Source organism: Heterodontus francisci, chromosome 28 (assembly GCF_036365525.1).
Source record: "Heterodontus francisci isolate sHetFra1 chromosome 28, sHetFra1.hap1, whole genome shotgun sequence".
Classification (NCBI taxonomy): Eukaryota; Metazoa; Chordata; class Chondrichthyes; order Heterodontiformes; family Heterodontidae; genus Heterodontus; species Heterodontus francisci.
In genome coordinates this window covers 27403345-27475433 of record NC_090398.1, presented here as the reverse complement: position 1 = coordinate 27475433, position 72089 = coordinate 27403345, and the positions used below count along the sequence as shown (strand labels likewise).

General features: G+C 42.1%; 1 protein-coding gene across 1 annotated transcript; it reads right to left on the bottom strand.

Annotated features, from left to right (window-relative positions):
* Positions 1–14743: 14743 nt before the first annotated feature.
* On the bottom strand, positions 14744–49915 carry LOC137345168 (NACHT, LRR and PYD domains-containing protein 3-like). Its single transcript, XM_068008634.1, has 9 exons — positions 49831–49915; positions 36686–36774; positions 28723–28880; positions 21000–21171; positions 20830–20895; positions 16932–18723; positions 15471–15557; positions 15135–15305; positions 14744–14948 (listed from the first exon to the last, which is right to left on the bottom strand). Exons 2-9 carry the CDS (start codon positions 36738–36740, stop codon positions 14744–14746), a joined length of 2706 nt encoding a protein of 901 aa, XP_067864735.1. The 5' UTR covers positions 36741–36774; positions 49831–49915.
* Positions 49916–72089: the final 22174 nt, after the last annotated feature.

The following is a 72089-nucleotide window of genomic DNA, read 5'->3' as shown; positions in this document are numbered from 1 at the left end:
CTCCCTCCCTCTCTCTCTTTGTCTCTCTGAAGACCAAGGTCGCATGTGTTTAGCTAATTACTCTCTTAATATGTCCTACCATCTTCAAAGATCACTGCTCGTAAACCTCCAGGTCCCTCTGTACCTGCACACTCTTGATAAATATGTCATAGTGTAATATGTATGTCATAATGTCATCAAACAAAGTTGACATGGTTTCACAAAAGGGAAATCTCCTTTTAATCTTCTCTGTTCGAAGGAGAACAACCCCAGCTTCTCCAGTCTATCAGTGTAACTGTAATAATCTCAACCCTGGAAACGTTCTAGTAAATCTCTTCTACACACTCACCAAAGCCTCCATGTCCTTTCTAAAGTGTGGTCCCAGAATTGGACACAATACTCCAGCTGGGGACAAACTATTATTTTATAAAGGTTTAGCATCACTTCCTGATTTTTACACTCTATTCTTGTTTATAAAGCTCAGGATCCCATCTGCTTTATTAACCCATCAGCAAAGAGAGAAATTCTACCAGGACCATTGACCAGTTCCCTTAGACCTGAATCAATGAGTCGTTCCAAGGCTGGCGGGAGGGTTTAGGGACGAGCAGAGAGAACCCCGACCTGGTCAGCTTTTTTCAAACTGAAAACCATCAATGCATTGGCAGTGATATTAATAAAACCCTTAGGAGGAGGCCATTCGGCCCCTCCAGCTTGTCCCACCCATTCACTCAGGTCATGGCTGATTTGCTCGTTACCCACATCTCGGCTCCGTAAACATTAATACCCTTTCCGAACAAATCTCTACCGACAATCAGGAATTAATGCCACTGCCTGTTAACACTGGGGAATTCCTTCTCTCAACCTCTCAAACTCTCTACCTCTCATTCCTGCTTAAAGACGTTCCTTAAAACTAACCTCTTTAACCGAGCTTTTGGTCATCAGCCTTAATCTCTCCTTATGTGGGTTTGGTGTCAGATTTTGTTTTATAATGCACCCTGTAGTATCTTTGGGACATTTTATTCCTCACATTCTCCCTCACACCATCTCTCTCTCTCTCTCTCTCTTTCTCTCTCTCTCTCTCTCCTCACCTCTAAGACAAGTACATCCTTCCTGAACATCAACATTTAAAAGTTTCTCATCATTTGAAAAATGTTCTGTGTTTCTATTCTTCCTGCCAAACTGAAGAACCTCACATTTCTCCACATGATATTCCAGCTGCCATTTTCTTGCCCACTCACATAACCTGTCCATCTCCCCTTTGCAGTCTCTTTGTGCCCTCCTCACAGCTTACTGTCCCACCTAACTTTGTATCATCAGCCCATATAAACCCAACATAGGCAGTGTTTGAGAGAGACACTTTTGTCCTGACAAGTATTAAGATACAACTGGTTGATATTTTGTGCAGGATATTTCTGTATATTCATTGGAGTTGTTAAGATGAAAGATCTTTAATAAGAGATTATAGGAACATAGGAAGATAGGAACAGGAGTAGGCCATTCAGCCCCTCTAGCCTGTCCCACCATTCAATGAGATCATGGCTGATCCGTGGCCTAATGCCATAAACCTGCCTTTGGCCCAGATCCCTTAATATCCTTGCTTAAAAAAAATCTATCTCAGATTTAAAGCTTACAACTGTTTTAGTTTCAACTGCTGTTTGTGGGAGAGAGTTCCAAACCTCTATAACCCTTTGTGTGAAGAAGTGCTTCCTAATAACTCTCCTGAATGATCTGGCCCTAATTTTTAGACTACGTCCCCTAGTTTTAGAATCTCCAACCATTGGAAATAGTTTATCTTTATCTCGTCTGTCTTTTCCTGTTAATATCTTGAAGACTTCGATCAGATCACCCCTTTACCTTCTAAATTCTAGTGAGAACAGGCCTAATTTGTGTAATCTCTCCTCATAACCTAATCCCTGTAGCCCAGGTATCATTCTTGTAAACCTATGTTGCACTCCCTCCAAGGCCGATATATCCTTCCGAAGATGTGGTGCCCAGAACTGCTCACAGTACTCCAAGTGCGGTCTAACCAGGGTTTTGTACAGCTGCCGCATAACCTCTGTGTCTTTATACTCCAGTCTTCTAGACATAAAGGCTAGCATTCCATTAGCCTTTTTGATTATTTTATTTTTATATTTTTTTTATTTATTTAGAGATACAGCACTAAAACAGGCCTTTCGGCCCACCCAGTCGGTGCCAACCATCAACCACCCATTTATACTAATTCTACATTAATCCCATATTCCCTGCAACAACCCCACAGTTCTCCTACCATCTACCTACACTAGGGGCAATTTACAATGGCCAATTTACCTATCAACCTGCAAGTCATTGGCTGTGGGCCGAAACCGGAAGCACCCGACGGAAACCCATGCGGTCCCAGAGAGAATTTGCAAACTCCACACAGGAAGTAACCAGAATTGAACTCTGGTCGCTGGAGCTGTGAGGCTGTGGTATACTCTACTGTGCCACTGTGCCGCCCTTTTCTGCACTTGCTCATGGCAGTTTAAAGTACTATGCACCTGAACCCCCAAGTCTCTTTGGACAACCACTGTGCTTAACCTTTTCCCATTTAGAAAGTACCATGCTCAATCATTTTTTGGTCCAAAATGGATAATCTCACACTTGCCCATATTGAAATCCATCTGCCACAGTTTTGCCCATTCACCAAGTCTGTCAATATCTCCTTGTAACTTTATGCTATCATCTAGACTGTCTACAATGCCACCTAACTTTATATCATCAACAAATTTGGATATATGACTTCCTATCCCATCATCCAAGTCGTTAATGAATAATGTGAATAATTGAAGCCCCAACACAGATCCCTGTGGGACACCACTAGTCACATCCTGCCAATCGGAGTACTTACCCATTATCCCCACTCTCTGTCGCCTACCACTCAACCAACTTCCTAACCATGTCAATAATTTTCCCTCAACTTCATGGGCTTCGACCTTAGTTAACAATCTCTTATGTGGTACTTTATCAAATGCCTTCTGGAAGTCCATATAAATAACATCCATAGACATTCCCCTGTCCACTACCTTAGTCACCTCTTCAAAAGATTCAATGAGATTTGTCAGGCATGACCTTCCTGTCATGAATCCATGCTGGCTGTCCCTGATTAACTGAATTTTTTCTAGGTGTTCAGTCACCCTATCCTTGATTATAGACTCCAGCAACTTGCCCACCACAGATGTCAGGCTAACTGGTCTGTAATTTCCTTGGTTCCCCCTCTCACCGTTCTGAAAAAGTGGAGTGACATGTGCAACTTTCCAATCCAGAGAGACCACTCCTGAATCTCGGGAACTCTGAAAGACGATAGTTAGGGCATCTACATTGTGCTCCCCTACTTCCTTTAACACCCTCGGATGGAAACCGTCAGGTCCTGGGGATTTCTCACTCTTTAGTTCCATTAATTTTCTTGTTACTGATGTTTTACTTACGTTAATTGTATTAAGTCCCTGTCCCCTATCTGCTATTAATTTTTTCGGAACTTCTGGTAAGTTCCAACTATAAATACTGTGGCAAAGTAATTGTTCAACATGTCTGCCATTTTCCCATTATCAATGACAATATCTCCATTTTCAGCTTTTAGTGGGCCTACATTGCTCTTGACCACCCACTTTCCCTTTCTGTAACTATAAAATTTCTTATTGATTTTGATGTCCCTTGCAAGTTTCCTTTCATAATCTCTTTTAGTGGCTCTTATAAGCTGCTTTGTGACCCTTTGCTGGTCTTTATATCTATCCCATTCGGCCGGATTTGTACTGCGTTTTGCATTTTTGTAAACCGTTTACTTTAATTTGGCATCCTTGTGTTTGTCCTGATGAATGCAAGATGAAACGCTTTGACAGCATGTCTCTTCTTTTCTATGACCTTATTCCTGTGTATTTGCTATCAAGTACAATAAACGAGCAACTGTAACCCTATTCCCAGTGCATTTGTTATTTGGTCCAATTTGATAATTGACATGAACTTTATTGTCTTGTATATTGGTTATCATGATAAATTAACCAGTGGCAGTTATCTGTCAATAAGCTGAAAGTGGTTGCCTGAAAAGGTGTTATTTACTGTCATAGCAAGCTGAGTTAACAGTTGCACCTTGGCTGTGAGTCATCAACTTTCTATAATAAAGACTGGTTTTGCTACTGCACAGAGGAAAACGGCAAAGGGAAAGCCGAGGACAGAGTGCTACGATGGGATTTTGTTGCAGGTGGGAAGCAAGTGCTGCTTTTATACCTTTTACTTCAACCTCCAGCATCCAGTGAGTGTTTTTCTTTCTTTCTAAGCTAAAGACTATAACTTGCTATTACTTTAGCTGATTAAATTTATAACTGATTGACCAATTAAATAAATAAGGCTAGATAGACATGGCAGGGTTGCTGATGTGCCCTGCCTGCAACATGTGGAAATCTGTACAATGAATTAGAGTCCCAGGCAACAATATCTGTGGTAAGTGTTGACAGGTGGAGAGACTTCAGTTCAGAGTTCCAGAGCTGGAGTCTGAGTTGCAGACATTGTTGAGCATATATTCTCATTTACATTGCGACCAAGCCCAAGTTAACAAGTAACTGTAACTAAACTGTATTCATATTGATACGCTGGGACCTGTCCAGGCTTTGTGCCTTTTTGATTTAAACAAAATAGTGGGGGACAAACTTGCCCTGGTGTATTCTCCTTGGCAACGCCTCAATCAATCAGAGTCGACTTATGTTGATATCAGAGAGGGGGAGAGTTACATGGACACTTTAATCCTGGAGGCAGTCACCCCCCACCCCCCTCCCCGAGCTTACATACAACTGAAGAGTTGGTCAATGGTTAGGGACCGGAGGATGTGACCGCGAGTCAGGCATATATGCGGATCCAGCATGTAGTGATCAAGGAGCCTCATCCCTTGACTTTGACCAACCGGTACTAGGAGCTTGCAACCTTTGCGAAAGAGATCAAGGACTCTAGGGTAAACTGTAGGACCTCCATGCAGGAAGCCATTCAAGTGGGGGAGCAAAAGGGATGTGGTATTAATAGGAGACAGTATCGTCAGGGGGATAGATACTGCTCTCTGCAACCGTGACTGGGAGCTCCAAAGGTTTTGTTACCCGCCCGGTGCCAGGGTTAAAGGCATTTCTTCATGGCTAGAGATGAAATTGGATTGGGAGAGAGAGGATCCAGTTGTCGTAGTCCACGTAGGAACAAAAGACCTCGGGAGAACTATGAATGATGTTCTGCTGAGAGAGTTTGAGGAGTTCGAGTCCAAATTAAAATGCTGAACATCAATGGCAATCCCCTCTGGATTATTACCTGAGCCAGGTGCCAAGTGGAATAGGGTCAAGCAGATTAGAGAATAAATGATGTGGCTTAAAGTGTGATGTGAAAAGAAGGTGTTTTAATTCATGGGACACTGGCACCAGTATAAAGGAAAGGGAGAACTACTGAGTTGTGATGGGTTCCACTTAAACTGGGCTGGGAGCAGTAACACAATGATTTTTTTTTTCTAAATCCACAAAGCATCCGCAATTGGGGAATTTGACTGTACTCGTACAATGAACACAGAAAGTTAGCATGCAAATACAGCAAGCAATTAGGGAAGAAAATTTCATGTCGCTCTTTATTGCAAGGGGATTAGAGCACAAGAATAAAGAAGTCTTGCTACAATTGTAGAGGGGTTTGGTGAGACAACACCTGCAATACTGTGTGAAGTTTTGCTCTCCATATTTAAGGAAGGAAGATGTTTCTGCCCGGGCTCCCCCAGGTCAAGAATTCCTATGCCTTAAATATTCAAGAACCTCCACATCTGGACAGATTAGCCACCAGGAAGCGTGCCAGCACCGCTAGAGCTGAATCTTCCCTTGATTTTTGTCTGCGAAGATCTAGCCATCATCATCCCCTTTCATCTCCAAGATCCTTGTTGCCTCCCAAATCAGTGTCCATCTTTCCCGGATGTCCATGTTTGACTCCCTCCAATCAGGTTTCCGCCCCTGCAATAGTACTGAAACGGCTGCAATCAAAGTCACAAATGACATCCCACATGACTGTGGCTGAAGAAGGGGGTTTCAAAGGCTCTTACAATTAAACCCTCTATTTTATCTTTGTATCCTATTCATGGTTTGTGTGATGAATCAACAGAAGTCACTGTGGCAATACATTCAGAGTACAGCAGTGTGCAGTGCGTGCTAGTGATATGTTGTGGTTATTTCGCTGTTCCTTCTAATTCTTTATGTGACTATTAAGTAAAGGCTAGAAATCAGTCCTGAAAAAGAACCAGAACGTGAAACATGAGCTTGGCCAAGGAATTGTACAGCGCAGCGGCAACGTAGAGACCAACAGAGGTATTGTAGAGGCAGATTCAAGCATTGTTGCTATGCATGAAGAAGGTGACCCATATCTACGACTGATATTGTGAAATGTGGACAAGCGTTTAAGAGTAGATCCCTTGGGGAATTCTGTAGCTACTGGTGGTAGGGGTAAGATAATACATTGCAGGATGCACTTTAGCTGCAATTGGATAGTTTAGTATTGTTCTCAGCAAGGGCAGCAAGAGAGAAGAAATATCTAAGGAGAATGCTTTTGTCGAGGGTGTTGAAAACTGTGGAGCAATCAAGGGCAATGATAGTAGATAATGCATCGTGGTCATCGACAATGTCCTTTGTGAATGTGATTAGAACTGCTGTGTTAGACATGTTACTTGATTGGAGAGATTCAAACATTGAGTTTCAGGAAGGTTGGGCATAGCTCAGAGGCAACAATGTGTTCAAGAACTTTGGAGAAGAAAGAGATGTTGGAGAGGGGGCAGTTTCCTGCTATGACAGAGGAGATGGAATAATTTACAATATTAGCTTGCTTGCGATCCAGAAAGAGAAGTTAGACCATCAGCTATTCTGTGGGTGTATAGGGAGCAGAAGGTAGATCTCATAGACAAGGTGGTCTCACGTAGGACAGTAGAGCACAAAAGAGAGAAACGGGAAATGCACTGGCTCTCAGTTAGGGCAGAGGGAGTGCGGGAAAATGTTTGACTTGGTGGGCAAGGGAGATCGGGTTCAGGAGATGATTAGTAGTGTAGAAAATAATCTGAGGTTCATCATGGATGAGTGGTGGTTGCATGGAGAGGGGATCGAGGCGCAAAAAGTCCTAAACAATTCCATGATGGGCGCTTATGCCATTTCTGCACCAGATTTACTCATATCGGCTGTCCTTGCACTTGAGTGACTGAATATCCTGTCAGAGGAGATAATGAGATGAAAACGGGTCCTATTTTCTGGCCAACAGTGTTGTTACTTTGGTACCTGTAATGTTCAATGAATGTGGTCAAAAGTGTTCATATGATAAATAATGTATATATGATGAGACCAATGGTGTTCCTATATTGAGACCAATAATGTGTCCATCGTTAGGTGAATAGTGGTACTGTCATGAGAATAGTGCTGATTTAAAGTAAGACAATTGCTGCTTGTGATGATATGGACAATGTTCATGTAATGAGATTGATAAGACTCAGCAAATGAAACCAATAATGTGCATATGAACCGGCCAATAATATTGCCATCCATGTTTATATAAGACATATTATCTGATATTGAGACAAGGAATTACATTACTATTACAAGTGAAATTATTTCAATAATATTCATACAATGAGAAGAATTATGTTGATATCAGTAGACAACAACTTTATGAGGAGCCCGATACTGTTCAAATAAGGAACTGATCACATTTCCACTCTCAGGCTACATCTGGATTCCTGCAGCAACTGCAACTGTTCCTTCCCGGTGGAACTAAACGAATTCTCACCCAGCCTGCAACATATTAATGTTTAGATAGAAAATAAACATAATACACAATAGGGTAAATAACAGGGAATCTGTGGTTAATATTACACTGATCAATACAGGTAAAGTGAACATTCAATGTCAGAATTTCTTGAATATTTTATGTGCTTGAACAAGTTGTGTGGTAGGGCGTGGTTCCATTTCACCTGATTCTGAGATAAGTACTAGGACAACAAGGAACTGTAGTACTGGGACTGGCTCAATATGAAACAGAGTTGGACAGGAGTCCAGCAGAAAGGTTAAATGGGGCTATGGCCAAGACTTTAAACTAATAAGATGGGGAAAAGGGTCCATTAGAAATAAAGGAAGCCTAAAGATAAAAGAGACAGGAGACGAATGTCTTGATCAGACTGAGGTAAGGAATAAAGAAACACAGTCAGGTTAGAAATGTCATGTCGAAATTTCGATAGAGACCAGTAACTTTCTTTAAAAAAAAAAGCAAATTCGAACCCCCAGGTATTAACTGAAAGAATTACGCCAGGAGCTTTCAGTTTTTGAACAAAAACCTTTACTGTACAAGAGTTAAACAAAGAAGCAATACTAACTGAAGACTATCTCAGGTAGTCACATACTTTAAAGAAATCGAAAAGTATAATAAACTGTCCCATTTCCACGTTGACTTCTACCCAGAAAATCAGTGGCTACTTATCAGACTGCTGAAGGTTATGCTCTTGTTCTGGGAACAGCTGCACAGCACACTTGTAGGGAGGAGGTTTCTCGGATCTTCCACTAATTTGGTTATTAGAGATACAGCACTTAAACAGGCCCTTCGGCCCACTGAGTCTGTGCAAACCAACAACCACCCATTTGTACTAATCCTACATTAACCTCATATTCCCTACCACATCCTCACCATTCTCCTACCACCTACCTACACCAGAGGCAATTTACAATGGCCAATTTACCTATCAACCTGCATGTCTTTGGCTGTGGGAGGAAACCGGAGCACCCGGCGGAAACCCACGCGGTCACAGGGAGAACTTGCAAATTCTGCGCAGGCAGTACCCAGAACTGAACCCGGGTTGCTGGAGCTGTGAAGCTGCGGTGCTAACCACTGTGCACTCCGTTTAAACCCCCTTTACCCATTTACGTTTGTGAACTCCCAATGCAAGTAGAGGCATCACTGATGGTCACACATATAGTCTTCAAAAACAGAAACTCCCCGGTTCCCAAAATCCGTTAGCTTTGAGATTCAATTGCTGCAACCCACTGGCTGCTAGTTTTCTGTTTATCTTCCTCTTTCACTGTTTTCTATCTCCTCCTAGACTGGTGACACCCAGAACTCTTCTGGAAAAATTTTATATTCAAAAGTTCCCAGAATGCCAACCAAGGCCCCTCCCTGAATTACTCATTTCTATTTGAACAGAAGACCTTTGAAGTGTAAATACCTTAGGTGGTCTTGCAACTTCTGAATTCTGAAGTTTTGTTTACCTTACATTTCCAAATGTAATTTCCCCAATACTATAAGTTACCTCTAAAAAAATATATAAATCATGAAACTAGATGATTGTAACAACATTTAGAATTATTGAATTTGATTGGTGCTGATAACATCTGGGCGCTTCGCTCCTGACAAAGCTCCTTACAGTGTTTCTTTGTCTTTGATCATCTGTTGCAATCCTCCTTTGTCCCATCTCTCCCAATATGCTCTTTTTCACTGTTTAAGTTCACCTGGCTATAATAGTGAATTAATTTGAACCTGAGAAATTCTGACTGTTAGTTTACAGCTTTGTGGGTCACTGGCCACACTGTCCATGTCTGCTCTTTGTTTTCCTCATTGAATATTGGATCGTTTATCATATTTTGCTTTCAAATTCCTGGACTTCTCTGGATATCAAAACTATTCTTCTCGACTGGACTACACCGTTAGACTCAGCTGCTGTGTCTCTGATCTGCTGCTCAGTTGTTGACATTATAAAGTGACTGATCAGTTGGAAACCCTTCCCCCACCATTTTAGCCTATGGATTCTATTGTTTTTCAACTTCAGCTTGAGCTACGGTTTGGTTCCTGACCAAGTTTCTCACTCCTGGTCCGAGATTTTCCAATGCTCTGCATCTTATGGTGATCTTCAACTCACGCGATTGATCCAACACACCTCCTGGATCTTCACATCCACATGAATACCTCCAGTAGTTTGTCCGCTAATACTTCCAAATATCTTCAAATAGGTTGTGGATTTCACACATTTACCACACCTGTCTTTTAACTTGGCAACATTTTGCCAATGTTTCATGCCGACTCCACTATAACTACGTCAAGTTCATCCGTCTGCACAACCTATGAATTTAACTGTGAACTCCCTCCTTATTGTCTCCTCTCAATTCCCCTTTTATCTTTCCTCATATTTGCTTTGTAACCAAGTGCTTGAGAATTGAGTTACCCTTGTCCATTTGCGTGTGTGTTTTGAATGCTGGTAAAGACTGAGTACATCGCTTCATTCTCCACTTTTTTGCTCCCCCCCCACTTTTAAATTGTTTTCTCTTTAGCACTCCTAGATTCATCTCTCCTGTCATCAAGTTTGTTTTCATTTCTCCCTTCTTGGGTACTCTACCTTCCCAACAGTACAACACTGCTGGACCTCCCCAACCTCCTGCCTCTGTATCAGGCTGGATTCGTTCTTAGATAAGCTGATGGTTTCCCTCTGGGTCTCTCTGGGAATCTTGGAAAGGGCCAATCAAGGAATTATGGCTGCTTCATTACACTCAGCAACCCCAACCTCCCCATCCTACTCTCTCACTGACATCGCCACCCATTACATAAACTGGGTCTAACATCGCCAATCTCTTTCCCGGCGAACTCATACCTCTTAGTGTTGACGGTGTGGACTCTATCAGTGGATCAGCTATCACCGTTGCTCTCCCCAAATCCCTCCAGAAGATGGGTTTGCTCCTTAAATGAAGCTTCCACACCTGGCTATACATTTCACCACAGAACCACATTTCCTCAGCCCAGCCCTGAACTCACATCTTTCTCTAGTTTCTCACCGATCTCCCCTCATGCTCTTTCTGAGCTCATCTTGTCCACGGGACCTACCTATTGCTCTTTGGATCCTATTCCAACTAAACTGCTGACCACCAATCTTCCCTTTGTGGTTCCCATACTGTCATCAACGTTTTCTCCTCAGGCATTATATCTCTTTCCTTAAAAATATGCCGTCATCGCCCCTCTTCCCAAAAGTAAACTGCCTTTGACCCCACCCCATTGCAAATGACTGCCCCATTTCCAACCTCCTTTTCTTTCCAAACCCCTTGAATACGCTGTAACCTCTAAAATGCCTGTCCATCTACCCTCAAGCTACATTTGAATCGCTCCAATCAGGTTTCCATCCCTGCTACAACACCAAAACGGTTTTCAAAGTTACAAATGGCATCCTATGGGAGTATAACAGGGTTATGCTATCGTTTCTCGACCTGTCTGCAGCTTTTAATAGGATTGACCACACTCTCTTCCTCCAACAATTCTCCATCAGGGTGTAGTTATGTAGGAATGCATCCATTTGTTTCCATTCATGTGCACACCATTGGAGCCAGAGAATTACCAGCAATGGTTTCTCTTTCCACTCTCAACGTTATCTCTAGTGTCCCCGGACCACCTATCCCGGAGTCCGTCCTGTTGATCATCTACATGCTGCTCCTCAGTGACATCATTTGAAGACACGACGTCAGTTTTCACATGTACACTGATGACACCCAGCTCTACCTCACTACCACCTCTGTTGACCCCTGTAAAAAATCCTTTACTTGTCAGCTTGGTTGCCCCACATCCAGTACTGGATAAGCAGAAATTTCTTCCAACTAACTATTGGGCAGGCCTCACAAACATTGTTCCGCAGCCACCGACTTTATTTCACTTCCTGGTAAACATCTGTGGCTGAAAAAGACTGTTCACAACCTTGGTGTCACATTCAATTCAGATATGAGCTTCTGACTACATACCTGTGCCACCGCTAAGACTTCTCATTTCCACCTTTGTCTGTCTTCTTCCTTGCCTCAGTTTATCTGCTCCTGAAATCATCGTCAATGTCTTTGTTACCTCTAGACTTGACTAGCTCAACGCACTCTGGCTGGCTCCACACAATCTACCTTGGGTCAGCTTGAATTCGTACAAAACGCAACTGCCTATATCTTAACTCTCGACAAGTCCCATTTACCCAACCCCCCCATGCTGGATAACTAACACTGGTTCCAGGATTAGCAATGGCTCAATTGTAAAATTAACCTTCCTTTCTCTTTCAAAAAATGAGATTAAACAAGTTCAGGAAACAATAGTACAGTTACTGTTGAGTGGATGATTTAGCGTGGCCTTGTCCTGAGATCCCCAACATCACAGATTCCAGTCTTGAGCCAGTTCAGTTCACTCCTGTTGATATTAATAAACGGCTGAAGGCACAGGATCCAGAAAAGGCTATGGGCTGAAGAATTGTGCTCCAGAATTAGTTACGCCCCCACCAAAACTATTCCAGTGCAGCCACAACACTGGCATCTAACGGGCAAACCTGTCTACAAAAAGGCAAGACAAATCCACAGTGGCCAATTGCTACACCACCAGTCCACTCTCAAACATCAGCAAAGTGATGGAATGAGACATTGAGAATGTGATCAAATGTCTCTTACTCAGCAGTAACCTGCTCAGTTTGGATTCCACCAGGATCACTCGGCTCTAGACCTCAGTAGAGCCTTGAACTAATGATGGGGGAAAAAAGCTGAACTCCATAGGTGAGGTGAGTGTGGATTGGCCTTGACATCAAGGCAGCATTTGAACCAGTATTATGTCAAAGAGCCCTAGCAGATGTGAAATTAATGGGAATCGGGGGGCAAACGCTCCATAGGTTAGTGTCATGCCTCGAAAAAAAGGAAGATGGTTGTGGTTCTTTGAGGACTAACACCTCAATCCCAGGACATCACTGCAGGTGTTCCTCAGGGGAGTGTCCTGGGCCCAAACATCTTCAACTGTTTCAACAATGGCTTTGCCTCCCTGATAAGGTCAGAAATGGGATGTTCACTGATGATTGCACACTGCTCAGTACATTTTGCAAGTCCTCAGATAATGAAGCAGTTCGTGCCCACGTATAGGAAGATTTTGACAACATTCAGGCTTGGGCTGATATGTGGCAATGAATATTCGCTCCACACAAGCACCAGGCAATGACCTTCTCCAACAAGAGTGACTGTCAACATTTCCCTTGACATTTAATGGCAATAACATCGCCACACACAGTCATCTCCTGACTCCTCAAAGACAAGGCACAAGTCAGGAGTGTGATGGAATACTCCCCACCTGCCTGGAAGAATGATGCTCCAACAACAAGAAAGATGTTCAACATCATCCAGGACAAAGCAGTTTGCTTGACTGGTACCCCATCCACCACCTTAACCATTCACTCCTTCCACTACTGGTACACAGTGGCAGCAGTGTGTACCATCTAAAGATGCACTGCAGCAACTCCATCGACGGTACCTTACAAATCCACGACCTGTTCCAGCTAGATATGAAAAAGGACAGCAGACACATGTGAGCACTACCACCTGCAGGTCCCCTTCCAAAATTACACACCATCTTGACTTGGAACTATGATGATGTTCCTTTACCGTCGCTGGGTCAAAGTCCTGGAGCACTCTCTCTAACAGCACGTGTACTTACATCACGTGAAATGCTGCTCAAGCGAAATTATAGATGGGAAATAAATGTCGGCCTTGCCAGCGACGCCCATATCCTACGAACGAATATAAAAATAAATACTGAGGAAGACTGCAACAAAATGCAAGAAGACATGAATAGACTGAGCTAATTGTCGTGTGAGTGGCAAATGAATTTCAAACTACCTAATTGAGAGTTGTTACATCTTCACAGGAAGAATGATGAGGCCACACATACTCCCTGATTAGTAAGAGTCTAAATGAGTTAGAAGAGAAAAGGGATCTGAGGGTGCAGTTATGCAAATCTCTCAAACTCACGAGGCAGATTTGTACGGCCATCAAAAAGCAAATCAATTACAGGGGCTTGTTTTTATAAGAATAGAACTACAGAAACAAAATCAAATTACTTATTTTATACTTCTATCAAATCTTGATTAGACTGTACTTAGACTACTGCTCAAAATGATGCTCTCCATTTTATAGAAAAAGGATGTAGAGTCACTGGAGAAGGTGAGAAATGATTTGCACGGAAGATACCAGAATTGAGATGATATACATTTATTGGAAAGGCTGAACAGTCTGGGCCTCTTTTCTTTCGAAAACTGAAGACTAAGTAGTGAGATAATGAAAGGGGTTGATAAGGTAGACACACAGAAGATGTTCCAGTTCAGGTGCTGACTACATCTAGTGGCCATCCACATAAGATAGTGAGCAATAAATCTAAAAGTACCTTTAGAAGAAACATCTTGACCAAAAGAGTAGCTGGAATGTGGAACTTGTTACCACAAGGAACAGATGATACAAACGGCATTTTAGAGGCCGTTAGATGCAAACGTTAGGGAGAAAGAAATAAATGGTTCTGCTGGTAGGGTGATACGAAGAGGGCAGGAGGAATTTCATGTGGACCATAAACTCTGGCACCGACCAGTTGGTCCAAATCCCCTGCTTCTGTGCTGTACATTATTGTAATACATGGAATTACATACAAACATTAACACAAACACTCACCAGATCCGCTCCAGACTCCTGCAGGTCATTATGAGGTGGCAGAAAGCGGGAACAGATTGGTCCGTGAAGGAATTTGACTGCAGGGACAAAACTGTCAGTGACTGGTTTGTACTGAGAGCAGAGACTAGATTCTCGGTACATGAATCTGTGAGATCATTATTACCTAGTCTGAGGAACAGTGAAAGGGAGTAAGAGACGGAGAGAGAAAACAAAAATCACAGTAAGTACGCAATATCTGTCCATAATTCTATATCAAATAATAATAACGCTGAACAGCTTTAGAAATAGAGGCATTATGAATACAATCTCACACAGTCTGGTACGTACCGCAGTTCCTGTATTTTACTGTCGGGCTTGCTCAGAGAAGCAGACAATAGTTTTACTCCTGAATCTCTCAGTTTATTGTCGTTCAGGTTCAGATCCGTCAGTGACAGGTTTGTAGAGAGAGCAGAGGCGAGATCCTCAGCACAACAATCTGTGAGACCATTACTATTCAGACTGGGGATCAGGGAGGAAGAAACAAAGAGATAAAATGGCAAAGCAGGAATATTATTACATTTCATGTAAATAATTATTCTCTCCAATATGCAGAGAATGAAGCATGATTGCCTGATTTATTAATGCTAAAATTTTATTATGAGATCCAGTGATTATAAATATAATCTCACACAATCTAATACTCACGACAGCCTCTGGACTTCACATTCTAGGTTCTTCAGAGCCTGAGACAGTAGTTTCACTCCTGAACATCGCAGTTTGTTATAACCCAGGTACAGCCCCGTCAGTGATCGATTTGTACTGAGAGCAGAGGCGAGATCCTCAATGCAAAAATCTGTGAGATTGTTGTCAGCCAACCTGGGGATATGTGTGAGAGAGAGAGGGGGAACAGACTGTGTATTTGTGAGGGGTATAATATGTATCACGGCAATTTTCAGTGTCTATTAATCAGGCTATTGCTGGTACTGATAATAATGTACAGTATTAAACATCTAGTTATCATAAATACCATCTAGTACTCACCCCACTGCCTGTATTTTACATTCAGGGTTCTTCAGAACCACAGATAGCAGCTTCACTCCAGAATCTCCAAGATCATTTCCCTCCAACCTGAAAAAAGCAGACAGGGGGTGAGAAATAAACTGAAACGGGCATCGGATCTAATACATTGGTTGCTCTCTCTCTCTCTTTCTTTAACAGGTATTACAGGAGCACGGAGAAAGTGAAATGACCAAACAGAAAATGAAACTGGGTTAGTTCCGGTTTGCCATATATTGGGGGGACTGAAGTATTTACTTTCATTCAATGAGGTATTGACTGTGTGAAGCCATGAAACGTCCCTCAGTCCGGTCTGCATCCCTGATCATCAGTTTTACCCTCCTGCAGCCCTGTGATGTTTGAATAAACGTGTCTCATTTCTATTGCTTCTGAACCATCCGATTTTACGTGAATGGTCGCCCTCTTCCACTAACTAACTGCAAAGCAGTAATTTCCTATATTGATACTTTGTGCATTATATTACTCTGTCTAATATTTCCCAGTGAGGAATATTGTGAAACAATGCTAAGTGTTGCTGTAAAATCCGTTCCAGTTATTATGTAACATGGGAAATTCATGCTTTACACGTTTGTGCACGTTTTGAATGCCTACACATTCTTTTTTATAGAGGAGGGAATTTCATCATTTTATTTCCAATTAAACTCTTTCTGTTTCAGTTCCGTTAAATGCTATATTTTGAGCAGACTGTTCGTAAATTCTGTGCCAGCAACAAGGCCATGCAGGCAAAACCAACTTAATGTAAAATCCTGAATGCATTAATGTTGACATTTTCCCCACCTGCCTGTAATGTAGCCAGTCCGCACAGTCATTATTTAATGTGTTGGGTTGTGGATAATTTTTTTAAATTACAATTGCGAAAAGTGTAACATTTTTCTGAATGCAGGAAGTTTTCCTTCTGGACAGGACTTTTCTTACAAACCGTGAATTAACTGGACAGAAATTCCTCTTGGGTAGAAGCACTAAATGGGGAGTGTCACATCTCAACACCACTCCTGATATTAGCAAATTGAATGAAATATCAGGCAGGATGTATAGCGTGCATGGTCTTTAGCTTGGTTACTCATTCTGCTTCTCGGTAATATGGTAAATGTATCCCATTTCAGATTATTAACTATAATATCTTTTGTGTTTTTGCACATTGTTTTTCTGATTCTTTTTATTCAGTAAGATGTATTTTCTAGATCACTGTATCATAAGTAAACTCTATCAGTCCTAAATAATTATTCGCCATGAATTTCTTGTTGGAAAGGTTCTGTTCTCATTTTGTTGCTCAGTGTAATGCCCTGCTCGAGTTAGTTTTTTTAAAATTACAGGTGAATTGTGCATTGCCTAGTTTTCCTGAAGTGCAGTTATTTTCTTTAACTTACAAAGTAAACAACTTTGTAATAATTCAATTAACCATTACAGTAACAAATAATGAGTTACCTCAACACCTGGCATTTGTGGAGTGCCGGTTCCAACCGCTGGAGTCCTTCACACTGAATGGAACAGTTCCGCAGATCGAGTTGTTTTATTGTCTGGCAGAGGCCAATGGCATGAGACAAGACTGCACAGTCAATCGGAGTCAGTGGCAATGCCTTTTGTGAGTCAGAATCGCCAAATTTAAGTGTTTCCACAGATCCCAGTGTGTTCTGTGCCAGTGCTTTATTCTGACACTCAAACAGGTAGTGCAATGTGTTTAGGAGACCCCTTTTACCAGTTTTACTCCCTGTCTTTCGAATCTGTTCTTCAACCTTCTCCTTCACCCAGTCAATCACTCGGCAGGTGGTTTGATGAGGAAATGGACCTAGAAACTCCTCCAGGGGTCGAGCTGCCTGTGGGGAGGAGAGACCAGCAACAAAACGTAAAAATATCTCAAATCGCCCATCTTCTTTGCTGTGGGGTGCACTGAGGAGTTTCCAGATGTCGTCGGGATCTGGAGTCAAGAAATGAGCAAGTGCGGCTACAAACTCTTGGATAGTGAGATGGAGGAACGTGTACACCATGCTCTGGGCAGAATCATTCCTCTCCAAAATTTCCAACATGAACCCAGACAGGAACTGGGAAGGTTGAAGATTGTATTTGATCAAATCTTCATTCCGAAACACAATGACTTTTTCGTTGACTCCTGTGAAAGCCATCTCACCGATCTTCAGTAACACATCACGGGGGTTTTCAATCTCTCGGCCATGGTTTTTCAGAATGTTGTAAATATAGTAGGAATATAGCTGGGTGATGGTCTTGGGAACTTGCTGCTGTTTCCTGTCTCTTTGTGCAAAGAAGGGACCCAGTGACAGACAGAGGATCCAGCAGTAGGAAGGGTTGTAGCACATGGTGTACAGGATCTCGTTCTCCTCCACGTGTTTGAAAACAGCTGCTGCTACCGTCTGATCTTCAAAACACTTGTTGAAATATTCTTTCCGTTCATCACCAACAAATCCCAGGATTTCAGCCCAAACACTGATCTCAGCCTTTTCCAATAAATGTAATTCATTGGGGCGGGTGGTTACTAACACTGAACATCCTGGGAGCAGCTTTTTCTGTATTAAACTGTACACAATGTCAGACACTTCACAGGGGAACTCGGGATCCATGCACATTGACTGAGGTATTCTATCTGCCTGATTGTCAAGAAATTCTATGCTGTCCTTGAATTCATCCAAACCATCGAATATGAACAGCAAACTGGCTGGATTTTTCCAGAGTTCTTCCAGAACATTCACCAAGTAAGGATAGAATACCAGAATCAGATCCTTCAAGGTTGCTTTCCAATTTATGGCGTTCAACTCACGGAATTTAAAACTGAAAACAAATTGGAAGTGTGGGTATAATTTCCCGGTGGCCCAGTCATAAACTATTTTTTGTATTAGTGTTGTTTTCCCAATTCCCGGGACTCCACTGACAACAGCTGAACATCCTGAATTAAATTGCACAACATCTCCCTTTGTTGTATGGAGCAAACATACTTCTTGGGAAAAGCTACTTCTGTACAATTGATCGATGCGGATTTTTTCCAGTTCCCTCCGGAGATGCATTTCTCTCCATTCTTCATGATCCCGGCCACGTGCCAGCAGTTCATGTTCTACAAGTTTCCGATGACGAATAGGAGAAATGATTGTCAGCTCAGTGTATCGGGCATCCAACTCGGAAATCTTAACCTTCTCTTTTATTAGAATAGTGTTCAATTTAAGTGTTTCATTTTGCTGTCGGAGTATTTCCTTGTGTTGTTGTTGAGCATCTTCAATTAAAACAGACAGTCGTGATACAGTTTTGTCGGATGGTAAATTGCAATACAGGTTAATTGACAGCTTAAATATGATCCACTTCTGAAAATTAAAATGTTTTTCATGATAATGTTGCCTTAATGCCAATACTAACCAGTTAGCTCATGGGAGTGAACAACCACATTTGTAATAGTTTTAAATGGAATTTAGGAACATAGGACATTCAGCCCATCGAGCCTGCTCCGCCATTCAATGCGATCACAACTGATCATGCACTTCAATGCCTTTTCCTCACATTATCCCATATACCTTTTGCGGAATTGTGGAGCTAAGGGTTATATACCTTTCATGCATTCAGTTCACAAAAATTGGGCATTTCATATTGGACGAAATTCGAAGAGAATCCAATGGTAAAGACGATCTTCCTAATTTCGTTCCTGGTTCTGCTGTTAATTTGTGTGTTAGTGAGAGTGTGTGCCATTCTGTGCTGGGGAGGTGTGGGTCAGTTGGATAAGATTGTGTCCAGATTTGATCTTTATGTGAATCCAACACCTACACAATTACAATGGACACACAAGGAATTATAAACAGTTGAATCTGGCGTATTACACCCTCTACAAACTTCAAACAAAATCAGAAGGAATGGAGGGACTGCAAATGTAACAAACAAATCTTTGAATGTATTCCGAAGCGTTGATGAGGATGTGTTTTTTTTTTTACAACAAAAAGTGCAGTAATCTGGAATTTGAAATAGACGCATTAGGTACAAAAGCAATGATGTAATGGTTAGCTTTTATCAATCACTGGGTAGGCCTCAGATGGAATATTGTATCAAATTCTGGGCACTGCTCTTCAGGAAGGATGACAAGGCCTTGGAGAAGACACAGAGGAGATTTATTACAATGGTAATAGACATGAGGTAGATATAATAAAAATGTTCAAAATTATAATGGAGTTCTATACAGTAAATGAAGAGAGGCTGCTTCCAATTGCAGAAGCTTTGGTAACACATGTTTAAGACAATTGGCAAAAGAACCAGAGGGAAGGTGATAATTACTTATCTTATGCAGTGACTTGTTTCTATCTGAAATGCACGAGCTGAAAGGATGGCAGAGGTAGATGCAGTAGTAACTTTCACAAAATATTTGTATATATACATGGAAATGAAGACATTGCAGGACTATGGTGAAGGAGTAGAGTAATGGGGCTACCACAAAAGCTCTTTGAAAGAGCCAGCAAAGGGAACAATGGGCTTTATGATTCTTTGCTCAATACAGCTGTCGAATGAACTCCCAAAATGATCAATTTGATCTCCTTCATTCTCACTGCCCGAACCTCCCAACGTTGAATTCTTGGTTTTTTTAAAGTTGCTGATAATGTCTGGGAACACATATCTGGTCACAACTACAGCTGGATAATCAGGAGCAGTGACACCATCTGCAAATTTACAAATCTTCCCATCTCAATACGATTTGAAATTTAAGCCACATAGAACGTTTGATAGTGACTGTCAAATACAAACATAGTTCCATGCTGTCAACATACCCTTTGAAATATTCTTTTCCCTGAGAGGGGAATTGGACATAGGGCCCAGGCATAATATAGGAAAAATCAGACTATTTAATGACGCGTCCTATTATCAGATCTATTGTGGTCAGTGGAACAGAAATATGGGTGGCGCAGTGGTTAGCGGCGCAGTGGTTAGCACCGCAGCCTCACAGCTCCAGGGACCCGGGTTCAATTCTGGGTACTGCCTGTGTGGAGTTTGCAAGTTCTCCCTGTGACCGCGTGGGTTTTCGCCGGGTGCTCTGGTTTCCTCTCTCAACCAAAGACTTACAGGTGATATGTAAATTACACCTAGTGTAGGTAGGGGATATGGGATTACTGTCGGATTAGTATAAATGGGTGGTTGTTGGTCGGCACAGACTCGGTGGGCCGAAGGGTCTGTTTCAGTGCTGTATCTCTAAATAAATAAATCAGGTGGGGCATAATGAGAGAAAACTAATGTTTTACCGCTTGTTTGGTGTCTTCTCCAAGTTGACCCTGATAGAAATTTGTAAGTCAGGTTTTGATCAATAAGCATGAAGTAAACTGTTATGAATTTTCATTTTATGGCCTACCCTTCAAGTGGTTGGGTTCTTCTGATGTCACTTCTGCGATGTTTGCATAGTGTGACAGATCAGGACCTGTTTAAAAAAAAAAAGAATTTTGATGGACTCCTATGCCGATTATTTTAGAAAAATATGTAATTTTTGATTTGAAGTTACATTCAGTGTGAATTATATGGTACCGTATTCCTCTAATTCTTTCAATATTTTGTCCAACTTTGGTACCCCATGGCGCATTTTCACAAAGGATTCCCACATCACTCTTCGGGCCACAGCACCTTTCTCCATCACAAGATTCAGAAGAAGTTTGGAGCTTTCAGCCTCATCTCCATTGTCAGCGAGCTCACTGACTTTCTGGAAGGAAAAACAATCAACATAATGTGGAACAGAGTGAAAAAAAAAAACATAAAGTAAACATGTGGAGGAAAAGGATTTGTCAGTGATGGTGTCCACTGATTTTAATGAAGCTGCAAAGCATGCAATCGGTAGTTCGATTTATTCTGGTCAAGAGCTGAATAATTTGAAAACAACTTTAAAAGTGGGAGGACAGATGAGCTGAGGGCATAAATTTGGAAGTATATCATTGAAATGAAAAATTATGCATAAAGAATGTTCTCGAGTCATTATTACAAATCAGAAGGTGACCATTCGTCCCATTGAATCCATGTCAGCTCTCTGTAGCGTAATCTATCAGTCCCATTACCTAGGTCTTCCTTGTAGCCCTGCTAGTTTATTTCGCTCAAGTGCCTATCCTATTTCTCTTTGAAGTCATTGATCGATTCCACTTCCACTACCGGGGTAGACCGTGAATAGCAGGTCATTACTACTTGCAGTTTAACAAAGTTCTTTCTCACATCCTCCCTGCATCTCTTTCCCAAAACATTTAAACTGTGTCCCCTAGTTATTGTACCATCAACTAATGGGAACAGCTTTTTTTTGGATATATAATCTAAAGCGTTCCTAATTTTGTACACCTCTATTAAATCTCCCCTTAACCTCCTTTGCACCAAGTAAAACAACATCAACTTCGTCAACCTAACCTTGTAGCCAACATTTCTGATCCCTGGGATCTTTCTGGTAAATCTGCTCCGCACCTTGTCAAGGACTCTTGCATCCATCCTAAAGTGTGCTGACCAGAACTGGATACAATACTATAGCTGTGGCCGAAACAGGGTTTTATAAAGGTTCAGCACAACTTCCCTGCTTTTGTACACAATACCTCTATTTATGAAGCCCAAGATCTCATAGATTTTTCTAACTACTCTCTCAGTATGTCCTTCCATCGTCAAATAGGATTGCACATGAACTCCCCCCACCACCCCCCCACAGGTTCTTCTGTCCCTGCACTCTCTTTAGAACTGTGTGTCATTAAGTCTATAATGCCTCTCCTTGTCCCTCCTGCCAAAATGTATTAACTCACGTCAATGGGAACCTGAGGGGTAGCTCAAATTGGAAGGATGTTAGGCTGGTAACAGGAGGTAGAAAAGTAGCAAATGTCAATAGAAGATAGGTAAAACAAAGGCGAGCATTAACTAGGCTGAGAATTCAGAATGCCAAGAAGACAAGGTTAAGGGCACTCTACCTGAATGCACGCAACATTTGCAATACAGTGCATGATTTAAAGGCCTAAACAGAGGTAAATGGGTATGATCTAATTGTCATAATGGAAATGTGGCTACAGGGTGACCAAGATTGGGAGCTGAATATTCAAGGATATTCGACATTTAGAAAGGAGAGGCAAAACGGAAAAGGAAGTTGTGTTGGGCTAATAATGAGATGGATCACCGTACAAGTAAAGGAAAATCTCAAATCGGAAGAACAAAATGTGGAATCAGTTTGGGTGAAGCTAAGAAACAGCAAGGGGCAGCAAACATTAGTAGGAGTTGTCTGTAGGTGAACAAACATTATTGGTAGCGTGGGGTATGGTATTAATCAGGAGATTAGAGAAGCATGTGGCATGGGTAATTCAGTAATCATAAGTGACTCAATCTGCATATAGATTGGGTAAACCTAATGAGCACTAATGCCGTGGAGGACGAGTTTCTGGAGTATGTTAGGGATGGTTTTTCTAGCGCAGTATGTTGAGGAACCGACGAGAGAACAGGCTATTTTAGATTGAGTATTATGTAATGAGAAAGGGCTAATTAATTCTTGTTGTAAAAGAACCTTTAGGGATGAGTGACCATAATATGATAGAATTTTACATTATGTTTGAAAGTGAGTTATTTCAATCTGAAGCCAGGGTGTTAAATTTGAACAAAGGAAATTATGAAGGTCTGAGGGGCAAATTGACTGAGGTGGATTGTGAAAATACATTAAAAGGTATGAGAGTACACAGGCAATGGATAGTCTTTAAAGAAATATTACATTGTTTACAGCAACTATACATTCCTTAAAGGCATAAAAACCCCAAAAGTAAAGAGTGTCAACCATGGATAACAAAGGACGTTAAAGATTGTGTAAGATTAAAAGAAAAGGCCTATAAGGTTGCCAAAAATATAGTTGTAAATATGAGGATTGGGAGGATTTTAGAAGACAGCAAAGAACGACCAAGAAACTGATAATGAAAGGGAGGATAGAATATGAATGTAAACTAGCAAAACATATAAAAATGGACTGTAAAAGCTTCGACAGGTATGTAAAAAGGAAATGTTTGGCTAAGACAAATGTGGGTCCATTACAGGCAGAGTCAGGAGAATTTATCATCGAGAAATGACAGGGAAGCTAAATAATTACTTTGTGTCCGTATTCACTGAGGAAGATGCAAGAAATCTCTCAGAATTAGAGATCCAAGGAATTGGGGGGAATGAGGAATTGAAAGAAATTAGTATTAGTAAGAAGGTTGTATTGGAGAAACTAATGGGACATAAGTTTTGAGTACCAGGACCTGATATTCTACATCCCAGAGTGTTGAAAGAGGTAGCTATGGAGATAGTGGATGCATTGGTGATCATCTTCCAAAATTCTATAGATTGGAAGGTCACAAATGTCATCCCACTATTTAAGAAGGGAGGGAGAGAGTAAACAGGGAACTACAGACCTGACAGCCTCACATCAGTCGCTGGGAAAATGTGAGAACCATTCTAAACGATGTGATACATGGACACCTGGATACTAATGATCTGATTGGGCATGGTCACCATGGATTTATGAATGGGAAATCATGTTTGACGAACCTGTCGGAGTTTTTTGAGGAAGTTATTAACAGTATTAATACAAGGTGGATGTGGTATACTTGAACTTTCAGAATGCTTTTGATGAAGTCCCCCACAGGAGATTGGGGAGCAAAATTAAAGCACATGGGATAGGCGGTAATAAACTAACATCGAATAAGTATTGGTTAACAGGCAGACAGCAGAATGTAGGAATAAACGGGCTATTCTTGCGTTGGCAGACCGTGATTATTGGGTACTGCAGGGATCAGGGCTTGGGCCCCAGCTGTTCACCATATATATCAATGATTTAGGACCAAATATAATATTTCAAAGTTCACGCATGACACAAAACTAGGTGGGAATATATGTTGTGAGGAAGATGCAAAGCGGCTTCAAAGGGATTTGGACAGACTGAAGTGAGTGGGTAAGAAGAACATGGCAGAAGAAGTATAATGTGGAAAAAATGTGAGGTTATCCACTTTGGTAGGATGAATAGATGTGCAGAATATTTCTTAAATGGTAAGATATTAGAAAGTGTAAATGTACAAAGGGACCTGGGTGTCCTCGTCAATATGTCACTGAAAGCTGACATGCAGGTGCAGCAAGCAATTAGGAACACTGATGTTAGCCTTTATCACAGAGGATTTGAGTACAGGAGTAATGAAGTCTTGCTTCAATTGTATAGAATCTTGATTAGACGGGACCTGGAATACTGTGTGCAGTTTTGGTCCCTTTACCTTAGGAAGATTATTATTGTGATAGAGGCAGTGCAGCAAAGATTCACCAGACTTGCTCCCAGAATGGCGGGACTGTCCTATGAAGAGAGATTGGGGAAACTAGAGCTGTATTCTGTAGAGTTTCGAAGAAGGAGAGGTGATCTCAATAAAATCAAAAATTACGTAAAGGGATAGACAGGGTAGAAGCAGCTAAGATGTTTCCCCTGGTTGGGAAGTCTATAACCAGGAGACACACTTTCAAAATAAGGGGGAAAGCCACTTAGGACAGAGATGAGGAGAAATTTGTTTACTCAGAGGGTTGTGAATCTTTGAAATTCTGTACCCCAGAGGGCTGTGGAAGCTCAGTCATTGAGTATGTTTAACCCAGAGACTGACAGTTTTCCAAATACAAATGGGAATAGTGTGGGAAAGAAGGATTTAAATGGATGATCAGCCATAATCTTATTGAATCTTATTGATCTTATTGGCAGGTTCGATGGGCTGAATGGCCTACTCCTGTTCCTATGTTTCTTTGTCCCTCTGTCACGATATAAAAGTCCATCTGCCAGTTGTCTGTCCATTCTGCAGGCATTATCTGCAGTATTTGTTGCACTCACTTGATATCATCCTTACTGTTCGCCACACCTATGTCAGTAAATGTTGAAATTTACCTCCGTACTCTAATATCCACGTGATTTATATGTGCTGAACACACCGCGGTCCTAGAACTGTCCCTGGAGACACCACTGTCTATTAAATTCCAGTCTGAAAAGCAACCATTTACAATAACTAGCTGTTTTCTGGACACATTTTTTTAAAATTCAAACTGACATTGACCATCCCATTTCATGAGCCCCAGTTTTGTCAATGATCCTTTTATGTGGCACGTTGCCAAACGTTTTCTTCAAATAAATTTAGATAACATTGGTTGCTTTTGCTTCATCGACCCTCTCTATTACTTCATCAAAAAAGTCAATTAAATCGGTCAAGCACAATCGGTCTTTTACAAATCCATTTTGGCTCTCCATAATTAATTCAAACATCTCCTAATGCCTATTGTTTTTTTCATTGATTACTGCTTCTATAACATCATCCACCACGAACGTTAACCTGACCAATCTATGGTTTTCCCTCGAATAAAGGGGTCACATTTACCAACCTCCAATTCTCTGGTACCACCCTCCTTGCCCCCCGCCCCCCCCCCCCCAACCTGATCAATGGAAGATTATGGTCAGTCAGCCTTCTGCTATTCCCAGTTCCTACTTCCTTTAGCAACCTGGGACACAAGCCGCCCAGACCAGGTGACATATACACTCTTAGCATAGCCAGACTTTCCAGTGCATCCTTCTTAATAATTTTTACTTCATTCATTTCCACTATCATCACTGCTTCTACTGATATTTTATCAGCATCTTTCTCCTTAGGAAACACCAATGCAAGATATTCATTAAGTTTTCTAACCTTGCCCTGCACATCTAAGGGTTTATCACACTTTATTATCCCTAATAGGACCCATTCTACCTCTTGCTACTCGCTTACTCTTTACATGCCGCCAGAAGATTTTTTGGGTTTCGTTTTATGTTACCTGCCATTCTATTCTCATATTGTCTAGTTGCTAGTTTTATTTCCCCACTTCTTAAATTTACTTGGCCTGGTTCTCACTCGAAGAATTCACTTGACATGCATCATTCACAGACTGGAGGACTGCTAATGTTGTATAAATGTTTAAAAATAGAGGATGAGACAGTCTGAGTAACTACAAGTCATTAAGCCTAACCTCAGTTGTGGGAAAATTATTGGAAACAGTTTTGAGAGACATTATAAATCATTCGAACTAAAAAACATAATGAATGAATCAATCGATGCTAGTCAGCGTGGATTTCTCCAAGGTAGATAGCGCCTGACTGACTGGATAGACTTTCTTCAGGAGGTAAAAAGGAATGTTGATGAGAGCAACATATTCAATGTCGTTTATATGGATTTTAGCAAGACCGTTGACAAGGTCCCATATGGAAGTCTGGCCATAAATCTAAAAACGTCATGGGATTCAAGGGAAAGTGTCAAGTTGGAATAACATGCAAAAGGAAAATAATACGGATGCTGGAAATCTGAAGTAAAAAAATCTAAATGTTGGAAATAATAAACAGGTCTGGCAAAATCCCTGGAGGGGGAAAGAGAGTTCAGATTTCAGATCTGTGACCTTTCATCAGAACTTAGAAAAGTTGGAAATGTAATATTTGGGCAAGTGAAAGGGTGATGTTGGGAAAAAGAACTCACGGGAAGTTCTGATAAAGGTGGAGGGCAGGAGAGATTAAATGTGAAAAGCACTCATGGTACTGGGCCAAAGAGAGTGGTAATGGGACAAGTGAAGCAACAAAGGATGTGTTTAAAGGAGGTGTGAATGGCTGGATCCCGAATAGCTGCTGCCAAAAGCAAAGAATAGAGAAGAGAGGAACAATGGAGAGAGAAAAAATCCCAGCAAAGAAAATGAAACAAAACAGGGCAGAAGTTATGATCTAATATTTTTGAACACAATGTTGAGTCCAAAAAGCTGTAAAGTGCCATTTTTGTTTCTCCCTTACTTTCCTTCCTGCCCTCCATCCCAACACAACCCTTTTCCTTAGTTCTTTTATGCCACCCTCCTTTTCACTTTCTCATAACCCATTATATTTCTAACTTTTTCCAATTCTAGTGAAAAATCACAGACCTGTGAAACATTACCTCTGTTTCTCTCTCCACCAATGTTGCCAGATCTGCTGAGTATTTTCACCACTTTCTGTTTTTTATTGAAGTTGGATGCAAAATTGGCTCAGTCACATGAAACAAAGAGTAATGGTTCACGGGGGTTTTTGTGCCTGGAAGGCAGTTTCCAGTGGGGTTCCTCAGGGCTCAGTACTGGACCCGTTGCTTTTCCTTATTATATAAATGACTTGGATGTCGATGTAAGGGGCATAATTAACAAGTTTTCTGTTGATATGGAAAATGTCCATGTTGTTGATCGTGAGAAGGGAAGTTGTAGATGCTGAATAACATCAATGGACTGGTTATGTGGGCAGAAAAGTGGAAAACAGAATTCAATCCGGATAACTGTGAGGTAATGTATTTGGGGAGGGAAAACAAGGCAAGAGAATATAGATTAATTAATACGATTCTGAGAAGTGTAGAGGGACAGAAGTACTTTGGAGTACATGTTCATAGATCCCTGAAGGTATCAGGGCAGATAGATAACATGGTTAAGAAAGAATGGAGATAATTTATGATATTGGCTGAGGCACAGACTATCAGAACAGGGAGGTTACACTAGAATTGTACAGAACACTGGTTACAACAGGGCTCGAGTACTTCACATTTCTGGTGACTGCATTACAGGAAGAAGTGATCGCACGAGTTATGGTAGACGAAAATTTCGAAGATGTTGCTAGGAATTGCAAAATTCAACTATCAGGAAAGATTAGGTAGAAAGGTTTTTTTTTTCTTGAACAGATGAGAGTGAGTAGAGGTTTAATTTAGGTGTATGAATCTGTGAAGGGCTTAAAATAAGGTGAAAGGAAGGACTGGTTTCTGGTAGCAGAGAGGTCAGTAACCAGATAAAGGAGATTTAAAGTAATTGGTTGAAGGATAAAAGAGGATTTGAAGAGAAATACTTTCACTAAGGAGTGATAAGCTTCTGGAATTCACTGCCTGAAATGGTGTTAGAGGCAAAAATCTCTCACTGCATTCCTAAAATACTTGGATATGCACTGAGATGCCAAAACCTACAGGGCTACAGACCAAAAACTGGAAGGTTTGATTAGTCTGGATAGCTCTTTTTCAATTGGCAAGGACACGATAATCCAAATGACCTTCTTCTGCGTGTAATTATCACTATGATTTTTCCAGTGGAGGCCTCAGCCATGGTCTTTACACTTCAAACATCCACAACAATATTCCCTGATTGAAAAGGTCTATTTATTCAAAAGAAACTGAACGTTTGACCAATTTTTTTCTTCACAATGTTGGAATTAAGCAAACTCACTGTGGGACTCTCCACTTACCTGATGTTCTTGTCCAGTAAAATGTTCCTCGTATGTCAACGTCAAGCTAACGCCCCTCACTCCTTCTTCAATTGCCTGTTCTAATCTATCCCGGTAGAATATCGTTATCTTGTACAGGTCACAATCTTTGAAGCTTTCAAGGCATTGAGAGACGGGATCTGTGAACATGAAGTATATAAATATACTTATTGTTTCATGGAAGGTCAATTCTTCATTTTACTGATCGGGTTTTAGCTGGTCAATCCATTAAATATACCTGAAGTGAATGGAAACAAGAATCAAGTGGATGTTTAGTGAGCTGCCAATTCAATGATGACCACTTTGGGCTATTACTGAAGGTAAAGATCACACGTTGACATCATAGGGTGGATAGTGAGAGTCTTTTTCCTCGGATGGTGATGGCAAACACGAGGGGACATAGCTTTAAGTTGAGGGGTGATAGATATAGGACAGATGTCAGAGGTAGTTTCTTTACTCAAAGAGTAGTAGGGGCGTGGAACGCCCTGCCTGCAACAGTAGTAGACTCGCCAACTTTAAGGGCATTTAAGTGGTCATTGGATAGACATATGGATGAAAATGGAATAGTGTAGGTCAGATGGTTTCACAGGTCGGCGCAACATCGAGGGCCGAAGGGCCTGTACTGCGCTGTAATGTTCTAATTCTAATTCTAATTCTAATTACGAATAAAATCAGAAAATAAACATTACACAGATCTAAAACACAAGCAAGAAATGCTGGATATACTCAGCAGGTCTGGCAGCATCTGTGGAGAGAGAAGCAGAGTTAACATTTCAGGTCAGTGACCCTTCTTCAGAAGAGTTATTAGAAAATCTCGAATTGCAATAGCAAAGATCAGAATGATTAGGTTGTTTAAAATACGCCTGGATAGCGGGAGAATTCAGCTATTAGAGGGTTATTTCGGCCTGACTCCCCAACAAACAATTGCATCGCTGAACTTCTTTAAGCAGAGTTAAGTGCAGCAGAAGGAAATGCAAATGATGATGACCAATTCTGTCAATCAAATCTTTCACAGCCCTAACACTATGCAGCAAACCTTCCCGGGAGGCAGTTGTGTACACTAAACAAATAACCGAGAGCCCAGGCTCATGCTCCGGGGGTATGGATTCGAATCCCACCACGGCAGAGGGTAAAATTTGAATTCAATTAAAATCTTGTCCAATTGTGACTGTGCAACCATTGCCGATTGTTGTAAAATTCCATCTCGTTCACCAATGCCCTTGAGGGAAAGAAGTCTGTTGCCATTACCTTGTTTGGCCTACATGTAACTCCAAATCCACAGCAATGTGGTTGACTCTTAAATGCCGTCCGAAACGGCCGAGCAAGCCACTCAGTTGTATTAAATTGCTAATGCCTAAGGAAAGAAATGAAACCGGACAGACCACCCAGCATTGACTGACAATGACAAAGCCAGCCCTGTCGACTCTGCAAAGTCCTCCTTACTAACATCTGGTGGCTTGTGCCAAAATTGGGAGAGCTGTCCCAGAGACTATTCAAGCAGCAGCCTAATGTCATCAAAGAATCATAACTTTCTGACGATGGAAGAAGAACTGAGGGTAGCAAGGGCACAAAATGTCCATCACTAAGAGTAGCTCGGTAACATCATTACTGGCTAAGTCCAAAAGGACATAGCTGCTAGTCTGGGTCTTCAGCAGTGCTGAGGGAACCAGCAAGAGGGAAAAACCTACTTGACTTCATCCTCACCAATCTAATTGTTGCAGATGCATCTCTCCATGACAGTATTAGTAGGAGTGACCACCGCACAGTCCTTGCAGAGACAAAATCCCGTCTTCACATTGAGGATACCCATACCCACAAGATGGGCTGAAGGGCCTGTTTCTGTGCTGTATAACTCTATGACTAAGTGTGTTTTGAGATGCTACCACCGTGCAATATGGGTCAGACTTTGAACAGATCTCGCAACTCAAAACTGGGCATCCACGAGGCACTGTGGACCATCAGTTATCGCAGAATAGTATTAAACCACAATCTATAATCTCATGGTCTGTCATATCCCATTACCATCAGGCCAGGAGAACCTAGTTCAATGAAAAGTGCAGCACCAAGTATACCTAATAATGTGGTGTCAGTCTGGTGAAATTACAACACAGGACTACTTGCATGTAAAACAGCGGAATCAGCATGCAATAGGCAGGGTGAAGTGATTCCCTCAACCAATGGGTCAGAGCTATGCTATGCAGTCCTCTCACATCCACTCATGAATGGTAGTGGACAATTAAACAGCTAACAGGAGGAAGAGGCTCTGCAAATATCCCCATCCTCAAAGATGGGGGAGCCTGGCACAGCAGTGCAAAAGATAAGGCTGATGCATTTGCATTTATCTTCAGTCAGAAGTGCCGAGCCAATCTTGGCATCCTCCTGAAGTACCCAACATCACGAGTGCCAGTTTTCATCCAATTCTATTCACTCCACCTGATATCAAGAAATGGCGGAAGCCACTAAATCATGCAAAGGCTATGGGCCCTGACAACATTCCAGAAGACTTGTGCTCCAGAACCAGCTGCAACCCTAGCCAAGCTGACCCAGTGCAGCTGCAACACTGGCATCTACCCGGTAATGTGGAAAATTGCCCAGGTATGTCCAGTGTGCAAAAGGCAGGTCATATCCAATATGGCCAATTACTGCCCTATCAGTCAACTCTTCATCATCAGCAAAGTGATGGATGGTGTCATCAAAAGTGCTATCAATCGGCACTTGCTCAGCAATATCCTGCTCACTGACTCTCAGTTTGGGTGTCACTAGGGCCACTCAGCTCCTGATCTCATTACAGCCATGGTTCAAACGTGGAAAGAAGAGCTGAACTTCAGAGGTGAGGTGAGTGTGACCGCCCTTGACACCAAGGCAGCATTTGTCTGAGTATGGCATCAAGGAGCCCAAATCAATGGGAATCAGGGGCAAACTCTCCGCTGGTTGGAATCATACCTAGTGCAAAGGAAGATGGTTGTAGTTGTTGGAGGTCGATCATCCCAGTCCCAGAACATCATTGCAGGCATTCCTCAGGGTAGTGTCCTAGGCCCAACCATCTTCTGTTGCTTCATCAATGACCTTCCCGCTATCATAAGATCAGAAGTGGGGATGCTCGTTGATGATTGCACAACGTTCAGCACCATCGTCAGATGCTGAAGCAGCCCATTTAGAAATGCAGCAAGACCTGAACAATATCCAGACTTGGGCTGATAAGTGGCAAGTAACATTCGTGCCACACAAGTGTCAGGCAATGACCATCGCATACCAGAGAGAACGGAACCATCTCCCCTTGGTGTTCAATGGCATTACTATCCCTGCATCACCCACTATCAACATCCTGGCAGTTACCTTTGACCAGAAACTGAACTGAGCCAGCCACATAAATGCTGTGGCTACAAGGGCAGGCCAGAGGCTGGGAATTGTGCAGCGAGTAAATCACCTCAGGTCTCCCTAATGCCTGCACAACATCTACAAGGCACAAGTCATGAGTATGATGGAATACTCTCCACTTTCCCGGGTAACAACTCTCAAGACGCTCGACACAATCCAGGACAAAGCAACGCCATTACCTCCAACTTTTCTGCTTCTACCAATATTTTGTCAGCATCCTCTTCCTTCGTAAACAATGATAGAAAGTACTCATTAAGCATTCCAGCCTTGCTCTGCCCCTCTAAGCATACACTTTTGTCAATAATCGGCACCACGCCACCACTTCCTAACCGCTTACTACTTAAATACTGGCAGATGATGTTTGGGTTCCCTTTTATGTTAACTACAATGTTCTCATATTTTCTCTTTGACAGTCACATTTCCCGATTCACTTCTCTCCACTCATTGTATTTGGCCTGGTTCTCGACTGAAGAATTCACCTGACATGGACCATACACCCTTTTTTTGTTCCATTGTATTCTTGATCACCCTGGTCATCCAAGGAGCTTTGGATTTGGTTCCTTACTTTTCACCCTTGTTGGAGTGTACCTAGCCTGTACTTGAAATAACTCCTGTTTAAAGATCACCGATTGTTCAGTTACATATTTTATTACCAATCTTTGATTCCATTTCACCCTGGCTAGATCCCCTTTCATTGCTATATCTGAACCTGAAGATACAATGTTCACTCTTTCCCAAACATTTCCCACAGGAACTTGCTCCATTTGGCCCACCTAATATCCCAACACCAGATCCAGCAATAACTCCCTCCTAGTTGGAAGGAAAGAAAACAGACTGGTTAAGGAAGCTCTCCAGAACATTTGTCAGAAATCTCTCCTCCATGTTGTGCTTAACTCTAACTATATCCCAATCGATATTTGGGTAATTAAATTCCTCCCATGCACCACTCTATAGATCTTTCATAACTCTGATTTCCCTGAAGACTTGCTCCACTCTATGTCTCTTATTATGTAGACGCCTATAGAATACACCCATTAGCATGATTATGCCATGCCCTTTTTGCTTCTCAACTCTAAGCAAATAGATTCTGTCTTTTCCCCCTCAAGGCCATCTGTTCCTTGCAACACTACAATGTCATCCCTAATCAGTTATGTTACCCCACTTCTCCTTTTTCTTTGCCTATCCTTTCTAAACACTTTGAAACCTTGAATATTAAGAGCTCAGACCTCACCATTTGCAAGCCAAGTTTCCATTATTTCCACTACATCACATTCCCACTCAGCTATTTCTGGATGTAGCTCACCAACATTATTCACACACAATATAAACATGTCTTTATGTTCATTGTAGCTGTTTTTCACTTTGAAGAGCTGGAACCTGTCATAGCTGCTAAGCACATTGCACTGCTGAACTACAAGAAAGCCCCCAGCGAGTTAACATCCGTAGCACTTAAAGCAGCCAGAAGCGCTGCACAAATGACTACTGGCAACACCTATGCAGTCATATTCAGCTGGCCTCTGACACCGGAAACATCAGAGGAATGTATGATGGCATTGAGAGCTTTTGGGCCAACCATCAAGAAGATCACCCCCTCAAATCTAAATCAGGGGACATAATCACAGACCAACGCAAGCAAATGGACCGCTGGGTGGAGCACTACCTAGAACTGTACTCCAGGGAAAATGTTGTCACTGATACCGCCCACAATGCAGCCCAGTCTCTGCCAGTCATGAATGAGCTGGACGGACAGCGAACAAAATTGGAACTCAGTGATGCCATTGATTCTCCAGCCAGCGGAAAAGCCCCTGGGAAGGATGGCATTACCCCTGAAATAATCAAGAGTGCCAAGCCTGCTATACTTTCAGCACTCTACGAACTCCTTTGCCTGTGCTGGGACAAGGGAGCAGTACCACAGGACATGCGCGATGCCAATGTCATCACCCTCTATAAGAACAAGGGTGACCGCGGTGACTATAACAACTACCATGGAATCTCCCTGCTCAGCATAGTGGGGAAAGTCTTCGCTCGAGTCGCTTTAAACAGGCTCCAGAGGCTGGCTGAGCATGTCTGCCCTGAGGCACAGTGTGGCTTTCGAGCAGAGAGATCCACCATTGACATGCCGTTCTCCCTTCGCCAGCTACAGGAGAAATGCCACGAACAACAGATGCCCCTCTACATTGTTTTCATTAATCTCACCAAAGCCTTTGACCTCGTCAGCAGACGTGGTCTCTTCAGACTACTAGCAAAGATCGGATGTTCACCAATGCTACTTAGTATCATCACCTCATTCCATGACAATATGAAAGGCACAATTCAGCATAGCAGCACCTCAACAGACCCCTTTCCTATCCTGAGTGGCGTGAAACAGGGCTGTCTTCTCGCACCTGCACTGTTTGGAATCATCTTCTCCCTGCTGCTCTCACATGCATTCAAGTCTTCAGAAGAAGGAATTTTCCTCCACACAAGATCAGGTGGCAGGTTGTTCAGCCTTTCCTGTCTAAGAGCGAAGACCAAAGTACGGAAAGTCCTCATCAGGGAACTCCTCTTTGCTGACGATGCTGCTTTAACATCTCACACTGAAAAGCGTCTGCAGAGACTCATCGACAGGATTGCGGCTGCCTGCAACGAATTTGGCCTAACCATCAGCCTCAAGAAAACGAACATCATGGGATAGGACGTCAGAAATGCTCCATCCATCAATATCGGCGACCACGCTCTGGAAGTGGTTCAAGAGTTCACCTACCTCGGCTCAACTATCACCAGTAACCTGTCTCGCGGTGCAGAAATCAACAAGTGCATGGGAAAGGCATCCGCTGCTATGTCCAGACTGGCCAAGAGAGAGTGGGAAAATGGCCCACTAATACGGAACACAAAAGTCCGAGTGTACCAAGCCTGTGTCCTCAGTACCTTGCTCTATGGCAGTGAGGCCTGGACAACATATGTCAGCCAAGAGCAACATCTCAATTCATTCCATCTTCGCTACCTCCGGAGAATCCTTGGCGTCAGGTGGCAGGATCATATCTGCAATGCAGAAGTCCTCGAGATGGCCAACATCCCCAGCATATACACACCACTAAGCCAGCGGTGCTTGAGATGGCTTGGCCATGTGAGCCAAATGGAAGATGGCAGGATCCCCAAGGACACACTGTACAGTGAGCACGTCACTGGTATCAGACCCATCGGCCGTCCATGTCTCCGCTTTAAAGACATCTGCAAACACGAGATGAAGTCCTGTGACATTGATCACAAGTCGTGGGAGTCAGTTGCCAGTGATCGCCAGAGCTGGCGGGCAGCCATAAAGGCGGGGCTAAAGTGTGGCGAGTCGAAGAGACTTAGCAGTTGGCAGGAAAAAAGACAGAAGCGCAAGGGGAGAGCCAACTGTGTAACAGCCCCGACAACCAATTTTAATTGTAGCACCTGTGGCAGTCTGTCACTCTAGAATTGGCCTTTATAGCCACTCCAGGCGCTGCTTCACAAACCACTGACCATCTCCAGGCTCTTACCCATTGTCTCTCGAGATAAGGAGGCCAAAGAAGAAAAGAAAAGTCATTTTTAGTTTGCTCCTATCTAATATGGAACTACTTCCTCCTCTAGTGCAAAGAAACACTCTCAGTCCTTTATACTCCTTGTTCCTCTTTCCTACTTCTTTTTGATAGTGCCCATCCACATGCCAATTTAGTTTAAACCCTCCCAAAACACAATAATTAAACTCGCTGTGAGCACTTTGTCCGAGTCTGTTGAGATGTCCCTTTTCAATAGATAGCTCCTGCCCCAGAACTGTTCCCAGTGACCTGAGAATCTTAAGTCCCTCCTCCTGCACCATGTATTGAATCTGTCTATCTTCCTATTTCTCCTCTTGCTAGTGCATGGCACTGGAATTAATCCAGAAATATGTTCCTGCGAGGCCCGACATTTTAACTTACTCCCTAGCTCCTGAAACTCTGACCAGAGACCCTCAATCCCTATTCTCTCTATGTCGTTGCTACTGATGTGAACCACAAGTTCTGGCTCACTTCTTTCTCACTGTAGAATATTCTCCACCCTCTCTGTGATGCCCGTTACCCTGGCAACACACCTTGCAGGACCCACGATGACGATTGCAGAAACATGGGTGTGCCTCTCTCACTATGGATTCTCTTATAACGAGCGAATTCTACTCTTTGCTTTTCCCTTTCACAGTCCATTGCCCATTGGTGCCATGTTCTGGATTGCACTCTGTCTCGGTGATGTCGCTCCCAACAGTCTTCAAAGCTCAAAGTTGGTTTGAGTGCAGCACACATCCCGAAGACTCCTGCACTTCTTGCCTCTTCCTACTCTTCTGACCATCCATCTACTATCTTGAGCTCTTGCTGTCTGTGGGGTAACCTATACTGATTTTAGAGTTGATGGTACTGACGGTATCTGTGCTGATTACAGAGCTGATACTATTGCCAATCACAGTGCTTATTTTAGAACTGATATTACCAGTAATATTCACCCTGCCACCACTTCCTGTGTCACATGGGAGTTCTTATTTCAAATCAGAACTTGATGCTATGAGCACTTTTTGTTTTAAAGTTGCACCTACCTGTGTCTGTTTCAGATCCGTTAGTTTTTTGTTTTTGATTCGGGTCATCCGCCATGGTCGATTCCAGTTGTACAACTTTCTGTGAACACCTGAAACAAAAAAATGGTTACATGTTCAATTTATTGTGTCAACTAAGCAGCCTTTCATAGAAGATTTCAAATGAGATAAACATGAGAATGTTGCACCAGTACAAATATGTTTCTTTGCACCTAATGTTACAGAATAAGCTCCAAAGCAATACATCTTGGATGCAGTGTACTCAAAACTAATACCTTTATGCATTACAATGTAACAAATCTATATTCTACTTAAAAGATTACTACTGAGCATTAGCACAAGAAGTGAAATTGGACGTGAGCAGGGCCAGAAAAGTGAAATAATTTTATTTGCTAACAGTTACATGACTGTTCTCATTATTGTTTCTGTTGAAATCAATAGAATTGAATATCGTGCAGATTATATAATGGCCGACATAAGCAATATCACCAGATTGAGGGGTGGGTCCAACAACTGACCTGATTCCACCTGTTGGAGGAGCATTATAGCTGCCAACCCATGCAATATCTCCTGTTTGACAGATGGGTATAACAGCTGGCATCTGCAATACAGCCTGTTTGTGAGGTGGTTATAAAAGCTGACCCATGTGATAGCATCTGATTGAGTTGTGTATAATAGCCAATAAATGTGATATTCTTGACTGGCACCCGATCCATTAACTTAAGCATCCATTCCCTCCACCACAGGCGGACCGTGGCTGCAGTGTGCATTATCTGCAAAATGCACTTCAATAGCTTGCCAAGGCTTCTTCAGCAGCATCTCCCAATTCGTGAACCACCATTTAGAGAGTCAAGGGCAGGTGGTGAATTGGAATAGCATCACCTTCACCACCACCAAACATCCCCCCACCCCCATCCCCCCATCCTCAGTCCCACCACTCTCATGGGCATATATCAAAACTCCTTCCAGGGAGGAAGATTCCACATTCTATCCACTGTCTGACTAAGCTCCAAATAATAGAGTGAACATTTGGCACATTTACCATCTCCAGATTCCGTGGTCCCTGTCACTGAACAGCTCCTCAAATGCATAGAGGTGAAGGACGATGGAGACCAGGACTGGTCTGAACTGTGATTCCCTAGTGTTATATAGACTGCACTTGGTTAATGATTACATACTTAGAAAATGGCTCCTTCCTCAGGAGAGAGAGAGAGAGAGAGAGAGAGAGGACCTCTACAGGCTGCGGCAATATAACCCCCATAGAAAATCAGAATTAAATGGCTCCTTCCTCAGGAGAGAGAGAGAGAGGACCTCTACAGGCTTCGGCAATATAACCCCCATAGAAAATCAGAATTAAATCTGAAAAATAAGCAAAAGGTCAAACCGCAGAAGGTACACTCCTCAATCTAGAAGTTACAATACATTTAACTTAATCTAACACAATATTTTTTGCCTGTCAGTTAATATGTGGAGCCTGCAAGTTGTCGCCATGTAATTTACTGCAGCTAAGATAGTATTTGTTATTGGTATTCTTTCAGAAAGTCACTGTGGATAATACATAGATTTTTGATATGTAAAGTATGTACCATAGCCCCACCCTACTTGTGGAAATTGGTTACAGCCCCTGAGGTTCTTTTTCATCGAAATAAGATCCGAATATATTTTTGAAAGGAAGAGGTGCTTCTAGTAAGAGTAAAACAAGAAAGTCTGAAATAGTCGGCCATTCAACCCCTGAGCCTCAAGCAAACAAACTAATTCAGTTTCTCGAGCCAGTGACATAGAAACAGGAAGAGGTCAAATAGCCACTAGAGCCAGTTCATAGGAACATGATTGAGCCACTCAACCCCTCAAGCCTCTTACACATGAAAATGGGTAGGCCATTCAAACTGCTCCAGCATTCAGTTAGATCATGTCTGATTTGTATCTGAACTCAGTTTATCCGCCTTGCTTCCTCATCCCTTAATATTCTTATCTAGCCAAAATCTCTCCATCGTTGTCTTGAAAGCTCGAATTGAAACAGCCTGTTGGAGATCAGAGTTCCAAATTTCCCGTAAGGAGTTTGAGCAATGATGTTTCCATTCTTAAACATTCCTGATATGTCTCTCTCACAAACTATGTTTTATGATTTGGAATATCATGAATATAGGAACAGAAGTAGGCTGCTCAGCCATTCAGTGAAATGCTGGCTGGTCTGTACTTCAAAGCAATCTACCTACATTAGTTCTGTAATGCTTTTAATGCCCTTAGTTAACAAAAATGTATCGAGTTTAGTTTTGAACGTTTCAATTGACCAGCATCCAATTTCTTTTAGAAGAGAGTTCAAGAATTTCACGATCCCTTGCGTGTAGAAATTGCTTCATGAAATCACTGAAGCCCCAATATTAAAGTAATGCCCCTTTGCTATGGACTTACCCCCAGAAGAATGTTTGTTCCTATTAACCCTACCAACTTATTTAATCATCTTAAATTCCTCACTTACCTCACAACTTGATCTTATTAATATGAACACAGATCAGCAAGAACAAAAGTTGCTGAAAAAGTTTATCATATAACAGGATGCATTCCTAACTAGGTGAAACAATGTTACAGCTAAAGCCTGTCCTGTGCTGTGACTGATCCATTCAGTCAAGCCGCTTGTCGCCAGTGCCTGCCGGGTGGCCGACAATGGGAGAACTAACAATAGAACCTCAATGTCTTAACTCTTTACTGGTCTGCACTATATTTTGAAATAAGATACTTCCTCCACAATCACTCCAATTGACATTTCCAGAAGCTTCGCTGATCCCAAGAAAACACATTTCTTTGGAGTCAGATTTAACTCTGGTGGGAGTGCAACACGGGCAGTATCTTATCTAATGGCCAGTTTTAAATCACGTCCAATATTCATGTCCCATTCATCTTAAGGACATGAGAAATAGGATCGGGGTATGCCATTGAACACTTTGATCCTGCTCCACAGTTCGGTAATATTGAGTGATTATTTAAATCAACTCCATTTTCCTGGATTATCCCCATATCCCATTTTTCTTTAGTACCTAAAAGTTTGTTGAATGCAGTCTCAGGTGGCTGAGAATTCGTAGCTTTCTGGCATAGATAATTCCAAAGCTTCACAATCTGGTCAGTGAAAAATTCTTCTTCTTTTAGTCCTAAGTAGCCACGCCCATATTCTGATACTGTGACTCTTGGACCCAGTCTCCACAGACAGGTTAAATATCTACACAGGATCTACCCTGTCAAGCCCTCTCCTAATCCTACATGATTCGATGAGATCACTCGTTATTCTTCTAAATTCTAGGGAAGATACATCTAGATGACTCAATTTCTTCTCTTCGGACATCCCTCTCATCCAGGAAGCAATCTAGTGAATCTGCATTGTACCATCTCTAAGACAAGTATATCCTTACTTTTGCTCTTCAACACACTTGTAGTAAAGTCTAATATATCATTTGCCTTCCTAATTGCTGGTTGGACCTGCACATTAATGTTTTGTGTTCTGTGTACAGGATACCTAATTCTTTTTAAACACCAATGTTCAATAGCTTTTTACCATAATAAAATGTGTTTCTATCCTTCCCAACAAAGTAGGTGGTGGCGTAGTAGTAATGTTACTGAACTAGTAATCCAAAGGCCCAGGCTAGTGCTCTGGGGCAACGGTTCGAATCCCACCATCACAGATGGTGACATTTGAATTCAGTTAATAAATTTGGAATTAGAAAACTAATATAATGATGACTGTGACACTATTGTTGATTGTTGTAAAACTCATCTGGTACACTAATGACTATTATGGAAGGAAATGTGCTTTCCTTACCTGTTATGGCCTATCTGTGATTCCAGACCTACAGCAATGTGCTTGACTCTCAAATGCCTTCTAAAGTGGCTAATCAAGCCACTCAGGAGTCAAGGGCAACAGGGATTTTTTTAAATTTCCAAAATATACTTTATTCATAAAAATCTGCAAAAATTACATTGCCAAACAGTTTCAAACAGTACCAAAAAATACAAACATTGCAAGGGAGATCAGTTTCCTTCTATACTATCATGAGTTTCTTCACAAGCCTTCCATTTCACTATTGTCATGCCAATTACAGTTTCACATTTACAGCAAATGAAAATATTAACGATACAGTTCAAGGGGTTTCCCATGGATCCAGCCCCTCAGTTCAGCTTGGTGGGGGGACCTTACACTGTGGTCTTTCCCCATTGAGCCTTTGCTGCGGCTGCCCCAAGCTTTAGTGCGTCCCCCAGCACGTAGTCCTGGACCTTGGAATGTGCCAGTCTGCAACATTCGGTGGTGGACAACTCTTTGCGCTGGAAGACCAGCAGGTTTCGGGCAGACCAAAGGGCGTCATTCACCGAATTGATAGTCCTCCAGCAGCAGTTGATGTTTGTCTCAGTGTGCGTCCCTGGGAACAGCCTGTAGAGCACAGACTCCTGTGTTACAGAGCTGCTTGGGATGAACCTCGACAAAAACCACTGCATCTCTTTCCACACCTGCTTTGCAAAGACACATTCCAGGAGGAGGTGGGCGACCATCTCTTCCCCACCACAGCCAACGCGGGGGCACCGTGCGGAGGGGGCGAGACTTCGGGTGTGCATGAAGGATCTGACGGGAAGGGCCCTTCTCACCACCAGCCAAGCTACGTCTTGGTGCTTGTTTGAAAGTTCTGGTGATGAGGCATTCCGCCAAATGACTTTGACGGTCTGCTCGGGGAACGATCCGACAGGATCCACCGTCTCCTTTTCCCGTAGGGCCTTGAGGACATTCCATGCAGCCCACTGCCTGATGGACCGGTGGTCAAAGGTGTTTTCCCACAGAAACTGCTCTACGAAGGATAGGTGGTACGGCATGGCCCAACTGCATGGAGCATTCCGCGGCAATGTGCCCAGGCCCATCCTTCGCAACACTGGGGACAGATAGAACCTCAGCAGGTAGTGACACTTGGAGTTTGCGTACTGGAGATCTGCACACAGCTTGATGCAGCCGCACACGAAGGTGGTCATCAGGATGAGGGCCACGTTGGGTACATTTTTCCCACCCTTGTCCAGAGATTTGAACATCATGTCCCTCCAGACCCGGTCCATTTTAGATCCCCAGATGAAGCAGAAAATGGCTCGGGTGACTGCCACGGCGCAGGAGTGGGGTATGGGCCAGACCTGCGCCACGTAGAGCAACAACGTGAGTGCCTCGCACCTGATGACCACGTTCTTACTCACAATCGAGAGAGATCGCTGCCCCCACATGCCCAACTTTTGTCGTACCTTGGCTACTCGCTCCTCCCATGTTTTGGTGCACGGCCCAGCCCTCTGAACCATATCCCCAGCACCTTCAGGTAGTCTGACCTGACGGTGAAGGGGACAAAGGATCGGTCAGCCCAGTTCCTAAAGAACATGGCCTCGCTCTTGCCGTGGTTAACTTTGGCTCCCGAGGCCAGTTCGAACTGGTCGCAGATGCTCATCAGTCTGCGCACGGACAGCGGATCCGAGCAGAAGAAGGTGACGTCATCCATGTACAGGGAGGTTTTAACCTGAGTGCCTCCGCTGCCTGGGATTGTCACCCCTCTTATGCTCGCATCCTTCCTAATAGACTCAGCAAAGGGTTCAATACAGCAAACAAACAAGGGCAACAGGGATGTGCAAGAAATGCTGGCCCAACCAGTGACACCCACATCCCACAAACAAATAAAAAAAAGTGAATAACCTCACATTTCCCCTCATTATATTCCACCTGACAACCTTTTGCCCATTCACTTAACTTGCCTATTTCCCTTTGAAAATTTTTGCGTTGTTCTCACAGCTTAAATTCCCACCTGGAATGTTATTGTTCGTGAATTGGATACATTACATCTGATTCCTCCGTCTAAGTCATTAACATAGATGGTATATAACGGAGACCCCAGCACTGATCCTCACAACACATTACTAGTAACAGCCTGGTGACCTGAAAATTACCCATGATAATATATTACCCAACCCCATTAGCCCTTATATTGCACAACAACCTTTCTTAAGGCACATTAATGAATGACTTTCGACAATCCAGATATACTACGTTCACCAGTTCTGCTTTATTTACTCTGTTGGTTACATTCTCAGGAACTCTAACTGATTTGTTGAAATCAATTTTCCTTTCATCAAACAAGGTTAGTTCTGCCTAATTATATTATGAATTTCTAAATGTCAGATCCTTAATAATGGATTCCAACATTTTTCCGACGACTGACATCAGACTAACTGACCTCTGGTTCCCTATATTCTCTCTCCCTCAATTCTGGAACAGCAGTACTCAATTTACTAACTTCCAATTCACTGGAATAACTCCAGCCTATTCAATCTTTTCTCAGTTTTTTCCCCCAAATCTTTCCAATGTATCCTCTCCAATCAGCACTTAATTCATGTAATGTGATGACCCAAACGGTACGCAGCATTCTAGCTGTGACCTAATTTGTGTTTTGTACAGTTCTATCTTAACCTCCCTGCTCTTATAGTCCATGCCTTGTCAAATAAAGGGCAGTATCCCTTCGCCTTGTCATTTTCTACCTGACCGGGATCTGTACATATGCAGTCCTAGGCTTCAGAGTCCAGGGATTTTTTTATAAAATATCACAGCCAATGAATGCATTATTTCTGCAAAGCCCCTTGTTAGAAGTGCATGCCCTCTGAGTATCATTCCGCAGTCTTTCTTTAGCCTCCTTATCTCGAGAGACAATGGGTAAGCGCCTGGAGGTGGTCAGTGGTGTGTGGAACAGTGCCTGGAGGGGCTATAAAGGCCAATTCTGGAGTGACAGGCTCTTCTGGAGTGACAGGCAGAAAAATGTGTTTGTCGGGGCTGTTACACAGTTGGCTCTCCCCTTGCGCCTCTGTCGTTTTTCCTGCCAACTACTAAGTCTCTTCGACTCGCCACACTTTAGCCCCGCCTTTATGGCTGCCCGCTAGCTCTGGGGAACGCTGGCAACTGACTCCCACGACTTGTGATCAATGTCACATTCCGCAGTACTGCCTGGCTATAGTTGTGGTGTTAGAAGGCTGGAGGACTGAAAACATCTTACCATTGTTTAAAAAAAGTGGCCAGTGATCGACCAAGTAATTATGGGTCCGTCAGACAAACCTGAGCAGTGGGGAAATTATTGGAAAACGTTCTGATGGACCGTATTAAGCATCATTTAGAAAAGCACAGACTAACCAAGGACAGTAAGCCTGGATAAGATAAGGGAAGGTCATGCCTGGCAAAATTAATTTTTTTGTGAGGATCCAACAAGGTATTTGATGCCATCTAAATGGACTTTAGCAAGGCTTTTGACAGAGTCTCAGAGTGGTCAGAAAAGTAAAAGATCCACGAGAAAGTGACAAGATGGATCCAAAATTGGCTATGTTGCAAGAAACAAATTATGATGGTCGACGGTGTTTTTGTGACTGAAAGGGTGTTTCCAGCAGGGTTTCGTTGTGCACAGTCCTAGGACCCTTGCTTTTAATGGTATATAGCAGTGATTTCGACTGAAATGTAAAGGGCATGATTGAGAAGTTTTCAGAGGATACAAAAATGTTCATGTAGTTGACAGTGCAATAAAACATAGACTGTGGGAAGATTTCAATGGACTGGTCAGATGGGTAGAAAATGGCAAATGGAATTTAATCCATAGACGTTTGGCATAATGAATTTGTGAAGACAAACAAAGCAAGGGAATACACAGTAAATGTTAGAAAACTGAGAAGTGTGGAGAAGCAGAGGGACCTTGGAGTGCATATGTACATACTTCGGAAGGTAGAAAATGACAAGGTGTAGGCATACTGCCCTTTATTTGACTAAGAATGGAGTATAAGAGCGGGGAGGTTATGATAGAAATGTATACAACATAAATTAGGTCATCGCCAGAGTGCTGCATACCGTTTTCATCAGCACATTACGTGAAGTATGTGCTGATTGGAGAGGATGCAAAGTTGAGTGGGGGCGGGGGTGGGGGGGAGGGGGGTTGGGGGGGGGGGGGAAGAGACGGTGTTTTCAGGTTTGCAAAACAAATAACTATGAGAAAGGATTGAATAGGCTGAAGTTGTTTTCTCTGAAACAGAGGCATCAGAGGGGAGATTTAATTTAGGTGAATGAAATAAAGAGGGGCCTAGATGGAGGGATTGGAAAGATCTATTTCCCTGAGAAAAGAGTTCAATAACTAGGGTATAGATTTGGAGTTTTAGGTAGGAGGATTAGCGGAGCTGGGGAGAAATATTCTCACATAGTGGGTGATGAGGGTTTGGAAGTCATTCCTAAATGGGTGATAGAGGCAGAAACACTGACTGTATTTAAAGAGATCTTGGATTTGTAGGTAAAGGGCTAGAAACTACAAGACCACCAACCTGGAGCTGGAAAGTTGGATTATGCTGTGTAGTGTGTTTCTGCTTATGCAGACACGATCAGTCAAATGGCTTCTTCCTGTGCCATACATTTCTATGATTATGGTTCTACTCTGAAGACAAAACCAAAATATTAGTTTAACGTATCTGTCATTTCATTATTCCCCATTATAATTTCTCCTTTCATTCTCTAGTGAAACCATGTTTGCTTTCACTCCTCTTTTCATTTTAGCTACTTGTAGAAGCTCTTACAATCTCTGTGTATATTTCTAGATAATTTCCTCTCATATTCTATTTTCTGCCCCTTCATTAATTTTTGGTCATCCTTTGCTGGTTTCTAATCTTCAGGTTTATTAATCTTTATGGCAATATTATAAGCCATTTATTTTAATCTGATAGTATCATTAACCTCTTCAGTTTGCCAATGATGGATCTGTTACCAGTGCTACTCTAATTTATCAATGGAATGTATATTTGTTAAGAATGACAAAATATTTCTTTGAATGTTTGCCATTGCTTATCTATCGTCATACTGTTAAATCTATTTTCCCAATCTACCTTTGTCAGCTCCCCCTTTATCCCGATGTAATTGGTTTGATTTAAGTTTCATATTTTAATTTTGGATTTAATCTGCATCAGTCTCGAAGTCCAGGTGAAATTCTACCATATTATGATCACTTCTATACATCGGATCCCTTACGATGAGATTAGTAAGTAACCTTTGTCTCATTACATATGACTGGATGTAAATTAGCCTCTTCTCTGTTTGGTTCCATGTCGTATTATTTTTGGAAACTGTCTCAAATGTAATACATGAACTCATCCTCCAGGATATATTTTGCCAATTTGATTTGTCCAGTATGTGTGAAGATTAAAACCCCCCGTGATTACTGTTTTGCCTTTGTTACCAACTCCTCATATTTTTTGATTAAGCTCTCTAAATCAGAATAGCTTCTATTAAGATTCCTATAAATTATTGCCACCAGTAATTTCTGCCTCTTGTTATTTCTTTTCACCACCCAGATTCTACTCTCTGATACTCTAAGACATGCTCCTCCACCACACCTATCTTAATGTTCTCCTTTCTTATCAAGGCTTCCTCTTACTTTTCCATTTTGTCTATCTTTTTGAAACTTCGAGTACACTGCGATATTTAATTTCCAACCTTGGTCACAATGCAACCACGAGTCTGTAGTGGCTTTAGATCAAACCCATTTGTTTTCTATTTGTGCTGTCCATCGTTCTGTCTTTTCACGATTTCCTCTTGCACTTAATTATAAATTTTGACTCTTTACTATTTTTCCTAATTTGACAGTATTAACTGATGCTCTATTACTGATAAACTCTTTTCCCTTTCCTGTCAGACTCCACTTATCTTTAAAAGCTGGGGCATAGAATAAAAGAGCAGGGAGGTTATGATGGAGCTGTATAGGCCACAGCTGGAGTACTGTGTACAGTTCTGGTCGCTACACTAGAGGAAGGATGTGATTGCACTGGAGAGGCAAGTTTGTGACTTGCCACACTGCTCGGTTACTTCGAATGATCTCTTTTGATTATAAATTTCTCCTCACTTAACCTTTCACACCCGCCACTCTTTTCATTTTTAAATCCTCCTGCCTTCCATCCTTAAACAGTTTTGTTTTGGTGCTAATGGCCTGGAGCTTTGTCACTCTATTGGCCCACCTCAAAATGACCCCACTTGGGTTGTGATGGTCAGGTAGTAAAAGTGTTGCGCTTGTTATATATTGGGCTGTGTGGGGCACGGTCTCCTTCTCTCTGGGACAGTCTTGATGGTGTAGCTTGATATATTATATCCCATGGGTTGAAGCCTGCCTTGGGCTAATCCAGTGCTCTTTTGATGGTGTCACTCGATAGTCACAATACAAAGCATTTAGCAATTTATTGAAAGGGCTTCGACTCCACTTGCTCGTGACTACTGTTTGAATTTGTTACTGATACCTTGAAATTAGTGAAGCCAAAATAATATGGTTGTAACTGCTGTTCTAAAGTAAGCGTCTTGTGTAACCAACTGGGAATAAAGCCATTTTACATCTAGCATTGTGCAATTAGGCGTGTTTAATTAGTAATCTCAGAGTATAAAAATCCTCTAGGAACGTGATCATAATGCAATTAAGATCCATATTAAGTTTGAGCCGACATACTCCAGTCCCAGACAAGAATCCTAAAATTAAACAAAGTCTCTTACATTATTATGAGGGTTGATTTGGCTGTTGTTTATTGTGTAAATGGAATAAAAGGCAAGGAGTTAAATAAACAGTAGGAAATATACGTCCTTCATAACAATAGAGGTTAAAAATTACATATGTTACAACACTGTCTCTGTGTTTTGTCAAATATATTTTTTGACGATTCATTTTTGAAAGATTGAAGAAATGTTAAACTTTGGAGTTTTCAAAAAGGGTCAAGTCAAGGCCATTTGAATTTGACAAACAGTCCCTGGTAATGTTTTTTTTAAAAGGAACACAGAGATCTTATGAGGAAAATAAGCCTTTCCGGGAAACCACCTTACAACAAGAACAAGCCTTTCTGGAAATCTAACCCAACCTGACTTCCAGCTCAATAAAGAAAAGAAAACTTTGGTCACCAGGAGAAGTTGTTTGCAAAGAGGTGACAGGTAAAGATTGATGGAGGTCAAAAGGTTGACGTCCCGTTGTCTGTTTCACTTATGAGTTGCTTAGAAATGGGGTTGACCTGTATAAAAAGATGGAGAACTTACAATGTGAGTGAACAGAAGTTCCAAGGAAAGAAGAAAACTTCCAAGGAGAGAATAGAACTCCCAAGCAAGGAGAGAAAAGAACCCACGAGCAAGGAGAGGAGACCACAACCCAGTTCAGCTTTCCAGCACCTCTCTAAAAGATACTGAGTAATCCACCGTGTCAACTCATCTCATCTCCTGTCTTTAAGAAAAGCCTACTAAAATAATTCTCAATGACGTCGGAAAAGAACTGTTCTAAAAGATCTCCGTGACCTATCTATGTGTACTCGGAGACCAGACTGCATGCCAGTTTTGGAACACAACATATCTCATCTGCTGTTTCTTCAAGAATGAGCAAGTATTCAGCCCAAGTATTTTTTTTAAATCTGTAATAAAGCTCTAAAAACAAAAATCCTTTTATTTTTCTGGTAAACAGATGTACGTGAATGTGTGTGAGTGAGAGCAGCTATGTTAAAACGGGAACTTTAATATTTCAATCTGTGTGCTTATGCTTTACTTCATTACAGGTTAAGACTTGTTTTATAATAAACTGATAATTTTGTTTTTATTAAAGAAACCTGGTTGGTGTGTTTTATTCTGGGAAAAAAAGATAGAGTATATGATTGACTGTATGGGTAAGTGGGAAATAAATAAATATATGTTGTAACTTGTGGAGAAGCGGAACTGGAATAAACAGTGCACTCGTCAGTCATAACACACACCAGAAATAGAAGGTAACCAACAGACTAATAAGAGTGAAGGACAGTAGGCAATTAATCTCAGCAGAACAGAAGTATTGGAAAAGCTTAAGGGACTAAAAGCCAATGAATACTCAGGACATGATTATCTAAAAGAGGTAGTTGCACTGCTTATGATTTTCCAAAATTCCCTCGATTCTAGAATGGTCCCAGCGGATTGAGAGTTAGCAAATGTAGCACTTCAATATAAGAAGGGAAAGGGAGAGAAAACAGGACCCTCCAGGTCAGTTCACCTGACATCGATCTTCAGGAGATTGCTGGAATCTGTTTTCAAGGATGTCATTGCAATGCTCTTAAAAATTATAGTATGATCACCCAAATTCAACATGGTTTTTGTGAAAGGGAATTCATGTTAGAAAAAAATAAATAAAGTTTTCTGAAGATGTAAATAGTCACGTAGATAATGGGAACCAGTAAATGTGCTATACTTGGATTTCCAAAAGGCATTTGACAAAGTGTTACAAAAAAGATTGATATGCAAGATAAAGGATCATGAATTTGGGATACAATGTTACTCTGGATGGAGGGTTTGCTAATGGACAGAAAGCAGAGAGTAGAGATAAACGAGGCGCTTTCAAGTTGTCAGGCTGTAACTAATTGTGTGCTGCAAAGATCAGTGCTGGGACCTCTGCTATATATATAATCCATATTAATGACTAAGACAAAAAGACCAATACAACGCATCTGAATTTGCTGACGATACAAAGCTAGGTGGGATGAGGACACAAAGAGGATATAAATACATTTATACAGATGAAATGAGTTGGAAACAACCTTGCATATGGAGTATAATGTGGGCAAGTATGAGGTTCTTCACTTTTGTAGCAAGAGCAGAATATTCTTTAAAAGGCGTGAAACTTCTCCATATTGGTGTTCAGAGAGACTCGGGTATATTGGTACAAAGAACACAAAAGGAAGGCTTGCAGGTGCAGCAAGAAAGAAGGAAGACACTTGGCATGTTGACTTTTATTGCAAGGGGTTTGGAACACAAGAAAAAGGAAATTTTGCTACAATTGTATAGGTCTTTGGTGAGACCATAGCTGTAGTACTGTGTACAGTTTTGGTCTCCATATTTCAGGAAAATTAAAAATTAAAAAAGGATAATTAAAAGGAGTGGTTGGGTCTCTTAGGGACAAAAATGGATTGATGTTGTGGAAACAGAGGATTTGACCATGGTCATGATTGAATACTTTACATCTTTCTTCACAAAAATAAGTGAAGGAATGTAATTTCGTAGTGTGGAGGGGACAGTAGAGATATTGGCAAGGTTAAAATATGTAGAAAAGAGGTTCTGAGGTAGTTTGGCATCCTTCAAGTTGACAGGTTACCTGGTCCTTGGTTGCTAAGGGAAGCTCAGATGGCGATAGTGGACATTTTGATCACAATCGTTCAAATCTTCCTTGGTGTGGTGGCGGAGGACTGAGAATTGGAAATATTATAATCCTATTCAAAAAAAGGAGAGTGGTAACTACAGGTCAATCAGTCCAATGGCAGTGATGGGAAAATTAATTAACTCCATTGTCTAGGGCAAAATTAATTCTCAATTGGAGAAGAACAAGTTAATAATGGACAACTAGCTCAGATTTCTTGGGGCAAATCCTGCCTGACTAACTTGATTGAACTCTTTGCAGAAATAACAGGGAGCGTTGATGAAAGTTTGCTGTAGATACTGTCTGTATAAACTTTCAAAAGTCATGTGATAACATACTTCAGAGCAGATTTATTCAGAAACTGGAAACACAAGGTATTAAATGAATGGCTTGAGGACTAAATTGGCAGAGGTATAGGGGGAAGAAATGCATTGAACAGATTTTCCTTTCTAACTGGAGTAAAGTACACAATTGGGTTCCCCAGATATCAATATTATTATATTATTATAGATAAATGACATGATCTTCAGTATAGAGAGTACAATTTCGAAGTTTGAAGGTTGGTACTAAACTTGGTAATGTAATAAATAATAAGCCAAATTGTAGCTGACTTCATACAACGACTGCCCCAGTTGGTTAAACACATGGCACATGAAATTTAATGCCGATAAGAGTGATGTATTTTGGGAGGAATAACATTGGGAGATAGTAAAATTTAACAACCCCTCCCTTTAGGACGTACCCATGCAAGCTCAGGAGATGCAGCATCTGCCTTTTCACCACCTCCCTTCCCACCATCCAAGGCCCCAAACACTTACAGATAAAACTGCAATTTACTTGTAGTTATTTCAAATTACTTTTCTGTATTTGCTATAACAATGTGGTCTCATTGACACTGGGAAGACCACGCACAGATTGTGTGATTGCTTTGCAGATCACCTGCATGCAATCCACAATGGGAGTCGAATATTCCGGTTGCCTGTCATTTCAATTCTCCTCCAGTCTCTTGCACTGACCTCTCGGTTCTTGGCCTCCTATACTATTCTAATGAAACTTAGCAAAGGACAGCACGTCGTCTTTTGATTAGGCACTTTACAGCCTTCGGACTCAACACTGAATCCACGATTTCAGATCATGACCAGCACTCCCAGTTTTTGTACAGCAACTGTTGGTAATAATTCTGCTATTGACACTTGCATCTTTACTAGATTTAACTTTTCATAGAATCAACCATGAAATGGTTACAGCACAGAAGGAGGACAGTCAGCCCATCATGTCTGTGCTGGCTCTCTACCAGAGCAATTCACCTAGTCTTTTTCCTTTCGCCCAACATTTGTTTCTCTTCAGATAATAATCCAATTCTCCTACGAATGCCTCAAATGAAATTTTCTCCAACACACTTTCAGTCAGTGCGTTACAGATCCTAACCAATCACTGCATAAAATAAAAGTTTCTCCTTTGGTTATAAATCCTTCTGCCAGAGGGAAGGTTTCTCCCTAATTTTAGATCCCTCAAGATCTTGAATAACTCTATGAAATCTTTTCTTAATCTTCTCTTCTTCAAGGCCAACTTCTCCATCCTCTCTACATAACTGAAGTTCCTCAGGCCTGGAACTATTCTTGTGAATATTTTCTGCACCGTTCCTAATGCTTTAAGATCCTTTCTAAAGTGTGGTGTCCAGAAATGGACACAATACTGCAGTTGAGGCTGAATCTGTGTTTTAAATAGGTTTAGCATAACTTCCTCGTTCTTGCACTCAATGCCTCTATTTATAAAACCTATATGCTTTATTAACCACTTTCCAAACCTGCCCTACCACCTTCAATGGTTTGTGCACATATACCCCCAGGTCCCTCTGCTCCTGCACCTCCTTTAGAATTATACCCTTTAATTTCTATTGCTGCTGTTTCTTTATTCGTCCAATTGTCGCCCCCTTTTGCCTTGCGTGATCGTCCCCTTTTTTATTTAATCTCTCCTGCCTTCCACCCTATTACAGAATTTCCATTTTGTTCTTTCCTTTTCACTCATGTCTTTGCCTGTCTCTGGAATTAGTGACAAAGTGTACATCACTACATGTTTTCCAGTTCTGATGAAAGCTTACCGATTTGAAACATTAACTTTGTTCCTATCTCCTATCTGCCTGTCCTGTTGGCTATGCTCAATATTTTCTGTTTTTATTTCAGATTCCCAGAATTGTTATGTTGTGTCATCTAAATTGTGCTTTTGTGAGGCTCGTGCAAGAACAGAGGGACCGGGGAGGGTCTATCTACACATCGCTGATGGTGGCAGAGCAATTTAATAAAGCAGTTCGCAAAGCAAGTACAATGCTTGGCTTTTTAAATAGGAGGATCAAATACCAAAATTATGCCATGCCAAACTTTTACACACCTCTGGTTAGGTCTCAGCTGCAGTGTTGTATATAATTCTGGGGACTCTCCTATTGGAAGGATGTGAAGGAGAGGGTACAAAAGAAAGTTATCAAACAGTACAAGGGATTAAGGAATTCAGTTATATGGAGAGATAGGAGAACCTGTGTTTGTTATGATTTGAGCAGAAAAGTTTCAACTGAGACTTCGGAGTTATTGAAACTGATGAGGGGTTTGACAAAGCTAGTTAGGAGAAAATATTGCTTCAGGCAAGTAGGTCAATAACTATAGGTCATAGATTTTAAATGACTGGTAAAATAACTAGAGGAGGAATGTGTAGTTCTTTTTTCATACCAGAGGTATCTGAACACAGGACCTGAGAGAAGGTTGAAATCAGATCCCATAAGACATTTGAAAGGTACTTGGACATCTATCTGGAAATCAATAATTTGTATGGTTATGGGGAAAATGCTTGGGTGTGGAACTAAATTAGATAGATCTTTCAAAGAACTGGCACATGTGCGGGGACCAAATGACCTCCTTCCATGCTGTACAGTACAATGGCTTTATAAATATAGGGATGCTGCAGTTTGTACCCGTTTGTGTCCGTGTATTAACGCTGGAGGTTACACCCATTTGGTGTTTGCTTATTAATAATAAAAGGTGCTGTGGAACAAAGGGGAGATTTGGGGAGACATACTAAAAGGGCATTAAAAGCTGCACCTCAGGAAGCAAACGTGAGATAGAAACTGATGGAATTCGACCATTAGTCATGGGGACCAGAACATTTAATCCATGACTTAATGATGTACCTGGATAAAACTTTAATCAGACCTCAGTTAGAGTTTTGTGTAAAACATTGATCTCTTCATTATAGGAAGGATATTGAGACCAGAAAGGGTTAAGTACAGATTCACTGGAATGCTGAAAAATGTACAGAAAACTTTCACTGTTGTTGTTTTCTTTTGTTTGAAGAGCACAGATTGTGGGGCGATAATGTATTGGCATTTTCAATGATGGAGCGATGGAACTGGTTTGTTTAAAATTCTAACCAGTTAGGTTAGTTTAATAATCCTAATTAGGATAGTATTTGCAGGTAGCAACTTGCTATTGATAATTTGAGTACTCAGTTTACATATAAGATTAGTGATGGTTCCTGTTACTGGTTTACGTAATTACGTTTAGGCAAAAAATAGTGATGGGACTTGCCTAAATCTTGGTAATTTGGGTATTTACTTTTAATGCAAAGATTGGTGATGAGGACTCATACCTGTTTGTGATTTACCCTTTACTGAGCCGGACTATGTGTTCGGTATGAAGTGATGGTTCCACCTTTAATTAATTGAATAAACATTTTCAGGGCACCAGGCAGTTCAGGAAGTAAATATCCGTCCTGAGTTAGAAGGAGCCAGGTTCCCACATCTGTTTATAAAAGCAAAATACTGCGGATGCTGGAAATCTGAAACAAAAACAAGAAATGCTGGAATCACTCAGCAGGTCTGGCAGCATCTGTGGAAAGAGAAGCAGAGTTAACGTTTCGGAACTTCTTCGGTTCCGAAGAAGGGTCACTGACCCGAAACGTTAACTCTGCTTCTCTTTCCACAGATGCTGCCAGACCTGCTGAGTGATTCCAGCATTTCTTGTTTTTGTCCCAACTCTCTTTACTAAACTGTAAATTCTAATGGATGAAAGTGGAGTAGGACCAGAAAATGGTAAGTCACAGAGTTCCTGCTTTCTGTCCTCAACAGCGAATGTTTAAATAATTCACCTGGACAGAAGGGAGGGGGTTGGAATCCCTTTTGTGAAAGCGACTGCTCCCAGTCACCGTCTGGGCCTGCAGTGGTGGAATAGCTGCACCCAGGCTCTGGAGAACATATCAGACTGCAGGAAACAAGCTGTAGTTAAAAGGATCAAAGAGAGAAATGAAATAGAATACAGACATGATGTTTTAAAGCTACATTGAACTTACCTTAATCTCAAAGACGTTTTTTTGTTTCTGTATTTCCGTGTAGATTGTGCAAGTTATATCCTTGTTATTTGTCTCTAACCAATCAGACAGTTTGCTTTATTTTAGCAAGTTGCAACTTGGAAATGTGATCCCATCTTTGTTCTTTGAGATTCACAGCTCCGCCCTCCATGTTAATGATGCTGCCAGGCCTCAGGCTTGATTTCAACTCAAACATTCCTCATTTACTTCAGACAGGGAGCGGTCCTTCTGGTGAAATGTAATCGAACCGGTTTGACAACTCGCTCTCACTTCAACTGTGAACAAAGCTGTGTATAAATTTCATCTTCAGTATCCTTGTTCCAGAGAAGTTTACTCAAACAGAAAAAAAGTTGGAAATAAATTGCCAAATTTCGTTTGAAACACTTTGTTTTGCTAAAAGACGCATTGATTTTTGACCCCAAGAGCTATGTTTGGTCAGTCATAGTCATAGAGCTATACAGCACAGAAGCAGGCCCTTCGGCCCATCATGTCTGTGACGGCCACCAAGCACCTGTCTATTCGAATCCTATTTTCCATCGCTTGACCCGCAGCCTTGTATACTGTGGTGTTTCCAGTGCTCATCTGAATACTTAAATGTTGTGAGAGTTCCTGCCTCTACCACCCTTTCAGGTAGTGCGTTCCAGATTCCAGCCACTCTCTGGGTGAATTCTCTTTTCCTCAATTCCCCTCTAAACCTCGTGCCCCTTACCTTAAATCTATGCCCCCTGGTTATTGATCCCTCCACTAAGGGAAAAAGTGTCTTCCTATCTGTCCCCTCATAATTTTGTATACTTCAATCAGGTCGCCCCTTAGCCTTCTCTGCTCTAAGGAAAACATCCCTAGCCTATCCAATCTCTCTTCATAACTGAAATGCTCCAGCCCAGGCAATATCCTGGTGAACAAGAAATGCTGGAAATACTCAGCAGGTCTGGCAGCATCCGTCGAGAGAGAAGCAGAGTTAACGCTTCAGGTCAGTGACCCTTCTTCAGAACTGGCAAATATTAGAAATGTAGAAAGGTTATGAACAAGTAAAGTGGGTTGGGGTAAGAGATAACAAAGGAGAAGGTGTAGATAGGACAAGGTCACAGAATAGCTGACCAGAATGTCATGGAGCAAAGATCAGGCTGTAGTGTGCCTAATCAGTAAATGAGATGCTGTTCCTCGAGCTTGCGTTAATGTTCACTGGAACACTGCAGCAATCCCAGGACAGCGATCTGAGCATGAGAGTAGGGGGAAAGTGTTGAAATGGCCAGCAACCACCTTCCTCTGTGATATTGTACAGGGCGACCTGATGCCACTTTCTAGACTTCGCACTGCATTCTCTGTGACAATGGAGGTAACCACAGCAATGAATTGTTATGCCTGCAGGTCATTAGGTACTGCAGGTACTGGTCACAGTACAACAGCAAATCAAAGCTATTTTCTGCAGGCCTTTGATTTCACTGGCTTTGACATGTCCCCAGCACAGGTAAGGAGAGTTCTGTCACATTTGACAGGATCGCTGGCTTCCTCAAATTGCGTGGGGCTATTGATAGAACACATATCCCATTGAAGGTATCTAATGACAAAACTGTTGCGTACATTAAGAGAAGGGGTTCCAATCTTTGTATGCCATGGTCATTTGCAATGCTCAATTGCAGATTGTGAATGTGAATGCAGATCATCAGAAAAGTGCTCATGATGTCTTTGTCCTCAGCAACTCAATTCATTATCAGTTCAAGAGTACATTGCCTCAAAGATCTGGATGGATATTAGGTGACCAGAGTTACCTTCTAAAAACGTGGCTTCTGACTCCTTACTGCAGGACCAATAAAGCAGCACAGGATTTACACAACCATGCACACAACGTGAAGTTCTGATGTTAATCGAGGTCCTGGATTCACGTTTCCAATGCCTCAGCAGGTCAGGCTGAACTTCACAGTACTCTTCAGTTAAAGTGGTGAAAATTGTGGTGGTCTGTTGTGCATTGCACAACTTTGCGTAACAGGAAGGACTGAACCTTCATCCCTGCAGACTAGAATCTGCTAGAAATAGATGAAACAGAGAATCCTACATGGATGTTGCTGGAGTTATGCCTCATGGAACACCTGAGGAATTTCAGGCTGCAGTCACCAGTGCAGCTGGAGAGCAGCTGGTGGCTGATGCATTTGGACATGGAGAATGACAAAATACCTGTCCCTCCCCATGGAAGCCAGACAAAATAACAGTGCGATGGAAAGTGAAACAAGTGACTTTTCCCTTTGAACAGAAAAGACGAATTGCAAGATATTAGTGCTGAACAAGGTTAGCTTTAGCTGTTTACGTTAAGACTTTTACTGCTATTCATGTTAATTAGCAATTAATCTACCTTTTAAACTGTTGTAACGTTGACATGTTTCATGTTAATAAAATATTTTGAACACTTTAGAATGACTACAGCTTTCTGCATAAATACAACAACAAACTCAAATAGAAGGCACACACAAAATTATAAGTGTAACACTCAATAAATAAGACAAAACAAACATTTCCTCAAAGCAAAAAATTAGGTCTGTCATCTGTGCCTGTGGGTCTCAAGTACAAACGTGGATGAGAAAAAAGAGGTCCACTCTACAAGAGCTTACATTCTAATGTCTCCAGTGTCTTCCCCTTGCATGTAATCCTGACCCCTCGTGTGACAACGGCAGGCCCAGCAGCAGGTAACTCATTGGTGGGGTACTGCTGACCAGAGGCTGCATCCTGACTCTTGGGTCTGCACTATTTCTGTATTTGTAGACATCAGGAGCAGAGCCTCTGGTCAGTTCCAATAAGCATAACCTGAAGGTTCTCTATGAAGACCTCCAATCTGTCTCTGATCCCCAGACCAATGGTACAACAACCATCCACTTAGCAGGCAACAATCAGCTCCTAACAAAGGGACATTTTTGTTCATTAATGGGGATGTGGGCGTCGCTGGTCAGGCTAGTATTTCTTGCCCATCCCTAATTGCCCTTGAGAAGGTGGTGGTGAGCTGCCTTCTTGAACTGCTGCACTCGTGGGGTCAGTACACCCACAGTGCTGTTAGGAAGGGAGTTCCAGGATTTTGATCCAGTGACAGTGAAGGAATGGCGATGGAGTTCCAAGTCAGTATGCTGTGTGACTTGAAGGGAAAATTGCAGGTGGTGGTGTTCCTATGCATTTGCTGCCCTGGTCCTTCTAGGTGGTAGAGGTCGTGGGTTCAGAAGATGCTGGATAACGAGCCTTGCTGTGTTGCTGCAGTGCATCTTGTAGATGGTGCACACTGCTGCCACTATGTGTCCATGGTGGAGGGAGTGAATGTTTGTGGATGGGATGCCAATCAAGTGGGCTGCTTTGTCCTGAATGATATTGAGCTTCTTGAGTGCTGGAATTGCACCCATCCAGGCAAGTGGAGAGTATTCCATCACACTCCTGACTTGTGCCTTGTCGATGGTGGACAGGCTTTGGAGATTAAGGACGTGTGTTACTCGCCACAGGATTCCTAGCCCCTGACCGGCTCTTGCAGCCACGATATTTATATGGCTACTCCAGTTCAGTTTCTGGTCAACGGTAACCTTCAAGATGGTGATAGTGGGTGATTCGGCGATTGTAACGCCGTTGAATGTCAAAGGGAGATTGTTATTTATTTATTTATTTTTTTATTTAGAGATACAGCACTGAAACAGGCCCTTCGGCCCACCAAGTCTGTGCCGACCAACAACCACCCATTTAACCTAACCCGACAGTAATCCCATATTGCCTATCACCTCCCTACACTAGGGGCAATTTACAACAGCCAATTTACCTATCACCTGCAAGTCTTTTGGATGTGGGAGGAAACCGGAGCACCCAGCGAAAACCCACGCAGACATAGGGAGAACTTGCAAACTCCGCACAGGCAGTACCCAGAATCGAACCCGGGTCCCTGGAGCTGTGAGGCTGCGGTGCTGACCACTGTGCCACCCCTGTTAGATTCCCTCCTGTTGGAGATGGTCTTTGCGTTGCACTTGTGTGGCACAAATGTTACTCGCCACTTATCAGCCCAAGCCTGGATATTGTCCAGGTCTTGCTGCATTTCTACATGGACTGTTTCATTATCTGAGGAGTCACGAGTGGTGTTGAACATTGTGCAATCATTGCTCTCTTGCTGGCCACAGCACTTCAGCAATCTCCTGAACCATGGATTCCCGGTGGGCTATGACATTATGGAATCGCTTTCACAGCATCACATTCTGAATAAGCTTACACTTGATCAATTTAAAGCTGAAGTTACCAATTCCATAAAGCAGCTGTCTATGAGTAACTCTCTGGGAACCGATGACATTCCAGCTGAAGTATTTAAGTACAGAGGAGCTCACATGCTTAGGAAACTTCCTTCTTCTGCTTAATCTGCAACCAGGTCATTGTGCTCCAAGATTACAAAGATGTTTCCATAACTCATCTGTACAAATAAAAGGGAGGCAAGTTCACCTATAACAATCATTATGATACTTCATTACTGTCAACGTTCAAACCCATAAACATTTTTAATCACCATGCCAAATTGTCCCACTATCTTGAATGACCCGTGTATATGGACACCAAAGTCTCTCTGCTCATCTGAGCAGCCCAGCATTATCCTACTTACAAGATCATACTATTCAGCCACATTCACAGACTCCTCCATTGTGATCGTTCAGTATGCCATTTTTCACAAACAGGACAGACCTGCCAGAGGTGGCTGCAGAGTGGTGTACAGTCGGCAGGGCGTTCCCTTTCGAGTTCTCAACACCAAAACCGGACTCCATGAAGTCTCATAGCATCAGGTTAAATACGAGCAAGGTAGCCTCCTGCTGATTACAAACTACTTCCCTACCTCAACTAATGAATCAGTACCCCTATTTGCTGAACACAACTTCAGAAGAAACACTTCGAGGTAGCAAGTTCACAAAATGTATTTTGTATATAAGACTGCAATGTCCATTCCTTAAAAACCTCGTTAACACAACTGATTAAACGTCACTGTCCAGAAATGTTAACTTTTCTTCCCTCTCCACAGATGCTGCTTGACCTGCACTTACTATTTTCATTTTGTTAACACAACTGCTGACCAAGCTGGAGGACTGCTGAAGGATATATCTGCCAGACAGGGCCTTATCCAGGTTGTGAGAGAAGCAGCACAAGGGAAAAAAACTTATTTGGTCTCGGCCTCAGAAAGCTACATATTGCAGTTGTATCTGCCCATGATAGGAAAGGTAGGAGCCCCAATGTTGACAAAGTACTGATGATGACGAAGTCCCGTCTTTACACCAAAGACACGCGAACATATTGTGTGGTTCAATACTGGAATAAATAGCAGAGATTCAGAACAGATCTAGCAGCTCAACTTGACGTGTTGGACCATCAGCAGCAACAAAATTGTATCTCACCAGTCTGCAAAATCATGGCCAGGCAAAGTACGGACTTAACCATAAACAACATGCCAGGGGACAATAGGGTTTAATGAGGAGTGTAGACGAGCCTGCATGAGCAGCAGTAGAATGATCATGAATAATTAAATAACCAACATAAGGAGGAAGCTCTATGAACATATGTTTATGTCTCAAAAGGAATAGCGAGGGAGGTAAAAGAGGTGGGGGAGTGGCATTGCTAATCAGGGATAGTATCACAGCTGCAGAAAGGGAGGTCGTCGAGGAGGGTTTGTCTACTGAGTCAGTATGGGTGGAAGTCAGAAACAGGAAAGGAGCAGTCACTTTATTGGGAGTTTTCTATAGACCCCCCCAATAGCAACAGAGACATGGAGGAACAGATTAGGAGGCAGATTTTGGAAAGGTGCAGAAGTAACAGGGTTGTTGGCATGGGTGACTTCAACTTCCCTAATATTGATTGGAACCTCCTTAGTGCAAATAGTTTGGATGGAGCAGATTTTGTCAGGTGTGTCCAGGAAGGTTTCCTGACTCAATATGTAGATAGGCCGACTAGAGGGGAGGCTATGTTGGATTTGGTGCTTGGCAACGAACCAGGCCAGGTGGCAGATCTCTCGGTGGGAGAGCATTTCGGTGATAGTGATCACAACTCCCTGACCTTTACTATAGTCATGGAGAGGGATAGGAGCAGACGGGATGGGAAAATATTTAATTGGGGGAGGGGGAATTACAATGCTATTAGGCAGGAACTGCGGTGCTTAAATTGGGAACAGATGTTCTCAGGGAAATGCACGACAGAAATGTGGAGGTTGTTTAGGGAGCACTTGCTGCGACTGCTGGATAGTTTTGTCCCGATGAGGCAAAGAAGGGATGGTAGGGTGAAGGAACCTTGGATGACAAGAGATGTGGAACAGCTAGTCAAGAGGAAGAAGGAAGCTTACTTAAGGTTGAGGAAGCAAGGATCAGACAGGGCTCTAGAGGGTTACAAGGTAGCCAGGAAGGAACTGAAGAATGGACTTAGGAGAGCTAGAAAGGGACATGAAAAAGGCTTGGCGGGTAGGATTAAGGAAAATCCAAAGGCGTTCTACACTTATGTGAGGAACAAGAGGATGGCCAGAGTGAGGGTAGGGCCGATCAGGGATAGTGGAGGGAACTTGTGCCTGGAGTCGGAGGAGGTAGGGGAGGTCCTTAATGAATACTTTGCTTCAGTATTCACTAGTGAGAGGGACCTGGTCGTTTGTGAGGACAGTGTGGAACAGGCTGATATGCTCGAACAGGTTGATGTTAAGAAGGAGGATGTGCTGGAAATTTTGAAAGACATGAGGATAGATAAGTCCCCGGGGCCAGATGGTATATACCCAAGGATAACAAGGGAAGCAAGGGAAGAGATTGCCGCGCCTTTGGCGATGATCTTTGCGTCCTCACTGTCCACTGGAGTAGTACCAGATGATTGGAGGGTGGCAAATGTTATTCCCTTGTTCAAGAAAGGGAATAGGGATAACCCTGGGAATTACAGACCAGTCAGTCTTATGTCAGTGGTGGGCAAATTATTGGAGAGGATTCTGAGAGACAGTATTTATGATTATTTGGAAAAGCATAGTTTGATTAGAGACAGTCAGCATGGCTTTGTGAGGGGCAGGTCATGCCTCACAAGCCTTATTGAATTCTTTGAGGATGTGACAAAACACATTGATGAAGGAGGAGCAGTGGATGTGGTGTATATGGATTTTAGCAAGGCGTTTGATAAGGTTCCCCATGGTAGGCTCATTCAGAAAGTAAGGAGGCATGGGATACAGGGAAATTTGGCTGTCTGGATACAGAATTGGCTGGCCCATAGAAGACAGAGGGTGGTAGTAGATGGAAAGTATTCAGCCTGGAGTTTGGTGACCAGTGGTGTTCTGCAGGGATCTGTTCTGAGACCTCTGCTCTTTGTGATTTTTATAAATGACTTGGATGAGGAAGTGGATGGCTGGGTTAGTAATTTTGCCGATGACACAAAGGTTGCTGGAGTTGTGGATAGTGTGGAGGGGTCTTGTGGGTTGCAACAGGACATAGACAGGATGCAGAGCTGGACTGAGAAGTGGCAGATGAAGTTCAACCTGGAAAAGTGTGAAGTGATTCATTTTGGAAGGTCGAATTTGAATGCAGAATACAGGCTTAAAGACAGGATTCTTGGCAGTGTGAAGGAACAGAGGGATCTTGGGGTCCATGTCCATCGATCCCTCAAAGTTGCCACCCAAGTTGATAGGGTTGTTAAGAAGGCGTATGGTGTGTTGGCTTTCATTTACAGGGGGATTGAGTTTAAGAGCCGCGAGGCTATGCTGCAGCTCTATAAAGCCATGGTTAGACCACACTTGGAATATTGTGTTCAGTTCTGGTTGCCTCATTATAGGAAGGATGTGGAAGCTTTAGAGAGGGTGCAGAGGAGATTTATCAGGATGCTGCCTGGACTGGAGGGCATGTCTTATGAAGAAAGATTGAGGGAGCTAGGGCTTTTCTCATTGGAACGAAGAAGGATGAGAGGTGACTTGATAGAGGGGTACAAGATGATGAGAGGCATAGATAGAGTGGATAGTCAGAGACTTTTTCCCAGAGCGGAAAGGGCTATCACCAGGGGGCATAATTTTAAGGTGATTGGAGGAAGGTTTAGGGGAGATGTCAGAGGTAGATTCTTTACACAGAGAGTGGTGGGTGCGTGGAATGCACTGCCAGCAGTGGTAGTAGAAGCAGATACATTAGGGACATTTAAGCGACTCTTGGATAGGTACATGGATGATAGCAGAATGAAGGGTATGTAGGTAGTTTGATCTGAGAGTAGGTTAAAGTTTTGGCACAACATCATGGGCCGAAGGGCCTGTACTGTGCTGTACTGTTCTATGTTCTATGTTAACATCCCTTTCTTCAATGATGGTGAAACCAGCAGGTAAGATCAAAAGATATGGCTGAAGAATTAGCAGCACTGTTCAGTCATAAGTGTCACATCGGCCTCCTTCTGAGGTCTCCACCATCTAAGACCCAGTTGTCAGACAATTTGAATTGCGCCACATGATATCAAGATGCACCCGTGCTCACTGGATGCAGCAAAGGCTAAAGTCCTCAAAATCATCCTGGCTATAGTGCTGAACATTCATGCATCAGAACTAGCTGTGCCTCCAGCCAAGCTGTTCCACTACAGTACAAACATTGGCATCTAGCAGCAAAATGAATAAGTGTCCAGGTTTGGCCTGCCCACAAAAATCATGACACCTTCATTCAAAACAGAAAACGCCTTATCAGTCTGCTTTCTATCATCACTAAAATGATCGACGATGCCATCAATGGTGTGCTTTCAAACAGTACTTACTCACTGGTAACCTGATCACTGATGCTCATTTTGCATTCAGGCAGTACAACCCAGATCCAGACGTCATTACAGCCTTGGCAGAAACATGGATAAATCTGAATTCGAGTTGTGAGATGACAGTGAATGATTTTTGGGTACTGAACAGGAAAAATGATTTCCTTCATCACTGCCACTATCCCACCCCCACCCACACCCTCCCAGGTAACCGCTTAATTTTATTTATGTACAACATATTTTAGGATTGGCTTTAATGTTGCCTTCGATTCATTTCTTGGGACATCCCTTTCCCTCCCCCATTTACTTTTACAATTCCTTCGTGTGCTTTCCATAATCTTTCTGGTTATTAAATGCGTCTTGTTCCTCGCATTTGTCATAAATCTTCCTTTTCACTTCTTTTTTAACTTTCATTTCCACTATCATCCGAACTGCATTAACTTTGAACATTCTACCTTTTTCTTTCAAAGGATTATACCTGGCGTTTACATGAACAATCACTTCCCTGAATCTCTTTCATTGTCTCGTTGCTGCTGTACACACAATCCCTTTCCAATACGGTTGTGCAGGCCCCTTCTTAAATCACTAAGGTTTGCTCTTACCCAGTCGACCATGTTTATCTCTGAAACTTAATGGTCTCTTTCCAATACTTAATCTAGATTGAGCAGATGTAACACCGTGATGTTATGATTGGTGACGGAAAGCGTAGCCAAAGATGCATTTTACAGGAGCGTATTAAAGGAGCAGCGAGGGTTTTGGAACATGAACATGTTCTTGGTAGCAATGTTAAGATACAATCCATATGGGCACAATTCCGCAATAGGAACTGAAGCATCACAATACTCGATGGGTTTTTTGTAAGTCAGACAGCTGTTGTAGTGAGATGTAGGGTGATCATATATAAACGGACAGTGAAGTTGATGCATATTTGGATTTTCAAAAAGCATTTCTAAAAGTAAGCTTCTTAGAAAACTGAAAACAAAAGGGGCAGTGGTGGTATGGATGTACAATACACACACACACACAGACACACACATATCAATGAATTTCACATGGGGCACGCAACACGATTTAGAAATGTGAAGATGACACGAGATTTAAAGTGTAGTAAACATGGAGGAAGACAGTAATAGGATTCAAGTATACATACAGGTTGGTGGAATGGGTGACATTTTGCATGATAAATACAGTGTGAAGTGATTATCTTTGGTTGGAAAAATACAAAGTGACAACACATGACCGAAGCTGCAACTGAGATCTGGGAATGCTTGTGCACAGATGTTTGAAGGTGGCAGAAAGGTTAACAAAGCAGTGAGTAAAACATATGGGATCCTGAGGTTTTTAAACAGAGTCATGTCAGACAAAAAGACAGTAAATTCTGTGAAACTTAAGTGCAGCACGGGTTTGGCCCTAGCTGGAGTATAGTCTCCAATTCCAGGAACCACAATTCAGGAGACTTGATATGGTGTTAAAATCATGAAGCATTTTGATAAAATAAAGAAAGAAAAAGAACTGTTTTGAATGGCTAACCAAAGGGCACAGACAGACAATGATTGGCTAAAAGAACCAGAGGTGATATGCAAAAAAAAATGTATACACAGTGAGTGGTTAGGATTTGGAATGCACTGCCAGTCAGTGTGATTAGACGATACTGGATAGTAGCATTTAAACAGGAACTGAATAAACACCTCAAAGAGGAGAAATGCAGTGGTATAGAGAAAGAGCAGAGGATTTGGACACATTTGATGGCCCTATTAAAGAGCTACCACAGACTTGATGGGCTGAATGCCTTCCTTCTGAGCTGTGTTGTTCTCTGATTCTATAAAATAGCTGTGGAGGATGAACTTTTGAAAGATGCAAACAAGTTTTTTCTTTAAAGAAGCATAATAAATTGTAATACAATGTTGGTACTCTGGACAAGGATTTAGGAACATAGTTAAGAGATAACTGTAGAGAAGGATTTGGGCCATCTAGTATAAGAGCACCAAAGGGTTAATCTTAATTTGTAACATAATGAACAGAGCTGGGATCGATGTTCTATATCCAGAAGAGAAGAAACTTTAAAACAACTACCTGCAAAGAGTGAAATAAACAGCTGATGTGAGAAGGCTGAGAAAAGCTGCAAAGAGTGAAATAAACAGCAGATGTGAGAAGGCTGAGAAAAGCTTATATAAGTGAAACATAGCTGAAAAGCAAGTGATGGTGTAGTCTTTGCACCGAAAATCAAAGCATCCCGGTAAAACAATCCTTTGAAAGGTTAAAAAAGTAATGTTGTAAAGGCTCCCTGTGAGTGAAAAAAAGGGAAAGCCGTGAAAAGTGCACAAACTGAAAAACGTCCAATTGTGAAGGAAAAAAATGTGGGAAACCCCCAAAGTCTCAATTAACGCAACTAGGCTGAGAGAGAGAAAAAACATTAAACCAGTCAAGCATGAAGAAGATACATTAACTCTGGCTTAAAAAAAGGCAGCTGGAGCTTATGGAACAGCTCTGTGAATTCCAACGGACTGCTGTGTAAACATTTCAGTGCACTGCTTAAGCAAAGGCTAAACCCTCAGAGAAAAAAACCCAAACAGGGAACACAGTCAAGCACCTGTTACCCTCCACCATAGCAAGCTGGCCTCGAACAAATGTTTCTTAAAGGAGAACACTTTGGAAACTCTATAAAAAGTTCAAAAAATTGATCCAAATTTTGGACTGCAGGAGAGTTTCAAAAGCCACGAGGGACCCAATCAACTCAAAACTAGGAGCTATGGAGGAAAAGGTTCCTCAGATATAGCAATACATTGAAGTTGGAGAGCAGGTCTGAAACATAGTAAGTGCATGCATTCTTATATTTAATTGGTGCTGTAGCTGACAAAATAACAGCAAGACAACATATTGATGTAAAATCAGCCACATTTCATGAAGTCTTAAAAGCTTGTGATTCCTACTTCAATTGGCACAGCAATAACAGACCAATCACACGAGGTGAGAAAAGATCTTGGTACAGGGCTGAACAAGAGGCAGTGGGATCAAAAAGCACAGTGAGGGGTGAGAGTGAAAGACACCCTTAAACCCTGCCAGTGCTGTGGTCCAAAAACGTCCCTCAGACATGAACAATGTCCTGGAAATAAAGCAGAACAATAGTAAATTTCAAATAGATGTGCCAATATTAATTATCCAAACATAAAGTGGGATAATAGTTGTGTAAAGGGCACTGAGGGGTAAGAGTTCCTCGAGTGTGTTCAGGAAAGTTTTCTACAACAGTATGTTGCTAGTCAACGAGTAAGGAGGTGCTGTGAGACTTGGATCTTGGGAATGAGGTGAACCAAGTGGATCAAGTATCAGTAGGAGAGCAGTTAGGCGATAGTGATCATTGGTTTAGGCTGACTATGGAAAAGGACAAAGAGCAATCCAGAGTAAGAATAATTAACTAGGGGACGGATAACTTCAGTGGGGTAAGAATGGAGATAGCCCGAATAAATTGGAGTCAAAAGCTGGCAGAAAAACTGGTAGATGAACACTGGGCCACTTTCAAAGACGAGATAGCTTGGGCACAGCCGAGGTATGTTCCCTCGAAGGGGAAAAATAAGGCAAACAAATCCAGAGCTCCCTGGATGATGAAAGAGATAGAGATTAATATAAAGAAGATAAAGTGTGCTAATGAAAGATGCCAGGTAAACAATACTATTGAGAACCAGGCTGAATAGCGACGGTCCAGAGAGGAAGTGAAAAAGCAAATAAGAGAAGCAAAGAGAGAGCATGAGAAGAGACTGGCAGCTAGCATTAAAGGAAATCCCAAAGTTTTTTATAGGCACACAAATATTAAAAGAGTGGTAAAAGGAGGAGTTGGGCCGATTAGAGATCAGAAAGGTGATTTGCACATGGAGGCAGAGGGCACAGCTGAGGTATTAAATGAATTCTTTGCATCTGTCTTCACCAAGGAAGAAGATATAACCCAGGCAATGTTGAAAGAGGAGGCAAGCCAGGCATTAGAGGGGATTAAAATTGATAAAGAAGAAGTATTAGATAGGCTGTCTGACTGAAAGTGGATGAAACACCAGGACCAGATAAGATGCATCCAAGGATACTGCAGGAAGTGAGTCTGGAATTTGCAGAGGAACTGGCCATACTTTTTCAGTCCTCCTTAGACTCGGGGTTGGTGCCAGAGGACTGGAGAATTGCAAACGTTACACCCTTGTTCAAAAGGGGTATAAAGATAAGCACAGCAACTACGGGCCAGTCTGTTTAACTCTGATGGCGGGAAAACTTCTAGGACAAAATAATTAGGGACAAAATCTATAGTCACATGGACAAACGTGAGTTAATTAAGGAAAGTCGGCATGGAATTCTTAAGGGAAAATCATGTTTAACTAACTTGCTGGAGTGTTTTGAGGAGGCAACAGAGAGGATTGAGGGCAATGCTATTGATGTGGTGTACATGGACTTTCAAAAGGCATTTGATAAAGTGCCACATACAGACTTGTGAGCAAACTTGTCGCTCCTAGAATAAAAGGGATGGCAGCAACATGGATAAGAAATTGTCTCAGAGACAGGAAACAAAAAGTATAGGTTAATGGATATTTTTCGGGCTGGTGGAAGGTTTGTAGTGGAGTTTCCCAGGGATCAGTGTTGGGACCCTTGCTTTTTCTGATATATATTAGTGACCTAGACCTTGGTGTAAAGGGCACAATTGCAAAGTTTGCAGATGATTCGAAACTTGGAAGCATTGTGACCTGTGAGGAGAAACTACAAAAGGACATAGACAAATTGATGAATTGGGCAGACATGTGGCAGATGAATTTCAATGCAGAGAAATGTGAAGTGATTCATTCTGGTAGGAAGAACATGACAAGACAATGTAGAATGAAGGGTACTATTTTAAAGGGGATGCAGGAGAAGAGGGACCTCGGTTTATATATGTATAAGTCATTGAAAGTGGCAGGACAGGTTGAGAGAGTGGTTAATAAAGCATACAATATCCTGAAATAAAAGCAAAATACTGCAGATGCTGGAAATCTGAAATAAAAACAAGAAATGCTGGAACCACTGAGCAGGTCTGGCAGCATCTGTGGAAAGAGAAGCAGAGTTAATGGGCGGCACAGTGGCGCAGTGGTTAGCACTGCAGCCTCACAGCTCCAGGGACCCGGGTTCGATTCTGGGTACTGCCTGTGCGGAGTTTGCAAGTTCTCCCTGTGTCTGCGTGGGTTTCCTCCAGGTGCTCCGGTTTCCTCCCACATGCCAAAGACTTGCAGGTTGATAGGTTAATTGGCCATTATAAATTGCCCCTAGTATAGGTAGGTGGTAGGGAAATATATAGGGACAGGTGGGGATGTGGTAGGAATATGGGATTAGTGTGGGATTAGTATAAGTGGGTGGTTGATGGTCGGCACAGACTCGGCGGGCCGAAGGGCCTGTTTCAGTGCTGTATCTCTAAACAAAGGCTGAGAGGTGATTTGATAGAGTTATTCAAAATCATGAGGGATCTGGACAGAGTAGATAGAGAGAAACTGTGCCCATTCATGAAAGGATCGAGAACGAGAAGGCAGAGATTTAAAGTAATTGGTAAGAGAAGCAAAAGTGACATGAGGAAAACCTTTTTCAATCAATGAGTGGTTAAGGTCTGGAATGCACTGCCTGTAAATGTGTGGAGGCAGGTTCATTTGAAGCATTCAAAAGGGAATTAGACAGTTATATGAAAAGTAAGAATATACAGGATTATGGGGAGAAGGCAGCGGAATGGAAATGAGGGAGTTGCTCTTTCAGAGAACCAGTGCAGACATGATGGGTTGAATGGCCTCCTTCTGCACTGTAATGATTCTGTGATTCTGGGATATAAAATCTCGACGAACTTAAACTCTCAAGGTAAGAGTAAAAGGGGAAATGAAGTTAAGCAACCTCCTGTAGCAGACCAATTGAAATATTTTCTGGATGAAATAAATGATCCAAAACAAGCATTTTGGTCAGCAGACATATATGTTAACGGACTTATCACTAATTTCAAACTCGACACATTAGCAAGTGTGTCGATCCTGTCAGATAAAGAGTCCTGGTATTCCTCATGCGTTCTGCAACCAACAGAAACTCAGTTACATAGTCCAGGAGATGTTGGACTTGAGGTAAAAGGGAAGTTACAAGCAACACTTCAATATAATCTGACTCTGTGGAGGAGAGCTTGTATTGATCTTCATATTGTAAAGAAGGTTGAAGAACATAAGCAAGAACAATTCAGGAGCCAGAATAAAGGGATAGTCCCCCAACCTGACCTAAGCACTGCAGAGTCCGGATTCCACCAGAGAACCTGCCCAATGCAGAGAGAATCCACACTACACAGCACGGGCACCATGCCGTTCAAGACTACAAGAATGAGGAAGAGAAATGCAGCATGTTCATACAGGAGTGCTATATGAACAGAGAACTTGGGAAGAAGCAATCCAACAAAATTGTCAGGGACACTTACAAGATTAAAGAGAACCACTATTTTCGACCCAATTCCCGATTGGACCGTGGGAATGGTTCATGATAGATTTATTCTTCTCTGAGGGAAGATCCTATCTAATTATAGTTGATTACTTCTCAAAATGGACCGAAGTTAAGCGAATGTACACACCAACAACTAAAGCACTCATCAGGGTTTTACAAAAAGTTTTCACAACACATGGTATACCTGATCAGATAGTATCTGATCATGCACCAGAACTTGCAAATTATTACTTCACACAGTGTGCAGAAGAATGTGGATTTGTTCATCTAACGAGCTCTCCTAAGTATCCACAATCAAATGGACATGCTGAGAGAGCAGTCAGAACCATTAAAACTATCTTGATGAAGAGCAAGATTTCTAATTAGCACCGCTGACATACAGAACTACTCCATTATTGTGCAGATTAGCACCATCAGAACTCTTAAAGGGAAGAACACTTCGAACACAACTTCCAATTCTACCCAAGCAATTGCTTCCAGAATTGCACAGCAAAGGTTATCTGAAAGTCCAAGACAAAAAAAAGTCATATCCAAACAAACAGACCCCAAATTTTAAAAGCAGATCCAGTGCAAGAAATATGCCAACATTGCCAGAAGGGCAAAAGGTCCGGGTACGGCACCAAAATAGAGAAGGGGTAATATTCCAGAAAGACGAGAATCAACAGCGATCTATCTAGCACAAAATCAAGAAGTTTCTATATGAAGAAATAGAAGGAATCTTATTCCTTTACATGGAAGACGGCAATCAGTCATACATTTTAGACGACTCAGATGATGAACTGAAAATTAAGAAAAGTACCGAATGCTATAAACCTCAATGAAGGCCGTCCAAGTCAAGAAACAAGGGATCAGAGAAAGCTACTGATCTTCCACATCTGATGACAACAAGACTGGGGAGTGTTCTGAAGCCTCATGATAGGTTGTATCTATGAAGTCAGAGACTTGAGGGGTGATGGGGTAGCAGGTAAATAAAAAAAATGAATGTATATAAATATATATTGGGACAAAGAGTTGGGGGGATCTGTAGTATAAGGGTATCAAAGGGTTACTCTTGAGAGAAGGTAAAGATTACCGCCCACCAGGATGAGGTAAGAGATCGTGTGGGAGAGACTTGAGAACAGTTACAACGTGGTTTTGGAAGGAGACACAGTGTGGAGTGTATATAGTTATATTATAATACAGTTAAACGTTTAAACACTAGAATCTAAGAAACTCTGGATAGACGCTATACGGTGGCAGCATAAAGAACCAAATATATAATAGGTCTGAATAGAATAGCAAGGTGGATAATTCATTGTGCCCAGAGTTAATGCACCCCAAGCTGTTAAAGGAATTCAGAGAGGAGTTGGGAGGGAATCTGACCACGGTTTTTCAATCCTGATTTAATCCCAAATGTGTATTTGTGGATGAAAGGAGCCCAAAAAAATGTCTGAAATTTTCCGGGGAATAAGGGAATGGTTGAAGAGGCTGGGGTGTGCCCATCGCCATCCAATGCCACTGGCGTTTTACCAGCGGCAGAGAAGGTGATAGACGGTCCTTTCACCCAGAAGTTATTTGAGGCCATTAAGTGGAAAGCGAAGGGCAACAGCTTCTCCCGGGAAAACACCCCCTGCCCTTAACGAGGAAACACCTTTACTGACGCCTGTCTGACTGGCCTCAGTGACCCCAACTACACTTAACTGAGTTCTGGGGCAGTACCCATTATGCTGCTCCTGCCTGGCAATCCTGGTGGCCTTGCTGGGACTGAAGGGGCAGAAGATGTTGGTATGGCTTTTAATGAATACTTTGCATCTGTCTTCACAAAAGAGGGGGACAATGCAGATATTGTAGTTAAGGAGAAAGAGTGTGAAGTATTGGATGTGGTAAACATAGGGAGAGAGGAAGTGTTAATGACATTAGCATCCTTGAAAGTTGATAAATCACCAGGGCCAGATTAAATGTATCCTAGGCTGTTAAAAGAACCAAGTGAAGAAATAGCAGTGGGTCTGACCATCATTTTCCAGTCCTCACTGGATACAGGTGTGGTGTGGAGGATTGGAGAACTGCTAACATTGTACATCTGTTTAAAAATGGAGCGAAGGCCAGACCAAATAATTATAGGTCAGTCATTCTAACGTCAGTGGTGGGCAAATTATTGGAATCTGTTCTGAGAGACAGGACAAACTGTCACTGAGAAAGGAAGAGGTTAATTAAGGACAGCCAACATGCATTTGTTAAGGGAATGATCAACTTCATAGAATTTTTGAACAGGTAACAAGGGCGATAGATTAGGGTAGTACAATTGATGTGGTCAACATGGATTTTATCAAGGCTTTTGACAAGGTCCCACACGGCAGACTGGTTAAAAAAATATAATCTCATGGGATCCAGGGAAATGCAGCAAGGTGGATACAAAATTGGCTCAGTGGCAGGAAACAAAGGGTAATTGATGATGGCTGTTTTAGCGACTGGAGGACTGTTTCCAGTGGTGTTCCACAGGGCTCAGTACTGGGACCCCTGCTTTTTGTGGTACATATTAATGAATTGAACATAAATGTAGGGGGCATGATCAAGAAGTTTGCAGATGACACAAAGGTTGGCTGTGTGGTAGATAGCAAGGAGGATAGCTGTAAGCTGAGGAAAGTTATTGATGGTCTGGTCAGATGGGCAGAAACGGGTGGCATAGTGGTGCAATGGTTAGCACT

Coding starts and splice junctions, on each gene's coding strand:
- LOC137345168 (XM_068008634.1), bottom strand. CDS start 36,740: ATGGCGGATGACCCGAATCAAAAACAAAAAACTAACGGATCTGAAACA. Junction 20,896..20,999: donor GAAAGAATTAGAGGAATACG/GTACCATATAAT, acceptor TTTTTTAAACAG/GTCCTGATCTGTCACACTAT. Junction 15,558..16,931: donor CACAAATGCCAGGTGTTGAG/GTAACTCATTAT, acceptor TGCTTTTTTCAG/GTTGGAGGGAAATGATCTTG.